This window comes from Lithobates pipiens, unplaced genomic scaffold, assembly GCF_037356315.1.
Source record: "Lithobates pipiens isolate NorthernLeopardFrog02 unplaced genomic scaffold, aLitPip1_a1.2 Scaffold_18, whole genome shotgun sequence".
Classification (NCBI taxonomy): Eukaryota; Metazoa; Chordata; class Amphibia; order Anura; family Ranidae; genus Lithobates; species Lithobates pipiens.
In genome coordinates, this window is record NW_027507758.1 from 184,985,575 (window position 1) to 185,057,663 (window position 72,089).

At 43.4% G+C, this 72,089-nt stretch overlaps 1 pseudogene; it reads left to right on the forward strand.

Moving 5' to 3' along the window:
* Window positions 1-31,657: 31,657 nt before the first annotated feature.
* On the forward strand, window positions 31,658-33,652 carry LOC143986693 (posterior protein-like; annotated as a pseudogene).
* The last annotated feature ends 38,437 nt before the right edge of the window (window positions 33,653-72,089 follow it).

Sequence of the window (72,089 nt, forward strand, 5' to 3'; positions counted from 1 at the left end):
GTATATGGGAGAGGTTGCAGTGTCGTGGCACCAGCACCAGTGCCTAATGCCCAATTTTTCAGCCCCTGTTTAACAGGGGCGTGTAATTACAATTTTTGATGCAAAGCTTTGCAGCAGGGCTCATTCCTGCACTAAAGCTAGAGTATATGGGAGAGGTCGCAGTGTCGTGGCACCAGCACCAGTGCCTAAGGCCCAATTTTTCAGCCCCTGTTTAACAGGGGGGTGTAATTACAATTTTTGATGCAATGCTTTGTAGCAGGGCTCATTCCTGCACTACAACTAGAGTATATGGGAGAGGTTGCAGTGTCGTGGCACCAGCACCAGTGCCTAAGGCCCAATTTTTCAGCTCCTGTTTAACAGGGGCATGTAGTTACAATTCTTGTGCCCACCAAGAGTAACTGTGAGGACTTATAGTGTTGTGGCACCAACAGCACCACCACAACCACCAAAGGCCCAATTTTTCTACCACTGTTCAACAATGGCATGTAATTACAATTCTTGATATAATCGTTCACAGGAGGGCGCTCCAACGCCCACCAAGAGTCACTTTGAGGGCTTACAATGTTGTGGCAACACCAACACCTTGTTCCTCCATTTCTGCAGAGCATATAGGGCAGGCCCCTACTTTCAAAAATCCAACTTACAAACGTCTCCTACTTGCAAACGGAAGGAGACAACAGGAAGTGAGATGAAAAAAGACGTACGGCAAAAAAATTTATACAGTGGTGATAACCCTTCGATATGTTTTCCAAAAAGCTTAAAAATTGCTTTTTTGCCTGGAGCTACACTTTAAAAATGTACCAGTTCAAAATTACAAAACAGGTTCTACTTAACACAAGAAACCTACACAGTCCCTGTCTTGTTTGCACCACCTGTATACTGCTGTTCTGAGTATATAGAGCCTGGGGGCCCCACGCCTTTCCTTTTTTTAATATGGATTGGGTACGGGGTTCCCCTTAATATCCATACAAGACCCAAAGGGGCTGGTAATGGGCAGGGGGGGGGGGCTACCCATGCAATTTTTCTCAATGATTTTCTTCCATATTGCCGGAACCAGATATTACATTAAAACCGCAAGCAGTTTTAAATGACTTTTTTTCCGTTAAATGTCATTTTGTGCAGGGACTGTTCTAAACACGGGAAACACGTGGCACTTCACAGGCATACTATAGACACCCCCCAGGCACGATATGTAAAGGAATATTTCACTTTTTTTTCACTTTAATCATCATTAAAATCAGTGCTCCCGGAAAAACTTCAGTTTTTAAAAACATTTTAGGTATTGACCCATGTCCTCTTTTAGGAGCCAGGTCCCCAAACCCTTTTTAGGACAATATCTTGCATATTAGAAATTAAAATTAGCACTTTTTATTTCGAATGTTTGAGTCCCATAGACTTCAATGGAGTTCTAAAGTTAGCACGACTTTTCGGTCCGTTTGAAAGTTCTGGTGCGAACCGAACCGGGGGGTGTTCGGCTCATTACTAGTCGGGGGTATGATGTTTTACAGGGACATTTTGCGTTGCTTTCTTGCTGGTTACAGAAGTGAGTGCTCTCTGGACAATGATGTCTGAAACAATTGGGAAGATTTATTGGAGAACGTCGAATCTGGTGAGGCTGTGCATGGTAGACAATCAGCTTCTAACTTCAGCTTGTTCAATTAAACTTTGCCAATAAAACCTGGAAGCTGATTGATTTATATGCAGAGCTGCACTAAATTTTGAAAACTCTCTCCTCCAGTGTAAGTATCTGAATTAGCTTTCTTCAGTCCTAGTACGGCAGAGCTCATAAAGGGGGAAGAAGAAGCTGCTCATATGTGCAGTGCAAAGAGCATGCTAATAGGAGGATGGAGCAGATTCACAGGGGGTCACCAGCATGCTGCTTCTCCTTTTACTGTGGGGGTGGAGAGAAGATTTGTAAGTGAAAGTGAAGCTTAAACAGAAAAACAGATCCTCTGCCCTGGCAGGGATCTGTGTATCTAGCAGTTTGCCTGGAATTAAGCTTTAGGATTGTACGATGCCACCTAAAAATTACCATAGTATGCAGCGGTGTTGGGGGCTAAGAATGACGGTAATACTTAAAACCATGGGACATACTTTGTTCAGGATTTTACAAGGTTCATGTTCAGTTCCTAGGGGGATAAAAATCCTGGCAAACAACAAATGTTTAGCCAGCCAGACACCCCAGGGCATTAGAATGAGAACTTCATCCAAAAAAAGAATCCCTGTCTTCTAAATTATTTTCAACACAGAATGTTCACACAAACCAAATAAATGTTCATCACCTTTATAGGTGAAACGGTTACCTTAACAACTTTGTGTAGTGGATCATCACTACAATGCACAGTTCCTCACTAGATTGCTGCTTACAATCTCTATACATTGTCAACTGCCAACCAAGAAAATTATTTCAGCTCTAGAAAGGAACTTGCTGCTCCAGACTAGGGATGAGCCGAACACCCCCCTGTTCGGTTCGCACCAGAACCTGCGAACAGACCTAAACTTCGTGTGAACTTTAGAACCCTATTAAAGTCTATGGGACTCGAACGTTCACAATCTAAAGTGCTAATTTTAAAGGGTAATATGCAGGTCTGATATGGATATTAAGGGGAACCCCGCATCAAATTAAAAAAAAAAATTGACGTGGGGGTCCCCCTAAAAATCCATACCAGACCCTTTATCCGAGCACGAAACCTGGCAGGCCGCAGGAAAAGAGAGGGGGACGAGAGAGCGGCCCCCCTCCCTCCTGAACCGTACCAGGCCACATACCGGGTCTGCGGGCGGGGGGCTTATCAGAATCTGGAAGCCCCCTTTAACAAGGGGACCCACAGATCCCAGCCCCCCCGTTTGAAATGGTAAGGGGGTACAAAAGTACCCCTACCATTTCACAAAGAAAGTGTCAAAATGGTTAAATAAGACAAACACACTTTTGAAAAATTCCTTTATTAAAAATAAAAAAAAGATTCCAGCGGTGCTAATCCACTCTTGCTATCCAGCGACGGATCTCCGGGGTCCAGCGATGGATGATCATATCCAGCGACGAGGGATCTCTCAGTCCAGCGCTGTCCATACATCCGTCTTCTGTCTCCACTCCGGAGACACTGCAGAGAGCACAGCGCTGACGTTTCTTATATTAGGGGGCGGGGCCATCCGTCACCTGACCCCGCCCCTCTGACGCTGGAGAGGGAAGCCAGGGGTTCCCCAGTGACGTGTGGGTGACCCCGCCCCCTCTGATGTAACACAGGTTTCCGTTACATCAGAGGGGGCGGGGTCACCCATACGTCACTGGGGAACCCCTGGCTCCCTTCACCAGCGTCAGAGGGGGCGGGGTCAGGTGACGGATGGCCCCGCCCCCTAATATAAGAAACGTCAGCGCTGTGCTCTCTGCAGTGTCTCCGGAGTGGAGACAGAAGACGGATGTATGGACAGCGCTGGACTGAGAGATCCCCCTGAAGGGTCTGGTATGGATATTTAGGGGGACCCCCACGTCAATTTTTTTTTTAATTTGACACGGGGTTCCCCTTAATATCCATGTCAGACCTGAAGGGCCTGGTAATTGAATTTAGGGGAACCCCCACACTTTTTTTTTTTTTTTTATCAATGAATGAATGAATTGTCGGCTAATACAGAGAACACTCATTGAGTGTTCTCTGTATTATGGGGAGCCGACAATTTAGCCGCAAGTGATTTTAAAAGACTTTTTTTCCTGCACAAATGACACTTTGTGCAGGGACAGTTCTAAGCACCAGAAACATGCGCCCCTTCACAGGCATACTATAGATACCCCCAGCTACGAAATTTAAAGGAATATTGCACTTTTATTGTTTCACTTTAATCATTATTAAAAATCACTGCTCCTGAAAAAACTGCAGTTTTTAAAACTTTTTTTTGCATTGATCCATGTCCCCTGGGGCAGGACCCAGGTCCCCAAACACTTTTTAGGACAGTAACTTGCATATTACCCTTTAAAATGAGCACTTTAGATTTCTCCCATAGACTTGTATAGGGTGTTCCGGCTTTTCGAATTTGCTGCGAACAGCCCAAATTGTTCACTGTTCGCTAAACAGGCGAACAGGCAATGTTCGAGTAGAACATGAGTTCGACTCGAACTCAAAGCTCATCCCTACTCCAGACCAACACAACTAAAGTGGAAAGCATGTGGTGCTGAGTAATATACCACCTGTCCCCATTACAGCTCACCACTATATACATATAAACTGAAGTTAAATGTGGCTGGTCTCCAGTATATCACTTGTATGTTAGTTTAATATACATTGCAGGAACATTTCTGCCAAGCATCATTTTCCTAGAAGGTTATACTGGATGGATATGCCCCTGCTAAGTATAATAAGCACAAAGGGAAACACAAATTATTTTCTAAAATGCAGCCTCATTAGTTTAAATGACCTGTTTTACCTTTGCATTACTTGTTTGAAAAACTCCCAGCTTCCTAAAGCAGTACATATTTGCTTAAAGTGTAACTCCACTGTTGTTGAGAAAAAAACATTCCCCTGATATGATGAATATGTACAAATATATAATGGTTCCATATAGTGAACTTGGTGTTAAAGTATTCACTTTAAGGTCATCACAGAGGACAAGGGGGCACTCTTTACATTTAAAGGAGAAATAGATTTAATCTCCAAATACAGAAAGGTTTCCTCACAGTAAGTGCTCTGAAAATGTGGAATAGACTCCCTGCAGAGGTGGTTCTGGTCAGCTCAGTAGATTGCTTAACCACTAGAGATCCGCGCTATAGCCAAATGACGGCTACAGCGCGGACCTCCTTTGCTGGCACTACGTCTATTGACGTCGTCCCGTGCACGAGGGGCGCCGGCGGCGCGCTCTGTGATCGACGAGTCTATGAGACTCGCCTGATCACGGATCCGAGCAAGGGGTCGATCCCGACCCCTTACCACGTGATCAGCTGTCAGCCAATGACAGCTGATCATGTGATACAATGGAGCCGGTAATCGGCTATTATTCCTCCTCGTGCTGACAGCTCGAGGAGAAAAAAAAAGAGCCGATCACCGGCGGCCGTGATCGGGACATCAGTCCCGATCATGGCCAGCCCTGCCAGTGCCCACCTGCCATATTGTAAAAAAGTGTAGCGCTTCTCATAACATCAACCAATGAATCTCATAGATCTTACTTATAAGTGTAAAATTACACTATAAAGTAGTGCTCATGATATATAAATTTTTACATAAATTATATATATAAGTGACTCTAAAAATATCCAAGTAATAAAGTGAAAGAAAGAAGTCCCAAAAAACAGAGTCTTTTGTATGTGATGTCTTTGTATGATCCACAAACGTGAAATAGATTACACCTCCTTTCAAAGATTCATACATTAATCATGTGAAGTTCCCATCACCAGGCGAATTGGAGGCTTACCGGAGATGTTGGATCCTCACAAATTTACATTTGGGGGATCGTACAGGCTTTTGCAACTATATGCAAATCCTCACAGCAGCAGTTAACCAGGGGGACTTCAAATGTAGGTGATCTCTTCATAGGTTGCAAGGTATTTTAACTCCAACCAGATATACCCATAGACGGTTTAAGAACATAAGGAAGAGAAGCAGGGACCAAACATAGCGTAATTCAGTTTTTATAGAAATGGATAAAAGATAAAAGTACAAAACTCACATGTATAAAGTGGTTTGTGCGCTTAACAAGATAAAACAAAGTTGCAGCAGAGTCCCGACGCGTTTCGTGCCCCCTGCCAGTGCCACCTCATGAATAAATAAGTGCCCCCCGTCAGTGCCACCCATTAGTGCCCATAGTGCCACCCAGCAGTGCCCATAGTGACACCCAGCATTGCCCACAGTGCCACCCCGCTGTGCCCACAGTGCCACCCATCAGTGCCCACAGTGCCACCCATCAGTGCCCACAATCTGCCTCAACAACGGTGCTGCACCCCAGTGCCACATAACCGTGCCCATCAGTGTCATCTACCAGTGCCCATCAGTGCCCATCAGTGCCGCCCATCAGTGCCCAGCAGTGCCACCTATCAGAGCCACCTATCAGTGCCCATCAGTCCCATCTATCAGTGGTACCTATCAGTACCCCTTAGTGCCACTCATCCGTGCCACCCATCCGTGCCACCCATCCGTGCCATGTTATCTGTGCCCATCTTTGCCCATCAGTGCCACCTTATCTGTGCCCATCAGTACTGCCTTATCTGTGCCTATTAGTGCCGCCTTAACTATGCCTATCAGTGCCCAACAGTGCAGCCTATCAGTGCCCACCAGTGCAGCCTATCAGTGCCGCCTCATCAGCGCACTTCAATGAAGGAGAAAAATTACCTGTTTGCAAAATTTTATAACAAACTATTAAACATGATTTTTTATTTATTTTTTTGCATCTTTTTTTGTTTGTTTAGCAAAAAATAAAACTCCCAGCTCTAATTAAATACCACCAAAAGAAAGCTCTATTTGTGGGAAAAAAATTATAAAAAATTCATTTGGGTACAGTGTTGTATGCCTGCGCAATCGTCATTCAAAGTGCATCAGCGCTGAAATCTGAAAATTGGTCTGGGCAGGAGGGGGGTTTGAGTGCCCAGTAAGCAAGTGGTTAAAAAAGGCCTAGATTCTTTCCTAGAATTAACATAATATAACTGGATACTAACATTTATAGGTAACGTTGACCCTCACTTATGTGGGACTCTGATGGTGACATTGGAGACTCTCTGGGATTTTTTGAATTTCCTCAGAGATGTTCCTGTACCCTATTGATAGCATTTTATATGTTACATTTTTTTGCATCTAATAGGGTTGTTCGTTTGGATTTTGTTTTTTCTCCCTCTCTCTCTTTCCTCTCTTTTTCTTCCTCTCAGGGCGGTGGTTGTGGCTCATGGTTCAGGTTGTGTATTCCCTGACATAACAATTGTCTTTGACGTGTTATGGCCCCCATAAATATATTGTTCTTGAATGTACAAGGATTCAATATTCCACATAAGCGCACTAAAACTCTGCGCTCCTTTGCTACCAAAAAGAGCTCATGTTATTTGTCTACAGGAAACTAATTTCATCAATAAAGCCTCTCCTAAATTTTTATCTGCCACACACCCACAATTCTATACAGCCTCAGCTACTGTTAAGCAGTGTGGTACACTTATCGGGTTTCATAGGACTATGCCATTTACTCTTGTATTCCAACTAAACGACCCTGAGGGTAGATATCTTCTACTTACAGGATATATTTTGGATACACCAGAAAAAATTGTATTGTACTATGCCCCCAATAAATGCCCGGAGGCTTTTCTATCACATCTTTTCCAAATTATCCATACTTTGGGACAACCATTTTATATGGGGATTTGAATACTACTGTTTTTCCATATTTGGATAAATCTCCGCAATCAGTTATTACAAATTCTAACAAATTATCCCTCCAACGCTTGCTAAATATCCATGGTTTGGCAGATTCTTGGCGAGAACTTAACCCCACTACTAGGCGCTTTACTCATTATTCATATGCACACAATTCTTGTTCGCATATAGACCACATCTTGATCCTAGCTAGTATGCTCCCAGAGATTATTTCCTCTAAAATGATTCCCTTTTCTTGGACTGATCATTGCGTGATTGTCACCCCCATAGCTTCTCCGATACCCAGGTCACAAGATACAACTTGGTGTATCAATGATTCGACACTAACCCACCCATCCCATTGCTTAGAGATAGAGGCAGCACTCACAGATTACTTTTCATTTAATGATAATGCAGATATATCAGCCCTTATTCTAAAGGAGTGTCAGAAACCATGAAACAGACTGAGACAGAAGTACAATGAAATCACACTTGTTTATTAATAAAAATAAAAGGTAAATAGAAAAAAAAGGCAGTCAAGCATAGCCAGAGTCCAGTAGCCAGATCGGGTAGTCAGCCATTCCAAAGTTCATTAACCAGATTGGGTAATCAGCCAAGCCAGAAGTCAGGGATCCAAGGAGAGCAACTGCAAGCAGGATAAGAAGCCAGGAGGTATGTCAGCAAGCCTGTCTTGAAACAAACAGCAGGAGATGGTTCCTTGTGATGTGACCAACATGAAGGCAAATGAAAAACTGAGCAGGAAGGCTTTAAATAGGCAGGTCAGACGAGCATCATCGGGAACACCTGGTAACTGTGAAAAGAGAAGAGAGCTGGCAGTTAGCCGACAGCTGAGCGCCCAGCCCAGAGGAGGAAGGGCTAAGCCCTGACAGGGCTAAGCCCTGACAGGGAAGCCCATAAAACTGTAACACGTGGCAAACTTATACAACAGGCCACATCTCTTAAAAGATTTTATTTACAAAGTTGGAAGCTAATTAAAATGCTAGTCATATGGCTTTTCAGTCTAATCCTAACGCTACCACAAATGCAAATTTAGATAAAGCACTTCTTGATTTAGACCTATTACTAACTGACTCAGCTGATAAAGTCTTACACAAAGAATATTACATTCAATATCTTAAGGCTAACAAACCTGACACCTTAATGGCACCTTTTTAAAAAAAAAAATACAACATACACAGACATCTATAAGACTGAAAACTTCTTGTGATGCTTACACAAGTAATACAGTTAAAATACAGGCATACCCCACTTTTAAGTACGCAATAGGGTTTATTTACTAAAGCTGTAAAGTGCAAAATCAGGCTCACTTCTACATAGAAACCAATGAGTTTCCTGGTTTTATTACCAAAGCTTAACTGAACAAGCTGGGGTTAGAAGCTCATTGATTTCAATACAGAAGCAAGCCTGATTTTGCACTTTTCAACTTTAGTAAATAAACCCCATTGTGTACTTAAAAGTGGGGTATGCCTGTATTGGAGATTTTTCGTTCTAACCTGGCTAAGTTGTATTCCTCTAACATTGACTTTGGCAAGACTAAAGCCACGTACACACGATCAAACAATCCGGTGAGTCCGCCGGACAATCCGCCCGTGTGTGGGCTCCGGCGGACTTTTTTTACCCAAGAGTCTGGCGGACCAAAAAAGTAGTTTTGCACATAAATATGTCCACTGGACTCGCATTTCGGCGTACAATATGACCGTGTGTGTGCTAGTCCAGGCGGACAATACGGCCGTGTATGTGCTAGTCTGCCGTACTTTTGAAATGAACAGACTTTTCCCGCCCTGAGAAAAGTCCGCTCATTTTGAGCGCGGCTCCAGGTAGCCGGGACCAGCGAAGGAGGCATCGCTGGCCCCGTCACCTGGTATGGACTTAAAGGGGAAGCCCTACACCAAAAAAATGGCTTGGGGGTCCCCCTCTAGGTCCATATCAGACCCTTATCCGAGCACGCTACCCGGCCAGCCAGGAAAGGGGGTGGGGACAAGCGAATGCTCCCCCTCCTGAGCCATACCAGGCCGCGTGCCCTCAACATGGGGGGGTGCTTTGGGGGAGGGGGGTGCGTGGCCCCCCCACCCCAAAGCACCTTGTCCCCATGTTGATGAGGACAAGGGCCTCTTCCCGACAACCCTGGCCGTTGGTTGTCGGGGTCTGTGGGCGGGGGGCTTATCGGAAACCGGGAGCCCCCTTTAATAAGATGGCCACGGATACCGCCCCCCCACCCTATGTGAATGAGTATGGGGTACAATGTACCCCTACCCATTCACCTGTGAAGAAAACGTAAAAAAAAACACAACACACAAGGTTTAAAAATAATTTATTGCACTGCTCTGGGGGTCTTCCGTCTTGGGGGTCTTCTCGCCGGACTCCTCCGCTATCTTCTGCTAGCTCTTTTACTAGCAGAGGAGCCCGGCTTTCTTCTTCGTCGCCGCCCGGAGGTCTTCTTCCGACTTCGGGGGTCTTGTCCCCCTCTTCGGGGGTCTTGTCCCCCTCTTCGGTTCTTCTTGCCAGGCCACTGCGCCTTCTTTTAGCTCTTTTACAAGCGGTGGTCCTGTCTTCTGTCGCCACTGTCGCCGTCTTCTCTTCTTCTGTTCTTCTCTTCTTCTCTTCTTGAGCTGTTGCCTCATTGCTGTCTCTGGCCACAATGACAGGCACGCGGTGTGTGGCTACTTATATAGGGGCATCGCCGGATGATGTCCCCGCCCATTATGATGTCACAGTCCCAGCATCCTCTGGCAAGAAGAACCGAAAAGAGGGACAAGACCCCCGAAGTCGGAAGAAGACCCCCGGGCGGCGACGAAGAAGAAAACCAGGCTCATCCGCTAGTAAAATAGCTAGCAGAAGATAGCGGAGGAGTCCGGCGAGAAGACCCCCAAGACAGAAGACCCCCGGAGCAGTGCAATAAATTAATTTTAAACCTTGTGTGTTGTGTTTTTTTTTATGTTTTCTTCACAGGTGAATGGGTAGGGGTACATTGTACCCCATACTCATTCACATAGGGTGGGCGGCCGGTATCCGTGGCCCCCTTATTAAAAGGGGCTTCTGGATTCGATAAGCCCCCCGCCCACAGACCCCCGACAACCAACGGCCAGGGTTGTCGGGAAGAGGCCCTTGTCCTCGTCAACATGGGGACAAGGTGCTTTGGGGTGGGGGGGCCTCACGGCCCCCCTTCCCCAAAGCAACTCCCCATGTTGAGTGCACGCGGCCTGGTATGGCTCAGGAGGGGGGTCGCTCGCTTGTCCCCACCCCCTTTCCTGACCAGCCAGGTAGCGTGCTCGCATAAGGGTCTGATATGGACCTAGAGGGGGACCCCACACCGTTTTTTCGGTGTAGGGATTCCCCTTTAAGTCCATACCAGGTGACGGGGCCAGCGACGCCTCCTTCACTGGTCCCAGCTACCTGGAGCCGAGCTCAAAATTAACGGACTTTCCTCCGTTTGTGTGTGCGAGTCCGTTCATTTCAAAAGTACGGTGGATCGTTCGCTGCAAAAGTGTGTGTGGGCAGGTAGCTCGTTTGGAAAGTCCGGCGGACAGTCCGGTGGTTTGTTCACCAGACTAAGTCTGCCGGATAGTCTGATACGTGTGTACGTGGCATAAGGCAGACAACCTGTTCTCTGGTATTAATCTCCCTACTTTAGAATGAACGCAATGTGATCTTCTTGAAAAACCTATTACAACTTTAGAAGTTCAAAACGCCATCAAATCCTTAAAACTCCATAAGAGGCCAGGTCCAGGCGGATTTTCATCAACTTATTTTAAACAATTCACGTCTATTCTAGCTCCAATTTTAACTAGCGTTTCAACTCTTTGTTGTCCGGAAATTCCTTTAGAACCGAAAACCTGACCTCTATAATAACCATGCTTCCCAAACCTCGTTGTGATCTCACCTCCTGGACTAATTATCTCCCCATTTTTCTCCTAAATTTAGATATCAAATTATTAGCCAAGATCATAGCGACATTATTATAGGTCAATTAATACATCGTGATCAAACAGGTTTCATGCCCATGCGACAGGCCGGTGCCAATATAAGACGAGCTCTCTTGCTTATCGATACTGCTGAAAAAAGAAAGATTCCGACATGCCTTATATCTTTAGATATTAGAAAAGCTTTCGATTTAGTTTCTTGGGCTGGCCATACATGCAATATATTCTGCAAAAATGGGGCTTTAAAAATCACCTTATAACATGGGTTTCCTCTCTTTATGCTAATTCAGAGGCCTACAATAAATACGGTGGTTATAAGTCAGCAAAATTTGACATTGGTAGAGGAACTAGGCAAGTTTGTCCTTTATCCCCTTTGCTCTTTGCCTTACTTATAGAGCCCTTGGCACAATAAATCAGTTTTAATCCGAATGTCAAAGTCATAGAGTTGGGTGGATACAAACACAAATTATGTCTCTTCGCCAATGACATCCTTATTTTCTTAATTCAGCCACATGTGTCAGCCCCTAACTTAATAGACTTATTATACAAATTTGCAGTAGTCTCTGGACTTTTTGTTAACCATAATAAATCAAATGCACTAAACGTTTAATTAACACACACGGAATTTCTCCAAGCTAAGTCCTCATTACCATTTAACTGGGTATCGCATTATCTTCCATACTTGGTAATACAAATCACAAACTCATTAACAGATCTTTTTTCAACTAACTACTGACCACTTCTAAAATCAATTACCGGTTTATTGAAGCAATGGTCTTCTCTTTCCTTGTCTTGGTTTGGGTGGATTAGTGCCATTAAATTGTCAATTTTACCAAAATTCCTTTACCTTTTTAGGGTACTCCCCATTCCAATACCTTCACACGTCTTACACAGTGCAGAATTATGTCATTTATTTGGTGCACCAATAAACCCTGTATCCCTAAATCTACATTGTTCCTAACTAAATTGAAGGGCGGATTAGGGTTACCAAATTTTTCTTCCTATTATTACGCAGCACAACTATCCCAATTGCCTAAATACCATTCCACTATGGAAACTCCTCTATGGGTTGCTGTCAAATCTGTTGATATTGACCCCATCTCTGTGGCTAACATGTTATGCCTCCAGCCTAAAGATAGAGTACATATATCTAATCCTAATACCAAGCATTGTTTAGCTATTTTGGACAGATTTAAATGTTCGCACAATCTTCAGTCCTCACATAATCCCTTCCTTTCCTTCATTAAAAACCCAGCTTTCTGCCCAGCTTGGAAACTCCTGATTCACAGCTTGGTCTTCTACTAACCTAATCAGATTGCATAATTTGGCTTCCAACAACACATTATACATATTTTCCGAATTATGTGAAACCTTTGGACTTCCCAGAAGTGAAATTTTTCGATACCTACAAATTAAAAACTTTCATACACCCTTTATTAGGACAGGTTCTCCACTCAACCAGATGTTGCAGTTTGAGCGCATTTGTAAGAGAGACCCACACATTAGAGGCCTCATTTCACTCCTATATCGACAATTTAATATGCCCGTCAATGAAACGCTACCCTCATATACTGTCAAATGGTCACAAGATATGGAGCGCACTTTTGACATAGAAGAGTGATCTAATATCTGGTTAGCTACTAAAACTTCTTCCCTGAATTGCTTTGCATTAGAAATCAACTTCAACGTTTTGGCACGATGGTATTAGTACCAGAATAGCAAAATTTGTTCCTTCCTATTCAGACTCCTGTTTTGGGGGATGTCCAATGTCTGGTACACACATATCTGGTGGCTATGCCCGATAGCCCAAGAATTTTGGAAGAAAACATTGAAGATAGCCTCCAAATCTCTGGGCACCTCTATTCTTCCTGACCCGGCAATGGTTTTTTTGAATCTCCAACCATCGGACCTAATGCAAACTCAATTAAAATGATTCATTCACCTTTTTACTGAAGCTAAACAAACTATAGCCAAAGCATGGAAATCTTAAACTTTGGTAGTGGCTGAGCCCTTACTTTTGCCAAAATGACGGCTATAGAAAATAATAATATAAATAAATTTCGCATGATTTGGCAACCTTGGATCAAACATTACTTACCGACTGACTTTGACCAATCGTTATTACCTTGCTAAGTTTACTCTTCTTCCTTCCACACCCTGTCATTAGACATATGCACTGCCCGGGTGGGGGCCACACCAACCACCACGAAAGACTTTCTTACTTTCTTCTCTCTCCACATATTGATTTACTAACATTAAGTTAGAGGTGAATGATACTTACTTTACATTTTTGTTCTCATATGTAGATTAGAGCTTGTGTTGTTCACTTCTGGTTCTATTAATAGTATCTTTCTCTTGTTTATACTTTCCTTTTTTCTTCTTTTTTCCTTTTTATTTCCATCCTATTATCCCCATAGATGAGATCATTTAAGGCCTCATGCACACGAGACGCAGTTAAACGCATGTTCAGATGCAGTTGGACACTTTTTTCAACTGCCCCTGAACTCATTCAATGTTATCCTATGTGTCCATGCACACAGTCTAGTTTTTTGCAGTTTTTATGCAGTTGTGTTTAACCTCGTTTTTCTAGAAGCAAAAAAATGGGTTCAGACGCAAAAATTTCCACGTTTCAGACGCAAAACGTGGCTAAACGCATCACCCGCGGCTAAACGCGGCAACCGCGTTTAGCCGCGTTTGCGTTTATATGCGTTTTTAAAGGAACACAATTTTTTGGACCTGAAAATTCAGAAATATGATCTGAGAATGACATTTTGTGACCCGACTTTGGGGGCCCATATCTTGGGGCCACTTATTGTCAGGAACCCCAAATTTGGTATGCATACTGTGGATCTAGCACTACAACATATCCAAATTTGGGGTTCCTATCACCATGTGACCCTGAGATAGGGGGCCCCAAAGTCAGGTCGCAAAATGTCATGCACTTTTCTGTATCAGAGAATGACATTTTGCGACCCGAGTTTGGGGGCCCATATCTTGGGGCCAATTATTGCCAGGAACCCCAAATTTGGTATGCAGACATTGTGGATCTAGCATTACAACATATCCAAATTTAAGGATCCTATCACCAAGTGACCCCGAGATAGGGGGCCCCAAAGTCAGGTCGCAAAATGTCATGCACTTTTCTGCATCAGAGATACATGGCCTCAAAGTCAACTGTGACCATCTGCGGCAATGTAATTTGGTCATTAGGGTTGGGTGTTATGGTAAGTAGGGATGCACCAAAATTTCGGCCGCCAAAAAATATCTGTCAAAAATGCCCTTTTCGGCAATTTGCCGAAAGGAAAAAACGGCCGATAATTGAGCCGAAAATGGGGCGGGGCCTGGGGCGGAACTCTGCCCCCGTCCCGTCCCTGGTGCCGCCCAGGATGGGGGGTATATAGCGCAGGAGAGCCGTCGCTGTCTGGTTGAATAGAGCGCCGGGAACATCACAGCTTTAATTTCAATAGCTGTGTGTTCCCCGTCGTGCGCCGTCACACACAGCCCCTCCCCCTTGCCCGGGGAACTTTGACAGACAGATCACCTGTCCAGATTGGACGGGTGATCTGTCTATCAAAGTGCCTGGACAAGGGGGAGAGGCTGTGTGTGACGACGCGCGACGAGGAACACACAGCTATTGAAATTAAAGCTGTGATGTTCCCGGCACTCTATTCAACCAGACAGCAACGGCTCTCCTGCGCTATATACCCCCCATCCTGGGCGGCTCTCTTCACTGCACAGAGGCATCGCTGGCTGCATCCCTGGCTGCATCACTGGGGGGCATAGCTGGCTGCATCACTGGGGGGACATAGCTGGCGGCATCACTGGGGGGGGGCATAGCTGGCTGTATCACTGGGAGGGGCATAGCTGGCTGTATCACTGGGGGGCATAGCTGGCTGTGTCACTGGGGGGGCATAGCTGGCTGTATCACTGGGGGGGGCATAGCTGGCTGTATCACTGGGGGGGGCATAGCTTGGGGGGCATCGCTGGCTGCATCGCTGGGGGGCATCGCTGGCTGCATCGCTGGGGGGGCATCGCTGGCTGCATCGCTGGGGGGCATCGCTGGCTGCATCACTGGGGGCAACACTGGCTGTACTTATCTCTTTTATCATGTCGCCAGTCTCTGACCATCTCCTGTACCATGTCGCCAGTCTCTGACCACCTCCTAGGATTCTGGATATTTTAATAAGGCATTAAAAAATATTATACTACCATATACAGCAGCAAAGAATTAAAATATATTAATCAGTACATATTTCACGATAAAATATATTAAAAAATTGGCCAAGTAAATTTAAAACAATTATAAAAAATCTAATTAACATAGATTTGCTTTTAAATAAAACAATTTGAAACTAGAAAAAATGAATAAAAGCATATATTAAGATTAAAAAATAAATAATTAACTATTTTAATATTGTTTTATATTAGAAATAATGAAAACATGTTAAAAATTGCCACAAGAAAAATTTAGATATTTAAAAAAATTGGATAATTTGCTATAAATAGACATTATTTTTTTTAAAAATAAAGGACAGATATGGGATGGGATCCATTTCAAAATATATACCACAGAAAGAGAGGCAAATGCAAGTGTACAACTGCTCTCTATGCTGCTGCTGCTCACTCTGATCAAAATAGCAAAAATAGTTAAAAAAACATGCTTTGAGAGCTTGGGGAGGGTCAACATGATGTTATCTTTATAAACGCTTATAAACGCAAACGCGGCTGAACGCGCCTAAACGCGTCTAAACGTGGCATGCAAATGCGGCAAAACTCGCGTTTCTAAACGCACATTTCATCTTTTTTTTAGCAGAGTTTTCACCTGCGTCTCGTGTGCATGAGGCCTAACAGTATTGAAACTTCAGCCATACATTGTTAATTTTTCTTATAATATCACTTTTTTTTTGTATAGACTATATTTACTCTATATGTAAAGAAAACACAAGTTATTGTCTATTTACCTTGATCAATCTAAGATTAGTCAAACATTCCCTCTATTCTGTAAATTAATAATTCATTATCTTAAGATCATGCCCCCATTCGTCCACAGCTTGATCCCATTTGGGGTGATTGGGTGGTCTGGAGGCATGACTCAATTGATGTACAGATAACTGAGGGAATTTTATTTTTGTCTACATTTTTATTTTTTCTTCTTAGGCCGCGTACACACGGGCGGACTGTCTGTCCAACTTAGTCCGCTGAAACACATTTCAGCGGACAGTCCGCTCGTGTGTGGGCTTCAGCGGACTTTTTCAGCGGACTGTCTGGCGGACTGTCTGGCGGACTAAGTCTTTCGGAATTTCCGTAATATTGTCCGTCCAACTTTGGTTTCAGCGGACAGTCCGCTCGTGAGTAGGCAAGTTGGACGGACTAAGTATGGCGCATGCTCAGAAAGGATTTACACGGCCGAAGGTTGCATGGCAGTGTATTGGACATCGTATTTCTAGTCCCGTCGTACGTGCTGTACACGTCATCGCGCAAGCTTTCAACGGACTGTCTGTTCATCGTGTGTGGTCAAGTCCGTTCATTCAAAAGTAGGACGGACTGTCTGTCGGATTGTCTGACGGACTTAGTTGGCCAGACAGTCCGCCCGTGTGTATGCGGCCAAAGGGTCTTTTACTCTCTAATAATAGAATCAAGTTTGTTCTTGATTCTTTTTCAACTTCTTTTGCATATATTTAAGCTCTTTCTTGTATTATCTAAGTGAGATGGTATTATAAAATGTATGGCAATGTTCCTTAATTTCCAAATCTTATGTACATGTCAATATAATGTTATATTCTTCTTTCTATTGTAAAACTCAATAAACATATTGAACAAGAAAAGGATGTAAATAACTTGTCTTCATTGTTTACAGGTATTTCCTTTCTGCAGGCCATTCATATTGATTTTTCCTATTCTAAAAATTACATAGAGGTCTATTTTTTAAGACTACATGTGCAGGGGTGCATAAACTCATGCAGCATAAAGACACTGCTTATTTCTGGTGTGTCAGATGTCCTAAAGCTGCATACAGCCTCCCATAGACATGAATGGGTGAAGGCACTTGTACACAGCTATGCGCTGGACATGTGCACACTGAAATATTATGTTTCGGAATTTTGTTTTCGTCTGGAAAATAAAGTTATTTAGTTACTCCCAAAATTCGTTTTTATTTATTTTGTTTTTCCTTAAAAAATTGCATTAGTCCGAAAATCCAAATTAATTAAGGTCGAATCTGTCATTGAAAGCTTATGGTGTCTGTCGAATGTTTAAAGAAGATTCGACGGAGCAGCTAAACTTACTCTATGATGCTGCAATTGTACATTCCCAGTCAAATATTTCGACTACAAGCTATAGTAGGATTCTAATGTTGTATGACTAGTAAAAATTATATTTATTAATTATTATTACTAGTCAACCAACATTCAAATTTTTCTATAGCCTATAGGTGGAGCATTTTACCGGAAATGCAGCGTCGTACAGTTCTGATGCTCCGTCGAATCTTCTAACTTTCGACAGACACCATAAGCCAAAGATTCGACGTTTGCATGGTTTTTGCTGTTTTGTCGAATCTCCGACGTTCATGTTGAATGAATGGTCTAAGTATTAACCCCAACAGTCAGCCATCTGACATTGTGTCAGTTTGTCAGATACTAACGAATATGGCGGCAACCCATTTGGACCACATGGAGGACGTTCCTGGGCTATCTATGGAGGCAGCAGCAGCAACATCCCCACCATCATCCAAAAAGCAGTGCAGGAGGGGAACACAAGCTGCAACCAGCAGGAAGCGTAACTTTATGTGGTCTCACATTGAGTCCCAGGTCCTTGTAAAGGAAACGCTTCCTTGCTGGATGCATCTGTGTGGCTCCTGCTCCAGGGATACCACTCAGGAGTGGAAGTGTAAGAAGTGGGAGGAGATCTTCAGAAAAGTAGAAGCAATGTATCACCATTGGCGTGATCCGACTGCCTGCCGCAAAAAAATTCTGCAACATAAAACGGTAAGTAACGTGTCTGATTTTTTAATTTTTTTTTTACATTTTAACCACTTCAGCCCCGGAGGATTTGCCAAATGACCGTCCACTTGTTGCGATTCGGCACTGCTTCGCTTTAACTGACAATTGTGTGGTAGTGTGACGTGGCTCCCAAACAAAATGGACCTAATTTTTTTTCCCAACAAATAGAGCTTTCTTTTGGTGGTATTTGATCACCTCTGCAGTTTTTATTTTTTGCGTTATAAACAAAAAAAGCAAAATTTTTTTTAAAAAAAGCTAATTTTTTTTACTTTTTGCTATATAAGTATCCTCAAAAAATATAAAAAAAACTATTTTTTTCCTCAGTTTAGGCCGGCACATATTCTTCTACATATTTTTGTTAACAAAAATTGCAATAAGCGTTTATTGATTGGTTTGCGTAAAAGTTATAGTGTCTACAAAATAGGGGATAGTTTTATGGCATTTTTATTAATAATTTTTTTTACTAGTAATGGCGCCAATCGGGGATTTTTTTTTTATCGTGACTGCAACATTATGGAGCATCGGACACTTTTGATGCCATTCTGGGACCATTATGTAATTAATACAACGATCATAGCTCTAAAAATGCACTGATTTTACTGTGTAAAAAATGACATTGGCAGGGAAGAGGTTAACCACTAGGCGGTACTGAAGGTGTTACATGTGTCCTAGGGAGTGATTCTAACTGGGGGGGATGGGCTACCAGTGACACAAAACCAATCGCTGCTCCCGATGATGGGGAGCAGAAGATCACTATCCTGTCACTAGGCAGAACAGGGAGATGCTGTGTTTACACTGGCATCTCCCTGTTCTTCAGCTCCGGAACATGATCGCTGGCACCCGGCGGCCACCGAGTCCGCGGGTCCCAATGTCACGTTACTTTGCGCAGCTGTGCCATTCTGCCAACGTATATCGGCGTGAGTCACTCAGCAAATGGTCAAAAATTAAATCACATATTATTACCAAATTTGGTGTTTCTAGCTATAAGTGACCCAGAGATATGTGGCCCCGAATTCGGGTCGCAAAATGTAATTCTCTGCTGCACAAAAGTGCTTGACATTTTGTGACCCGACTTTGGGGCCACATATCTCGGGGTCACTTGGCGTTAGAAACCCCAAATTTGTATATGTTATAGTGCTAGTTCTATTGTGTTTGCATACCAAATTTGGTGTTTTTAGCTATAAGTGACCCCGAGATATGTGGCCCCAAATTCGGGTCACAAAATGTCATTCTCTGCTGCAGAAAAGTACTTTCATATTGCCCATATCTGGGGTCGCTTGGTGGCAGGTGACGTGGCAAGTGGACAATCCACAACTTGGTCACATGGCACTCGTGTCCGGTCACATGGCACTCGTGTTAAGTCATATGGCACTCGTGGCCGGTCACGTGGCACTCGTGTCAGGTCACGTGGCACTCGTGTCAGGCCACGTGGCACTCGTGGCAGGTCACATGGGACTCCTGGCATGTGCTGTGGCAAGTGGACAATACACAACTTGTGGCAGGTGACGTGGCAAGTGGACAACACACAACTTGGGGCAGGTGACGTGACAAGTGGACAAATACAATACACAACTTTTGGCAAGTGGGCAATGACATACAGCATATGCACTTGCCTTGCGATCGACATCTGTGACTTCTTCAATCAGGCATGCTGACAACTTCATTGATACCATAAATATAAATTAAATAAGATGTGTGTTTTTTTTTTTGCACTGGTACACTGCAAGTATGAAAAGTTGATGTGACAGATATATATAAGTAAGTATAAGTAACTAACCATCTTCTAAAATTTCTAATTCAAATCGAAAAGATTAGAACAGAATAGAAAAAAATTATTTAATAGAATAAAATAGAAAGAATATACAACCATCTTCTGACATTCAAATTTGAATTTCGAATAGTATGAATTCAAATTTTTAAATGAATTAATTTTAAATTTGGATAGAAAAGATTATAATAAAATAGAAAATAGACTAGAAAAACGATAGAACAGAACAGAATAGAATATATTATATTTTATTCTGTTCTGTTCTATTGTTTTTCTAGTCTATTCTTTAATATTCTATTAAAATCTTTTCTATTAAAATCAAAATCATTATATACTAAATTTGAATTACGGAAGATGGTTATATATATATATATGAATATAAAAGATTAGAATAGAAATAGAAAATAGACTAGAACAATAGAACAGAATAGAATATAGATACTATCTATTTAATTTTTAAATCTTTTGCAGATTACCATTTGTTTTAATAAGATCTCCTGCAGACTATTAGCATCTATTTCATTTTTTGCAGATCTCCTGCAGACTATTAGCATCTATTTAATTTTTAATTTTTTTGCAGATCTCCTGCAGGCTATTGGCATCTATTTTTTTTTAGCAGATCTCATGTAGACTATTAACAGCCATTTCACTTCTTTTTTTGCAGATCTCCTGCAGACTGTTAGAATCAATTTCATTTTTCTTTTTTTGCAGATTAATATTTATTTCCATCAGATCTCCTGCAGTATATTAACATCTATTTAATTTTTTGCAGATCTCCTGCAGACTATTAGCATCTATTTCATTTTTATTTATTTTTTTGCATTAGAACAGCCATTTCCTTTAGATATAGATGCTAATAGTCTGCAGGAGATCTGCAAACAATGAAATATATGTTATTATACTGCAAGAAATCTGATGGAAATAAATAGTAATCTCCAAAAATGAAATAGATATAGATTCTAACAGTCTGCAGGAGATCTTCAAAAAAAAAAGTGAAATGGCTGTTAATAGTCTACAGGAGATCTGCTAAAAAATAGATGCTAATGGTCTGCAGGAGATCTGGTTAGAAAACAAAATAGATACTAATAGTCTGCAGGAGATCTGAAAAAAAATTAAAGAGATGCTAATAGTCTGCAGGAGATCTCATGGAAACAAATAGTAATCTGCAAACGAAATTAAAATGAAATAGATAGTATCTATATTCTATTCTGTTCTATTGTTTTTCTAGTCTATTCTCTATTTCCATTCTAATCTTTTCTATTCAAATTCGAATTCATTCTATACGAAATTCGAATGTTGGAAAGAAATATATTATAAAACCACCATCTTCCGAAAATTCAAATTTAGTATATAATGATTTCGATTTTAATAGAAAAGATTTTAATAGAATATAAAAGAATAGACTAGAAAAACAATAGAACAGAACAGAATAAAATATAATATATTCTATTCTGTTCTGTTCTATCATTTTTCTAGTCTATTTTCTATTTTATTATAATCTTTTCTATCCAAATTTAAAATTAATTAATTAAAAAATTTGAATTCATACTATTCGAAATTCAAATGTATTCTATTTGAAATTTGAATTTCAGAAGATGGTTGTATATTCTTTCTATTTTATTCTATTAAATTATATTTTTTTCTAATCTTTTCTATTTGAATTAGAAATTTTGGAAGATGGTTAGTTATTTATATACATCTGTCACATCAACTTCTCATACTTGCAGTGTACCAGTGCAAAAAAACACACACATCTTATTTCATTTATATTACTTTTCTGCAGAAGAGAATGACATTTTGCAACCTGACTTTGGGGCCACGTATCTCGGGGCCACTTATAGCTAGCAACCCAAGGATATGTTGTAATGCTAGTTCTACTGTGTTTGCATACCAAATTTGGGGTTGTTAGCTATAAGTGGCCCCGAGATACATGGCCCAAAAGTCGGGTCACAAAATGACATTTTTCGAATTTGATTCGAATTTCGTTTGAATTCGTTAGCATTGCAATTTGGTAATTCGGATGCATCCGAATGTACGAATAATGAAAATTCGTCCGAATTTCGATTTGGAATGAAACGAAATGCACATGTCCATTAAAAAACCTAATTTGCGCATAGGTGTGCCTAGCCTACACATGAAAGCATAGTTTGCACATAAATATTATCGCCATGATCATTGTAAGAGGAATATTTCCATGGCCGTTATTTGTTCTTTGTTATTACTAAACTGAGCAGTAAGTGCTTTTAAGTTTCACTTGATCACCTGTAGGTTACGCCCCCTTTATGACCAAGCCATAGCGTGCTGCAGCTTTAACTGACAATTGCACGCTCCTGCAATGTACTACCCAAATTAAATTTATGTCCTTTTCCCGCCACATATAGAGCTTTTATTGGTGGCATTAGATCACCTCTGGGTTTTACATTTTTTGCTATTGAAAAAAGAGTTAAATATTTAAAAAAAATAATAATAATTGTTGTTACGGTGGCTGGACTTATCCAGCTTGCAGAGGGGTCCATATTCACAGGTGGTTAATGCTTTGCAAAAGAAACAAGAAAGAAATTTACACCATACATAGTTCACACAAGCGCGTAATTAGAAAGGTGGACTGGACATCTATATTTACTCGGCACAATCCGAATCCTGTCTTTTATATTTTATTGTGCACCAAAAAAGCATACTTTTTTTCTTAATAAATTGGGTTAATAAAAAAAATTTGCAAATCTTGTGCTACATGAAAAAAATGTGCCTAATCCAAAAATTCCATTTGCATTGTTTCATTATACGGGTTTATTCTATAATTGTTTCATGTGTTGATGTCATTTTCAGATTACAATTGTAGTTTAATTATGGAACCCATTTCTCTTCTCTTAGTGCTTTGCAGTTCCATAGCGCGTAAACGCAGGCAGGCGGGGTGCAGAGGGAAGCAGGTGCCTCTCCTCCCCCATGAGGTGGAGCTTTTAGTGGGTGGAGGGTAGGATGAGATCACCCAGATCCTGTCTCATCAAGGTTGGTGTCAGCATTGCATTTTGCGGAACATTACTTTTGTTTCAGGCATCCGACATTTACCATGTTGTGTTTGATTTTATTTAACCACTACAATACAGGGCACTTTCGCCCCCTTCCTTCCCAGCCCAATTTTCAGATTTCATCACTCTCGCAATTTCAATGACAATTGCGCGGTCATTCTACACTGTACCCAAATGAAATTTGTATAATTTTGTTTGCACAAATAGAGCTTTATTTTGGTGGTATTTATTCACGACTCCGTTTTTTATTTTTTGCGATATAAGCGAAAAAATAGCGTAAACTTTCTATTTTAAAAGAAATCCAATAAAATCGAATTTTGGCATACATTTAAGCCAAAATGTATTCTGCTACATGTCTTTGGTAAAAAAAAATTCAGTTAAGTGTATAATAATTGGTTTGTGTGATCACGGACATATGTACGCAAATGATCATGTACATATGTGTGCAGGTGATCACGGACATATGTGTGCAGATAATCATTGGGACATGTGATTTTAGTGGGACATATGTGGGGGACATGTGCTTTTATTATTGGGGACATGTGTTTTTATTATTTGGGGACATGTGTGTTTTGGGGACATGTGTGGGGACATTGTGTTTACACTGTGTGGTGACATGTGTGTTTTCACTAGACTGGTGATCAGTGAGTAAAAAGCTGTAAAAAAAACAGCTCATACTCACTGATCACCAGCCGGCTGCAGCGATCCGCTCTCCTCTCCTCAGTGACGACTTCCGTGTGAGGAGAGGAGAGCCGAATGCCTAGCAACCGGCTGTTTGTTTACATCACATGATGGCCGTGATTGGACACGGCCATCATGTGATCAGGAGGGCCAATCGCAGAGCCCTCCTGCCGATCCGAGATGCGCCGTGTCCAGGTGACACGAGCGCATCGGGATGTGGACGCTGCTCGGGAACGCACGCGTGCGATCACCCTACTTCTGAAAGACGTTCAGGAATGTCCACTCAGAAGTAGAGAGCTCCCACCCAGCCGTATATGTACATTGGCTGGGTGGGAAGTAGTTAAAGATCGTATTCAGGCCCAGCGCCGCTGGAGGCAGAGGGCGGAGGAGCAGGAGTCCTCTACGTCATCAATGTGCAGTAGGTACTGTAGTAGTGACCAGTGTTGGTTATCTTAGTTTAAAAAAGTAATTAGTTAAGTTACAAATTACTTCTCCCAAAAAGTAATTATGTTAGTAACTCAGTTACTACATTGGAAAAGTAATTAGTACTCAGCAAAGTGTGACTTTTTTTTATATTCTAAGGGGTGGGTCCAGTATTACTGTAAGCAAGGGGTGCGTTCCCCCATGCATGTCTATTTCCCCTCTGTACTCCCCTGCACGTCTATTTCCCCTTTGTACCCCCCTCCATGTCTATTTCCCCTCTGTACCCCCTGCACATTGGTTCCCCCTTCCACACATATATCTGTTCCCCTTCTGTACCACACTACACGTCTGTCACCCTCCCCCACAAACATATATCTGTTTCCCCTCTGTACATCTGTCCCCCCCCCCAAATTAAGGATTTGGATCGTTCCTCAGATCAGAGTCATGGATCGGATCATTTTTCGTATCATCAAATAATAAATGAATTTGCAAAAACCTGTGAAAATTCCACCACCATATAGTCCCCACTGTAATATCCACGTCATCTCCCCACTGTAATATTCACGTCATCTCCCCCACTGTAATATTGGCTGAGTATGGCTGATTACGGCTGAGCATGGCGGGATACGGCCGGGTACGGCTTGGTATCGCTGAGTATGGCTGGGTATTACCGAGTATTGCAGAGTATGGCTGGGTATTACCGAGTATTGCAGAGTATGGCAGATTATGGCTGGGTATTACTGAGTATTGCAGAGTATGGCAGAGTATGGCTGGGTATTACTGAGTATGGTAGAGTATGGCAGAGTATAGCAGGGTATGGCTGGGTATGGCAGAGTATATCAGAGTATGGCTGGGTATGGCAGAGTATTGGCTGGGTATGGCAGAGTATTATCAGGTTATTGCAGAGTATTGTCAGGGTATTGCAGAGTATTGTCAGGGTATTTCAGAGTATTGGCAGGGTATTGGCAGGGTATTGCAGAGTATTGGCAGGGTAATGCAGAGTATTGGCAGGGTATTGCAGACCATTGGCAGGGTACTGCAGACTATTGCATGGTATTGCAGAGTATTGGTAGGGTATTACAGAGTATTGGCAGGGTATTGCAGAGTATTGTCAGGGTATTGGCAGGGTATTGGCAAGGTAATGCAGAGTATTGCAGGGTATTGCAGAGTATTGGCAGGGAATTGCAGAGTATTGGCAGGGTATTGCTGAGTATTGGCAGAGTATGGAGGGATGGCTATGGGCACTACAGATCCAGCCCACAGCACTGCTGCCATCCGATTTCTCCCCTCCACTGTACAGATCTGTACACAGAGGGGAGAGAGGAACCAGCGTCATCATGATGCCGGTTGGTTTACAAGTGATCGCTCCGTCATTTCACTGAGTAATCACATTGTAAACAGCCGACGGGTGCACCAACATGGCTGCCACTCCGGAGCTAGGCTGAAGCCGCGGCTTTTCCTAAGGCCGAAGCCGCAGAGAGCTCCGGATTGCAGCACGTGACGATCCGTTGCGCCCCTAGTGGCGGTCGATGTAATTGCGGTAATGCCGCCCAAGTAATGGGAACGGCGTTACCATGAGGGGTAGAGCAATCAGTTAGATTACTCGTTACCCTCTAAAGTAACAGCATTAACCGTTTCCCGCCCGCCCTATAGCCGAATGACGGCTATAGAGCAGGCGCTCTCATCCGGGAGGCCGTCCCTGGATGTCCTAGTGTTTACTTGCGCAATGCAAGCCGCCACGGGCGTGCATCGGGGAAGTTTTGTGTTTGCCGTGTCCCCCGGAGACAGGCAAACACATATCGCTGTAAACGGCCAATCACAGGGGCCGTTTACAGCGCGATTGGCCTATCCAATGACAAATGATCTCATATGTAAACATATGAGATCATCTCTCAGCGCCGCTCTCCCTCCTCACAAAGACAGTGTGTGAGAGGGGAGAGATGAACGGCTGCAGCAGCCGTAAGTGGAAAAAAAAAAGTTAAAAAAGTGCCATCCGCCCCAGTGCCATCCTCCCCAGTGCCATCCGTCCCAGTACCATCCTCCCCCAATGCCATCCTCCCCCAGTGCCATCCGCCCCAGTGCCATCCTCCCCAGTGCTACCTGCCCCCAGTGCCACCTGTTAGTGCTATCTGTCTCCAGTGCCACCTGTTAGTGCTATCTGTCCCCAGTGCCACCTGTTAGTGCTATCTGTCCCCAGTGCCACCTGTTGTCAGTGTCATTTGTCCCCAGTGCCATCTGTCATCAGTGCCACGCATTAGTGCCATCTGTCATCAGTGCCACGTATTAGTGGCACGTATTAGTGCCATGTGTCATCAGTGCCACGTATTAGTGCCATGTGTCATCAGTGCCACGTATTAGTGCCATGTGTCATCAGTGCCACGTATAAGTGCCATCTGTCATCAGTGCCACATATTAGTGCCATCTGTCATCAGTGCCACGTGTCATCAGTGCCACGTATAAGTGTCATCATTGCCACGTATCAGTGCCATCTGTCATCAGTGTCACGTGTCATTGTCCTGGTGCTCCAGGGCCTTCAAAAGTGTAAAAGGTAGTCAACAAGTTAGATGTGTAATTTATGCTCCTAGAACACCTGATGGTGCTCCCTGCATGTTGGGCCTCTCTATGTGGCCAGGCTGTGGAAAAGTCCCACACATGTGGTATTGTAATACTCAGGAGGAGTAGTAGAATTTTTTTGGGGTGTCATTTGTGGTATACACATGCCATGTGAGAAAAATAACCTATTACAATGACAATTTTGTGGAAAAAAATTAAAAATTAAAATCTTAATTTTGCAAAGAATTGTGGGAAAAAATGACACTATCAAAAAGCTCAATATTCCTCTTACTAAATACCTTGGGATGTCTACTTTCCAAAAAGGAGTCATTTGGGGGGTATTTTTACTTTCCTGGCTTGTTCAGGTCACAAGAAGTGAGATAGGCCACCAGTACATCAGATGTGATCAATTTTGTATGATTCGCACCACAGCTTGTAGACTCTCTAACTTTCACAAAGACCAAATAATATCCACTAATTTGCGTTATTTTTACCAAAGATATGTAGCAGTATAAATTGTGGCCAAAATTTATGAAGAAAAATTAATAATTTGCATAATTTTGTCACAGAAACAAAGAAATATGCGGGTTTTTTTTCTAAATTTTCGGTCTTTTTTCATTTATAGCGCAAAAAATAAAAACCCCAGAGGTGATCAAATACCACCAAAAGAAAGCTCTATTTGTGGGAAAAAAAGGACAAAAAATTATTATCTGCAGAGTAATTGTCATTCAAAGTGTGAGAGTACCGAAAGCTGAAAATTGGTCTGGGCAGGAAGGGTGTTTAAGTGCCCAGTAAGCAAGTGGTTAAGTAACACCGTTTACTTTAACTCAGTTACTTACATAACTGGTAGTTACACTAATACAGTGGGTCCTTTTCCATTTGTCCAGCCTTCCATTGTCAATTTCAGTGTCATTGCTTCCCGTTCAAGTAGTGACAGGTAGAACCTCTGCGACGTTCTGTCAGGTAACGCAATCACTTGCGTAACTTACGTAATCTGACATAATCTGACAGAATTACGCTCTGAACTGAGGCGCCAGATCAGTGGCGGTGCACCTAGCACACGCCGATGGAACCAGCACAGGTAAGTGCCTCATTTAAAAAAAAAAAATGTTTACAGATGTTTTCTAAATGAAGGGGGAGACTCAGGAGGAGGAGGCTGAGGCGGCAACCCCCACGTGTAAGTTAGTATAATTTTGCTGGTATCTGCTGCTGAGTGATCATACATGTTTCAATGTTTTTGTACTAATGTGTGAAATTGTTGTACACTGCAGATTGTAATGTTCTTTTCTATATTAATCATAGTCAACAGCTGCTGAGGCTGTGCAGGAGGTGGAGGAGACCTGCCCTGTAGAGGCTGCTGGGGATGCGGAAGATGGTGAACAGCCAGACGTGACAGATCCAGAGAGTAAGTACAACTTTTTTAGTATTTTCCAGGCAAATATAGTATTTTAAATATGAAATGCTGATGGCATACCTTGTCTAGAAATGGTCGTGATTTATTCTGCAAGGCTTCGGTTTAGCTGGAATTATTAATTATTAGTCCCCCTCTGCAGCTGATTCCAGTCTTTCTGTTAGCGTGACCTGTGCTTGTTATTTCCTCAATGTCACTTCCCTGATCACCCCACCTTCTCGCTGCAGTTCAGATTCCTAATCTGAGCCAATCACTGTTAATCATAATCAATCATTGTGAATAACACAGCAGGCTGGAGTGGGAATATACAGCTATTGGCTGGCAGTGCCTGGACATGTTCAATCTCTGTCATGCCCCTATGCATGCATTAACACTTTCCTCATGATGTCTGGTGCCTCCTCTTTGGCATCATCTAAAGCAAAAAATTGTAAATGAGCTTGTGACCTCGTAGATCTTTGTGCAAGCAAATATCTATAAAAATTGAGTCTTTAGGCTATAGTTCAGACTCCAGAGTGTATTGTGTTGCACATTGGCAAGGCTGTTTGTTTTGTTTACTGATATATTTTTCGCGTATCCTGGAGTTTTTCTTTAACTGCTCCTTTTTGTCTAGTGGTTTTTGTTTTACAAGTTTTAGACATACTGATCCTTGGATCAACAGTCGTCGGACATATTTCCATGCATCCTCAGTTATTGAAGGCTCAGGGAGAGACCAGACCACTGCAGTAGCAGAGGGGAGCAGATGAAGTACCGGCTGCCGGGATATCGAAGGTTCAGTAATTGTAAATTCTCTGTTATACCTCCATGCCTAGACCAGGAGTGAATAATCTACCTAGCCTAGAACAGAAGTGGGGCTTATTCAATCAGTGGCCATACAAAATTATCAACTTTAAAAAGTAGCCTGCTATATTTTATTAAACAACTTTTTATTAGGTCATCCCTAATGCAATGGCTTGAATGGCTTCTCTTTGGTGAGTGTAATGTTAATATCTGGTATAGCTGATATGTTTTTCTGCAAGTGCAACTGATCTTCCATATTTGCGACAGTCAGTCAGTCTGGATGAGGTAGATTAGTTAGTGGTGGTCACTGGTCAGCACTTAGGCCTCCATTACACTTAAAGATTTTCTCCAGCCGGCCATGTCACCAAGCGGATAAAATCTTTGGGAGATTCCCCTTTACAGTTACACTGCTCAGTGTGTAGAGGGGAATGCCTTTGTACTCTGGCCAGGGAGGACACAGCTCTGCCCTGGTCAGAGTACAGTAAAGTACTACACCTTCCTGCGCAGCTCTGCAAACTTGGGAGGACACAGCGAATTGACACAGACACCACTATCTTCTACACACAAATTGATTAGGTGCATCTCACTGAATATCAAAAATAGAAAACGGGTATGTAGAAGTGAAAACAGCTCAAGATGTTACATGATTGTCTACAAGGGCTGGTAGATAATTGACTTTATATAAGGTTAGGATGTAGAAGCCATGTGTATTGTATTATCTATCTAATGTATTTTCTTTTCTTCACAGGTGAAGTCTTCGTCCTTCACCTCCACCCAGTGGACGAAAGGCCTAGACCTGCCCGCGTCTGGTTGGGCTCACTGTCCTTCCTCCCCAGCGGATTCTCCAGGGCATGTTCTCTTCCACCCTCCACTATCCCCCCACCTGGACACACCCATTGATGCCTCCTCCCCAGTGTATCCTGGTGAGGATTCTCCACCCTCTCCAGTACACATCCCCCCTCCAGAGCCACATGTGAATGTGTATCTGCAGAGCATTGTGTAGGTCCAAGAGAGACAATATGTCGTAACCAGGAGGCTATGTCACTCTTTGGCCCTCCCCAATCGCCGGCAGCTCCGTAACCATGTGGCTCTGGAGAGGTAGCAACGTAGCCCTCGGAGGCAACTGGAGGCTACTCGGTACCTTGGTGAGCAGATGGCTGGGATCAATATGTCCCTACAGCAACTGGTCACCAGGTTGGGGGAGAATATTATTTAATAATTTTTTTTTTTTTCAGTTATGTTGAAAATAAAAAATAAATTGTTTAGAACTAATTGTTTTCTTGAGTTTTGCTTACCTTGGTAGATTCATTATGTGATGTTTATCTAAATGAACTAGTCCATGTATTGTTACAAACTTACTAGAGGCCTTATAATTGTAGTGTTTCTACATTTAACCATCAGGCTGAACTTAGAAAATTTAAGAGATTTCTCTCTACACTATTTCAATGTGCAAAGGGTAATCCCATGTATATTGTGTCCAGTCACGCCTTTCAGCTTTCCCCCCACCAGAATACACAGCATATAGTTACAGCAGGGGTTAACCATACAGCCTTCAACAGTTCACAGGGCATAGGTTGCAGGCTTGCAATCATGAGGGCAACAGTTAACCGGACAGAGGTTCACAGGCTAGCTCAATCACAAGGGGCAACAGTTCAAAGGGCAGTCATCATTTCCAGGGCTTGAGTAACATGGCAGCAGGATAGATTACTTACACTGGTGACTTCAGACAATTGCAGATGGTCATTGTTGGATTTAGTATAAACTCATTGGTGTCAGCCTCATGATGTAATATCATGGAGAACAGGACACCATCCCCCGGTTGGAATGCAACCAGTTAAAACCTCTATTGTGACTTCAGATTAGAGGCTCCCATCTCTCTATGTGGGCAACTCTACATGACAATGATGGCTCCGATCTGTCTGTGAGGACAAAAGATGGGCCTAATGAGAGGGAAGGGCGTCCGAGATCGAATAACAAGATGTGACCCCAGCCGGAGCAGTTGCAATTCATGGACAAACACTGCCCACCAGAGGCCAATTATGGCAGGACGGTCAGAGATATTTAGCCTGGGGGAGGAGACGCCCCAGAGACACTGATTCGTCCACAGGCAAAGGGGGGTGGGCAATGGGATGTGGTGTGGGTGAGGTGTGTTTATCAAAAAGGGAATGATTGAAGAGAGCTTCCTCTCTCCATCACGAGGCTCAGCCACGAGGATCTGCTAAGTATACTGCTTGTATTATATGTTCTGATTGTAAGCTTTGTGATATTGTAATATCTTTTTAATACTTTATGTTAGCTTTCCTAATTTCTTGGGAAATAAATAAGATAGTGTTTTACTAGCAGCAGTGTGTGTGTTTTCATAATTACTTTATATCAGTGTGCCTAGCAGGGCTTTATAAACTAGATAACTATGGGAAGAGACAAGTTAATAGTAGTTTGTAGAGTACTTAATGTCCTTCAAATGGCACCCCAGATAGCATGTGGCAATCCTAAAAGCTGCATAGAACCTACAGGGCATAAGTGCTCAGATACAAGGCAGCTGATAATGCCACAATAAGTGTGGTGAGTCTTTTCTATGGATAGGCAAAACTTTAATAGTTTTGAATGATATCAGGTAAAAGTGGTAAAGAATTAAGAATATTGAATGCTAGAAGAGCAATTTGTTTTTTTGTGAGTTGTAAGATTTCGTTTAGTTTAGTACTCAGTGCAGTGTTGGAACGTTAGTACAAACAAAATTGTGTATTGTGTGGATTGTATGGTTGTGAAATGGAACTTGTGTATACATATGTTAAAAAGTATGCCTCTGCCAGTTATCATTCATGTGCAGATGAAACTCTTGAAAGCCAGTGTAAGGTGTTATTGTCTCAGTGTCAACAACATAATAGCAGATTATCGGGCAAACAGCTAAAAAAAAGTTAAGAAAGAAAAGTTGGCTAATGAAATTGCAGTTTTGCTCAGAATTAAATTTATATCTGAGCAAATGGGGGAGAAGTAGGAAGCAGAGAGGAGACGTCTCGGGAAAGACATAGCGAAAGTCAGTGAAAACCTTCTAAAGATTGCAACAGCCTCCAGTAATGAGATGGGTGAATTGCGTGCTAAAGCAGGAGATTTGTCAGAGAGAAACAGTGAGCTACAAGAACAGCTCCATAGGTACAGCATGGACTGTGATATGAAGAGCAAACTTTTAGAGTCATTGCCAATAAAGTTGTCAGAGATGGAAGAGTTGGTTATGAATTTAGAAAGAGAATTAAATAAATGTACGCTCCCAGCTTCTTACTACAGAGAAAGTTATGGTATCTCTCAATGAGCACAAAGGAACATGCCAATTGGCCGATATCTGCACAATCAATGAGGAGAAGGGGCGTGATGAAACACAGTCTGCTATTGCACCTATAGCTTCAAAGCGGAATGAGAGTTTGATTACAATCCAAGAGAGAATTACTTTGTGCGAGATTTTGGGTGAATTTAATGCCCTGGAATCACCAATGAGTCTGTCCAGCAAATTTGAAGCTCTAGTAGTTAAATTCCATTTGAGTAATGAGGATGCATGCTCTCTTCTGAAAGCATGGCTACCAGGACCTTTGGTAGGCCAGTTATCGGCACAAGTTAATGATAACTTAGCAGATGCAGAGGTGCGGAGGAAAGAGTTGCAGCGTTTTGTGGACAGTGGTGATAATGATATGAGTGATTTACAACGAATGAAATTTACGAGAGGAGATGATCTAATATTGTTCTGTAGTGAGTATCTTGCATTGTATACGAAAGTGTTCAACTGTCCTGACTTATTGGAGGACGATGCAAGTGTCATATAATCAATGGCCAATAAGTTTTATGTAAGCTATCCCACTAGAATGGCTCTGAGGAATGCTAGATCCTACCAAAATGTTGTCAATATCCTCCGAGACTTCGGTCAAGAGTCCAGGGAAAGGGAGTATGAGTCAAAGGCAGATGTATCCGTAATAAGCAGAGGTACAGGAAGGCAGAGAAAGTTCAGACATTGTAAATGGAATAGGCATAGACATAGATTTCATAAAGACCTTAAAATTGCTAGCATGGAACAGGAAACCCCAGAAGTACAGGTATCTACAATGAAAACCCCCACCCAAGACAGGGACAGCATAGCTCAAAGGCCTGATATGAAAGATAGCAGCCAGGACAGATTACACAGTTCTGAAGGAGAGATAAGAAATGACAGTCCACACCCTAAGCACAGCCAGCAACAAGACAGGATGAACATTCCAATATTTGCCCCCTGGGCTAATCTACCATTCTGGCTTGTATGTAGTTGGACGCAAATTGCATTGTCATTTTTCCTGAGTAATATGGCAACGTTTACCAATACTGCTGCGTAATATAGAAAAGTATGGCAACTGTATTGCAATTAATGGGAAAGGCTTTGGGGACTTACAAAGTCAATTGTCATGATAATTGTGTGTAATCACTGTCTTTGTGTTCCTTTTCCAGAGACCATGGAAGAAGTAAAACGACTTTGGATACTAACATTTGTGTTTTGTTTGCAGGTCTGTCAAAGTGAGAGCAACAGTGGGAAAATATAGCAGAACAGGGGTTAGATTATTGTAAATGCATAATCGATTATCACATGGTACCATGAGCTCATTAATTAATTGTTTGCAAACAATGAAAAATAAACAATAGTACTAAAGAGTTACAAATGAAGCTACAATGTTGTGATGAGATACATATGCTTTGTTTTTGTTTGTTTTTTGTTTTTCTAACTAATTGTCTTTCAGATCGGAATGAGCACTCTTCTCAGGAGAAAAGTCCATGGATGTTGTTAACTAAAAGTTGAGTGTTATTCTACATTTTTTTTTTGATATTTGTTTAGTCATCTGTTTTATTTTTATTTTTGTTCAGGTGGAAAGATTAGTATGTTTAGTCCACCTGAAAGGGTGGTAGTTGACGATGCCCTCAGTTAGCAGCTGGAAACCATTTTAGCCGCTGGAGTTTGGTGTTTTTTCTTTGTTTTATTTTCATTCAGGTGGAAAAGAGTTCCAAAAGGTTTAGGCTTTGTCCACTTTAAAGGGGGTAGTGCATACATCGTAAAGATACAGATAAATGCATTGTCTTTTTAACTTTTAAAATTAGAATTTTTGAGCAGCAACATTGACGTTCGTTAAAAATTTTTGATCATACCATGGGGATCCATTTTAGAGTGGGTTCAGCCTAAAGAGGTCATGGTTGTTTGGATAGTTTGGTCAGAGTTGCAGAAGCCAGGAATGCTAAGGTCCTGGGCTCCAAGGAGGGAACTTCAAGTAAACATGGTAAGAGAGCAGATATTGTGGATAAGAATTTGATACTGCTCTTGTTTTTCACTTCCAGAATCCTGGTGGAGCGAGATTGGAGAGGTTTATGGAACATGGATGACAGATGATCATCTGGTTGGCAGTTTGTCTGTGCCACACCACACCACAAATTTGTTCTGATAAACATCAGGAGAGAAAAAAAAAACTGAAAGATTCAGATTAATACTTTTTTTTTTTTTTATTATGGACAATTTGGTGCTAATGCTGAATCTGAAAGACTGTGCCTAGCAAGAGAACTTGTGAAATATTTTTGCCGGAGTCTCTCCTGATGAATGCAAACATGTTATTAATACACGTGCAATGGGTTGGAGGTTGGGGAAGGAATAACACATCCAATCCGTCAGAAACTGAAAATGTAAAATATGTGTTTTTTGTTGAAGGGAGGAGTTGAAAGAAGAAAGGTTTTTTTAATGTATGACATGTGGTGACATAACGGAGTTAATATGGTGCAGGTACCCAGGAGGCTGGCACTCATGCATAATAAAGGTATCTGTTGGCCAGACTAAAGGGTGCCAGGTGACACATCAATGGGGTGAAAACTTCCTCGTAGGGGTGGTGTCTCAATCCTAGTGGTCCTATAGAGAAGCTTTCGGTTACTGGACATGTGGGACACCAGAACTGGACATGGGGAAAATACGCCTGGTTGGTGTCTCACCTGAGAGGTTGAAACCCTGCACAGATAATGCCAGTGAATACACACAGGAGCATGCTCCGTTAAAATAAAGGGAACAAACGCTGGCTACCAGGGTACCATATACCTTCACCACATGGCGCTGCAACATCTCACAGTGGTTGATAAAAACCTATCACCCTATATGTGCTGAGTATAAACTGAATCAAGTGCGGTCATTGTACCAGTGATTTACTCCCAGAGATGTGCGAACACAGAATGAGGTCCATGCAGGATGCTTATTTCTGAGGAGTAACCTGAAAGAGGAGGGGTGTATTCAGCACTATATTGGGGGGGAATAATAGCTGGGATGGGTGTTGTTAATGGAGTGGACATCAGCCTCCTGAGGAACAAACTCACAGCCATAGTTTCAGAGAAGGAGCGTGATTTTGTTACCCAGAGAGATTGGTGGCATCCCTGATAACATTCAACAAAGTCACAGAAACACCCAGGTTAGAGTGGCTCCGGATTTTGTCAACCATGTTGAGAGGTTGGTAAAGAGTATGATTGTACCAGACAGAAATCTGTCATTGGCTCTGGCGTGCACGCCGTGGCAGGTGGAAATATCAGCCAACATCAAGCTGATTGTACCGTCTCTGTATAAGGGGCAGTGGCCTGATGAGTTTGCATCACCGCTCAGTAAGATTTTGCCAAAACACGTCGCTTACACTAATCCAAAGTAGTGGTCGAATGCCTGGATGGGCTGTACTAATTTGGATTGTGAAAGGTGTTATGCTGTATGTTCCCATATACAGAAGTGCGGACACGGTCTGTATATTTGGTGGCATCAATTGGCTTACTGACTGGGGATTCTATCTTGTTGCATTTGAGGCTAAAGCACCCACATGTGATCAGAGAAGATGAAAGCTGGAGGCAGGTTGATATTTCCCTCGGTCGGAAGCATGGCCAGGATGTCCTTTGTATGCCAGGTCAATACATGGGGATGAACGAATAATGTTGGGAGGTTATTTCTCTCTGTGTTCTGGATGGAGAGATCATTGCTGGGAAGGAGGCACCCAGGTATTATTTAGGACATAGGCGAGTTTGTTTCTTTGTCCTAAAGAATATCGGTGTAGTGTTAGTCATGGAACTAGAGGGTTCCTTGAACCTAACCATAGGTAGAGGTGCATGGTATAACATGGGCATGCTCTCTGAAATCCAGGCACAGGGGTGGAATTGTGTGGGTTTGGTCATTGTTGTAAATGTATGTGTAGTTAAACTCGCTATTTATCTAGAAGGGTCTCCCATTTCTCTATGCAAGTTGAGGGACGATTTGACAGTAAGGTCTCTGTGTATAAGTTAGAGACTTTGCGGCCAAGTCAGAGCCCTGCAATACTGTTGTGAGCAAGCCTGTCGAATCCCGACCCATATTTACAGTAAAGGGTTATAGGAGGTTGGGAGCGGGGTGCGTAATACATATATATGTATATATTGTGGTAATAAGTTGGTGTATTTTTGTGGTATAGTGTGACCTATGGGTATTGTAGGCTAGTAATAAGGGCAAGAAAGGCCCTCCTCAAGACTCGGTATTTGAAAGCTGGTTGATATGTTACTCTGAATGTGTGCTGGTGAATGGTGAATGAATGGACACCCCTTGCCTGTACTGCCGTCCTGAAGATACAGAATGGTGACATGGAAGCTGTCGCTGAAGAATGATGGTGGTGTGTCACTCAGTGGCAAAGCGGCACTTGTTGGGAAGCACCACACGGTAAAACAATTATGGACTGCTCCATAGGACCCGTTTCTGCACATGTTGAAAAACACAACACGGTAAGACCATTATGGACTGTTCCATGGGAGCTGTTTCTGAAGCACATGTTGAAAACCACAACACGTTACACAGCTAAGGACTGTTCCATAGGTACTGGTTCGGAAACACATGTTGGGGAGCCACACACGTTAAGACAGTTATGGATTGTTCAATAGGAGCCGTGTCTGAAGAAGGGTGGTATGCGCCTTTTAGGCGCAAAGCGAATTTTGGAATTGAACATGAATTAATGTTATACTTCTAAAGTTTCTACACATCTGTTTGTACAACCAAGCTCAGCCATATTGACACTTGCAATCCCACACATTTAAAAGGTATAGAGGAATGTGGCACCAAACAGAATCTGCATAGCAAAAGGAGTTATCTTAACCCCACCTGGTGTGCACGAAGCTTCAAATAGATTGATGATGAAGACGGCCCAGGGCACATAGACTGCAATACAGCCCCCAGAAGCCAAGTATGGCAAGACAGTCAGTAATATAAGGAGGACTGTCATGTGAACACTGATCCAAAGTAAATGGGACTGGCAGTAGGGTGCGGTTTGGATGGTGTGTGATTGTAAAAAAGGGATTGTTACAGGGAGCTCTCTCTCTCTCTCTCTGTTCGCTGCACAGAGCCTCTCATGAGGCTGTGGTTCTGCTAACCTGATGATTCGGCCATCTTGAGGCCTACTCTGGGTAATCGCTCCGGCCTAAACCTCATGGTGAAGGCCCTCTCCTGGTCTGAGCCTAGCCGATGCAGCACAGCCTCACGGAGGACCGTGTGATGAGTATCTTTCATATTCTTGTATTATATGTTCTGATTGTAAGCTTTGTGATATTGTAATATCTTTTTAATACTTTATGTTAGCTTTCCTAATTTCTTGGGAAATAAATAAGATAGTGTTTTACTAGCAGCAGTGTGTCTGTTTTCATAATTAACTTTATATCAGTGTGCCTAGCAGGGCTTTATAAACTAGATAACTATGGGAAGAGACAAGTTAATAGTAGTTTGTAGAGTACTTAATGTCCTTCAAATGGCACCAAGCGGCATATGTTGGATTCAGTATAAACTCATTGGTGTCAGTCTCATGATGCAATGTCATGGAGAACAGGACACCATCCCCCGGTTGGAATACAACCAGTTAAAACCTCTATTGTGATTTCAGATTAGAGGCTCCCATCTCTCTATATGGGCTACTCTACATGACAATGATGGCTCTGATCTGTCCTAATGAGCGGGAAGGGCGTCGGAGATTGAATCACAAGATGTGACCCCAGTCAGAGCAGTTGCAATTCATGGACAAACACTGCCCCCCAGAGGCCAATTATGGCATGGCGGTCAGAGATATTTAGCCTGGGGGAGGAGACGCCCCAGAGACACTGATTCGTCCACAGGCAAATCGGGGTGGGCAATGAGATGTGGTGTGGGTGAGGTGTGTTTATCAAAAAGGGAATGATTGAAGAGAGCTTCCTCTCTCACTCCATCACGAGGCTCAGCCACGAGGATCTGCTAAGTATACTGCTTGTATTGTGTTCTGATTGTATGCTACGTACTCTTGTAATTTGTATTGATACCTTATGTAAGCTTTCTTATTTCCTTGGGAAATAAATGAGACTTAATTGATTTTAGACCGTGTGTTTGGTTTTGTAGCTAATTGTTGTAGTATTGTGATATTAACGATAGCATGTGCTCAGAGTATAGATAGACTAACTAATCTATAGGGACTAGACAAATTAATACATAACTGATAATAATAATAGTTTGTATTTATCAGTTACTTCAGTCATGAAACAGGCGGAGGATCAGAGAGGGCCCTGGTGTCCCCAGGGTCAGAGATGGCAAATGGGAGGGGTCATGGGCATCTGGGAGCAGCTCAGCAGTGACCAACTAATCTATCTTGCATAGAATCACCTTTTCAGCTGTATGCTTCTTTGTGCTATGTTGTGTTGGTAACATATTCTGATCCTTGATTTGACAGTCTCTCCATCAAGAGAAACTGTCATGCTGTTGAGGTCATCTTTAATCATTGTCTCTTATTTCCAGACCAGCATACAAAAATGGTTAAATTAGCACACGTTGCTATTTGTATTTACAAAGACAGCAACGCATTAGCAGTAGCGCCACATCAAGGCTTCAACCCTTGCTACTGTCCATTCACACAACATTCATTCATGCAATCACGCACACTCTAGTCACTCTACACAACAATCATTACAAAAAAGGGTGATGGAAGGAATAAAGGGAAAATTTGGATTGCTTAAAAGAATATAATTCTATTTAAATCTTGGGGTCACACCAAAGACAACTGCTATTGTCAAGTGTTAAGAAAATAAAAAATAATTATTTTCCTCAACATTTGGATGGCTCCTCTGAGTCCCATCTATCTTTGCATGGTGACAATGATTCAGGTCTCACAAGTTAAGGGTAGGGTAACCCAGCTTGAGGAGGTTACATTTGAGGAAAGTTATGTGTTCCATCAAATGGGGTGTTAGTTGTGCATGGTGTGGATTAAGGATGTTCCCAGTAATAGAGAACTCTCTCACTTTGCACACTGGTTGGAGGACAGGATAGTAGTTTCTGGGCAACCATGCAAAGACCAGGCCACACACTTTTCTTACCATCCCAATAGGTCAAATGGTCCTCTGTAAGAAGCAAAGGTGCTTCATATAGGTAGGCCCTGACCATTTCAGAGGCACTGCTCTCCTCTTGATTACCTACTGCTTTACCTGCATCCACCAGATTGTCAAGTCTCTATCTAACATGCACATGCTCCAATCAGTTGTTTCATTCGTTTTTATTAAATTTTGTCATATACACCAAAAAGGAGTACAATTAAAGACAACTATCATACATTAGAACACAATTGCTGAAGTTTTTTGTGGGAAACTGCTCGACATAGTATACAATCATACCTAGGTGTCTGATACGTTTATTGCCCTAAGTCAAAAGAAAGGTGGGGTGTGAAGTCCCACCATCCCCAGGCACCCCATAGGGAACAAACTGTGCCATGGGGTAGAGCAACCCAATCCACCATGTAGTACACTTATGCAGGTGTGAAGACAGAACAGTTACCTGTCGTCGCTTGATTCCTTGTCAGTGTTACGCTATGGTATACATGCATGTAGTTGTACTTCAATGCAAGATTAAACCATAGATTTTGGACCGATATGACAGAGAAAAACTATAATTAAATTAACTTAAAATAGATAATAAACATAAACTACCACCATTTAAGAATTATGACAATATCAGCATGTCAAGAAGGAATTCCTGGAAATCTAGTGGACCATGTTAGCCAATTATTGTTGAATTGAGACATTGAGTTGAGTGAGTATGCAAAGAATCTTTCATATAGGTATTGGGTATTTACCCTGTGTATTACATCAGTAATGCTAGGTATTGAGTCATTTTTCCATTTCAGGTTACAGTTAGTCGTGCTACTATAATGATGTGGGAAGTTCCACATCTGTGTTTCGTAAGTATATTATCTATCCCCAAGTTAAGGAGGGCCAAAGCAGGTGTAGGGGTGAGAATGGTTCCTATTACTTTTGCTATTAGAGAAAATACTGAGTTCCAGAAACTTCTCACTGACTTATATTCCCATAGTATATGAAATATTGTTCCTCTGGAACCACAATTTCTCCAGCAGGAGTCTCTTGCACCCTTTAGGATATGTGATAGCCTCACTGGCATCAGGTAACTCCTGTATAATACTTTGAGAGCTAAGTCCCAGTGGTTAGTACAATGGGAATAATTGTAACTAGTTTGAGTTGCCTTGGTCCATTCTGACATAGCAAATGTGGTTTGCAAGTCCCTTTCCCAATTTAGCATGCTTGAGGATTTAGAGTGGGCTTGAGTATTTTGTAGTTTCTTGTAGAACCACGAAAGGCCTTTAGGTTTATTACAGGAGGTGGTTAGGTATTCCCAAATGTCTGGTCGTATGGTAAAAGATGAACTTTGGTTTTTGATGTTGTAGTGATGTAGTTGAATATCAATGTATGATAGTTTAGATGGGCGATTGGAAATATATTGTATATATGTGGTATCTTTTGTGAAGGTTCCCGCAGTTATTTTTAAAGAGGGGATGAGATATTCGTACATACCTAGGGTAACATCCTTCTTTTGTAGGGATTTGCTACTGTCAGTTTGTCCATTTAAAGTCCTCCATGCAGTCACCGTTGCATCGATGGAAGGGAATTTGGGATAGTACAGTGGCCTATGCGTTGAGGAAGCTAGTAAAAGTGATGGTATGTCTCTCCTTGCTACTATTGCTTGCTCTATTTGCACCCATAACTTATCTGTCATTTGGTTGAACCATGATTTAGCTTGGTCTAACAGTGCAGTGAGGTGTTAGTTGCCTAGGTTAGGACCCCCCCCACCCCCCCCTCTGTCTTTGCTTTAGTAGTATAGGGTATGAAATTCTTGCTATTTTACCAGCCTATATACATTTTCTTAACATTTTGTCTACTACAGTAAAAAAGGACTCAGGTAACCTGATGGGGATTGTTCTGAAATAATAGATTATTTTCATCAGTACAGTCATTTTGAAAGCTGCTATACTTCCTAGCCAGGAGAGTTCATGTGAAGAGATATGTGTTAAGTCATCTTTTATTGTATTCACTAGGGCAGTATAGTTATGTTCATACACAGCACTGGAGGGGGAAAGAAAGATTGATCCCTAAGTATTTCAAAGTTTTAGTAGCCCATTGGAATGGGAATTTTAATTTTAATGTGGTGAGATTGTGAGCATGCAGAGGATTTGTCGATGTTGAGTTTATAGTAGGATATACTTACAAATTTGTTGAGTACGTTTTGTGTCTTTTCAAGGGAAGTTGCTGGTGAGGTTAATGTCAATACCACATCGTCCGCAAATAAACCCATTTTGTGGTCTATGTCCGATACTTTAATGCCTTTGATATGGGAATCTTGCCTAATTGCTTTTGCCAGGGGCTCCATCACCAATGAAAAAATCAGAGGGGACAGAGGGCATCCCTGGCAGGTCCCTTTTGTATTGTAAAATGTAAAATGTATCTGACATGGCATTGGAGGTATACACTTGCACTGTTGGTGTAGTATACAGTGCAGAGATGGCTGACCCTATAGGACCCAAGAAGCCAAATGTGTTAAGTGTCACTCTTAGGTACCCCCAGTGAACCCAATCAAATGCTTTTTCAGCATTGAGTGTCAGGAACACTGTGGGCACCCTCTGAGTCTCCGCTATTCTAAGCCCTTGTACACACGGTCGGAGAATCCGTCGGAATGTGTCCTATCGGACCGTGTTATCGGATAATCCGACTGTGTGTGGTATGCAGCGGACTGATTCCGTCGGAATATCCGTCGGACAAAGTTTTCCAACATGTTGGAAATATTTTCCGACCAACTGGTCCGATTGGACAATCATGTGTAGCCTACTCCGACGGACAAGGTGCCACGCATGTCACATTCAAAATCCGACACGGAAGCGCTCGTTCAGGTAAAACTACTGCTTGTAAGCGATATAGCACATTTGTCATGCTGCAATGTTAAAAATTCTTTCATCAAGCGCATTCTCTTGTTCTTTACAATGCTGCAAGAACGAACTTCTTTTGATGCTTATAGTCACACACACTTCTCCCGAATGTATTTCATTACTCTTTTTTAACCATTTCAGCAATACAATTTTAGTTTGCGTCACATCTACACATTTTTAGATTTGGTTTATTCTTTTTTGGATGCTTTTTTTTTGGATTCCCTAAAAATCTAATTTAACCACTTCAGCCCCGGACCAATTATCAGCCTAAGGACCAGAGGTCTTTTTACAATTTCGCACTGCACTGCTTTAACTGGTAATTGCACGGTCATGCAATGTTGTACCCAATACGAAATTTGCGTCCTTTTCTTCCCACAAATAGAGCTTTTTTTTATGGTATTTGATTGCCTCTGCGATTTTTATTTTTTGCGATATAAATGTAAAAAGAAAAAAATATATTTTCTAATTTTTGTTATAAGAAAAATCGAATAAACTCAATTTTAGTCATACATTTAGGGTAAAATGTATTCAGCCACATGTCTTTAGTAAAAAAAATGTCAATAAGCGTATATTTATTGGTTTGCGCAAAAGTTATAGCGTCTACAAACTGGAGTACATTTTCTGGAATTTACACAGCTTTTAATTTATGACTGCCTATCTCATTTCTTGAGGTGCTAAAATGACAGGGCAGTACAAACCCCCCCACCCCCCAAATGACCCCATTTTGGAAAGTAGACACCCCAAGGAAATTGCTGAGGGGCATGTTGTGCCCATTGAATATTTTTTTTTCCCCAAGTGATTGAATAATGACACACAAAAAAAAAAGTTTACAAAAAGTTGTCACTAAATGATATATTGCTCACACATACCATAGTTATATGTGGAATTGCACCCCAAAATATATTCTGCTCCTTCTCCTGAGTACGGGGATACCACATATGTGGGACTTTTTGGGAGTCTAGCCGCATACGGCACCCAGAAAACCAATCACTGCCTTCAGGATTTCTAAGGGTGCAAATTTTTGATTTCACTCCTCACTACCTATCACAGTTTCGAAGGCCATAAAATGCCAAAATAGCACAACCCCCCCCCCCCCCCAATGACCCCATTTTGGAAAGTAGACACCCCAAGCTATTTACTGAGAGGCATGTTGAGTCCATGAAATATTTTATATTTTGCCACAAGTTGCAGGAATATTACAATTATTTTTTTTTTTTTTGCACAAAGTTGTCACTAAATGATATATTGCTCACACATGCTATGGGCATAAGTGAAATTACACCCCAAAATAAATTCTGCTGCTTCTCCCGAGTATGGGGATACCACATATGGGGGACTTTTTGGAAGCCTAGCCACGTACGGGACCCCGAAAACCAAGCACTGCCTTCCGGATTTAAATATAAAACGCTACCAAAAAAAACTGTTAGCGATCGCAGGGATCAGGCCTGACTCTGCAAACACTGCAGTTATGTGTTTAGTGTTTTGTAAATGACAGTGAATGATCGATACTGCACTTGGGTGGGCTGGGCGGGGGGGAAAAACGCAGGTGCTAGCAGGTATCTGGGCTTATCCCGCTGACGATGCATTTTTTGGAACCCTAAACTGCTGGGGACGCTAGTATAGATCTGATCAGATCAGATATTGATCTGTTCAGATTCTATACCACTACGGGAGGTGTATGCTTTGCGCGTGGGTGTTAGCGGTACTGGCACCAACCTAGCGCTGCCTGGGGCGACGCAGACCCTGACCCTAAAACCTAATTGATATCACCCACCGGGTGATCAGGGGGTTAAACCTTTATTGGGTAATAAATGGCGGGTGCCCTGATGCTATAAAAAGCAAACTAACTAACCAGAGTCACCCGTAACACTTATACGGTGATCACTGGTGAAAGGGTCAACTAGGGGCAATCAGGGGGTTCAAATTTTTATTAGGTAGTATATGGGGGTCCCTGACGCTATATAAAAACCTGACGGGGAACCTAATTAACTAACTGGCTAACCAGCGTCACCAGTGACACTTATACGGTGATCGCTGGTAAAAGGGTTAACTAGGGGCAATCAGGGGGTTAAAACCATTATTGGGTAGTATATGGGGTTACCTAGTGCTATAAAAACATGGCGGTGAACCTAAAAAAATAACTAGCTACCTAGCGACACTAGCGACACTAATGCAGCAATCAGAAAAATGATTGCTTAGTGACACTGGCAAAAGGGGGTGAAAGGGTTAACTAGGGGCAATCAGGGGGTTAAAACCATTATTGGGTAGTATATCGGGGTACCTAGCGCTATAAAAACCTGGCGGTGAACCTAAAAAAATAACTAGCTACCTAACGGCACCAGTGACACTAATGCAACGATCATAAAAACGATCGCTTAGTGATACTGGCAAAAGGGTGTGAAAGGGTTAACTAGGGGCAATCGGGGGGTTAAAACCATTATTGGGTAGTATATCGGGGTACCTAGCGCTATAAAAACCTGGCGGTGAACCTAAAAAAATAACTAGCTACTTAGCGGCACCAGTGACACTAATGCAGCGATCAGAAAAACGATTGCTTAGTGACGCTGGCAAAAGGGGGTGAAAGTGTTAACTCTAGGGGCAATCAGGGGGTTAAACCTTTATTGGGGGGTAGGGGGGCTACCCTGGACCTAACACTAACTGCCCTGACAGTTTTTACTGTCACAACTGACACTAAATGCAGTGATCAGAAAATAAATGATCACTGCAATCAGTGACACTGTGACTGGGAGGGGGGGCGGGGGGCGATCGGGGGGGGGGGGGGGGTTTGTGTGCCTATGTGTGCCCACATGTCAGTGTAGTGTTGGTGCACACTTATTTTCACTGTTTTCCTCGTAGTCCGGTCAAAAAGACCACCCGAGGAGAATGACATCACTTCCTCCCTGCCTGTGTTTACTATACACAGCGGGGAAAGCTTCTCATTGGCCAGGAGCGATCGAGAGGGGATGGCCAGAAACCAACGACGTACATTGCCATGCGGCGGTCCTTAAGCGGTTAAAGACAGTTTGCTAATTTCTCCTTTTTTTGTTTTTTGTTTTGGTGTGTAAACTTACCACAACAACATTATTTTATTTTTGATATTTTGTTTTTCTTTTTTAATCTACAGGAGGTTGTTTAGTGTTGTTAACCCTTGTTATTTATTGCACTTTGTTTTTTTTTAAATGTACCTGCCTGCTCACAAATAAACTGGCCTTTTGGAAGGAAAACACATGCACAAGTATTTCTTCAAACAAAAAAATACCTTTATTTCGGTGTCAGTAACAGATAAAGAGGGAAGCAGCAATGTTGAAACTGGGGAGATTAGCGAAGCCTTTGGCCCCCAGGGCACACATCAACTATTTAAACGCAAAAATTGGTGGTCTGAGGAGTACATGTCTGAGGGAGAGAAGTCTGGTCCTGAAGTCCATAAAACCCGGAAAACAGCAGCAGATGACATCTATGTTCCCAGGCTGTGGTACTACAACAGGCTGCATCTTCTGTCAGACCAGACTAAACCCAGGTCATCACTCTCTGGTCTTCCTTCCACGCTTCCTTCCAGGCTGTGGCTGTGGTGCTGGAGGTGTGGCAGAAGGAGGAGGAGGAGCAGGGGCATGGGCCAAACCACACAAGTGTGTTTCTTGTGTCATTTGACCCAACAGACCCTTGTTGAGGATGTGGAGAATAACCTCCTCACACAAGATCTGTTGCCCCTGCTCCATTTTATCAAGCTTGCACTCAACCATGGCAGCAAAGGCCTCTTGGTAGGTGGGTTTTGCTTGGAGGGTCGCAGAAGCCTCACCAATCAGCCTCAGGGCCGACTCCTCAACATTCCCCCCCCCTTTCTCGCCCTTCTGCGTAGAAGGCGGAAGGGAGGGACCTGGCATTCAGTGAGGCTCCTTTGGCTGCCCACCGCCTGGCTGCCGCTTACCCCCGTCTCCTCCTGGCTTCCACTTTCCACAGCCACCTCCTGGCTGCTGCATTCCACACCCTCCTGGTCCTGGCTGAGTTCTTCCTGTGTATGAAAAAGGGACATTGTTTTAGTTTTTGGTTCATCAAGCACACACAATTTTCACATCAACACTGTTCCAAATTGTTAACCAATAGAAAAGACTATCATTCTGAGCCCAGCATTTTTCTTTCTTGTCCCAAAGGTTTTGGCCACTACTGTCTATTGATATGTGAAACACTTTCTAAACTCAGCAATTAGTGAGCAAAAATCAAGTTAACATCATTCATTTTGACTCAAGAAACTTAACTCACAAATATGTACAACAATACTATACCTGGCTCAAGCTGGGCCCCCACAGTTCTTCTTGAGTGGAAGGCCCAGGTTGGGCGTCAGAAGACTCATCGGGTGTGGAATGGAGCATAGAAGGATGCGTGGAAGGAAGAGTAGAGAGTGATTCTCTGACATCAGCCTGGTCTGACAGAAAATGCATCCTGTCATCAGGGCTGGACTTACCATTGGGCTTGACTGGGCTCAAGCCCATGGGCCCCGCCCAATAGGGGCCCCGCCGAGATACATAGTCGAGTGTACTCGGCTCGACTTGGCTCACAGTCATGCCCAGTCCCACCCTATGATGGACATAACACAGGGACTGGGCGTGACTGTGAGCCGAGCACACTCGGCTACTCTCGGCTCTGTTCGGGACTGTGAGAAGACCCAAAAGCCGCAGAGAGCCACCAAGAGGACCCGAGAGCCGCCGACTCTGTAACTCACCGGCGCCATTTTTAAACTTCAAGGCTGCAATGACAAGGCTGCAGATGGACACTGATAAGGCTGCATTGATGGGCATATAAATAAATACGTTTTTTCCTTAAACTTCTCTCCTAAAAGTTTTTTTCCTTAAAATTCCCTCCTAAACTTGGAGTACGTGTTATACTCTGGCGCGTGTTATACGCCGATAAATACAGTAACGTATAGAAGGTAGGGCCCAAAAATGACTCAAGCCCAGGGGCCCCCACCACCCTAAGTCCTGCCCTGCCTGTCATAATACCACAGGCTGGGGACATAAACGTCATCTGCTGAAGCTCCAGATTGCACGGACTTCAGCACCTTGGTCTTCTCCCTCATATATGTACTCCTGAGGCTACCAATTTTCTTTTTTAAATATTTGACGTCTGCCCTGGGGACCACCGGCTTCACAAACTCAACCAGTTGCAACATTGCTGCCTGCCTCTTTTGTCTGTTACTATATAGTGGGTGTGTTGCTTGCCACAGGATGGCCATGTCTCTGTATTTATCGATGAACAGAGGGAGGAAGCTAAGGTCATTGAAGCCATCCATAATGTCTGCAAGACACAACACAAGGCAAACCCTAATGTCAGTCTAAACTCCACTAATGCAGGCCTCAATCTAGAAGCAGTGTAGCCTAGTGATGTACCAAGTTCAAAATTTTACCTTCGTTTGCACGTCCGTCGCGCCAGCTTCTCCCTCTGTTCACCGATCGTACGGACAACACACGCATTTCGTTTTATATACAGTGCGCATGCGTGAAACTCCGCCAGCCCCTGACGTTCTTTCCAGACTATTCCCCGCCCCTTCGCTTCCGGCACAGTGGGGAGAGCACATGGCGCACTAATAATAGTTCCACTAACGAGGAGGAAGGTGAGGAAAGCCCGGAGCCTGAAACGTCCTGATCCAGGAAGACAAGATTTAAGGCCTCAAATATGTCTTTTGGAGAGATGTTGGAGCTGGTCGACATATTGAACAGGACCGACTATGATGGGAAGTATGGACCTTACCCAAACTCAAATATCAGAAAGGCCAAGATCATGAAGAAAGTTGTGAAGAGTCTTCATAAGAATTTTGGGGTACACCGATCCATGGATCAACTGAGAAAACGCTGGTCAGACCTGAACCTGAGGGAGCACAAGCAGTACCTAAGGATCAAGCATGTTCTTGACAAAAGTAAGTAGTTGTTATGTGTTCATATGATTATTGCTTGCATCCTGCTCCATGTGCTTTGATTTCATGTTGTGCAGTTTAAAATGGCCACTTTTAAGTTCATGGTTTCATTCCTTCTTAGGAAACATCGTTCTTCCGGTAAGTATTCCAGCTGAACACAGTGTCCCCAATAATGTTATGACCTTGAAGCTTGGCCAAAATAAACAATTGGACAACACTTCCAAACAATGTTTCATATTGTTAATTCTGCCCTCTGTGTGCTAATTCTTAATTTTTTTCCATTCTCATTCCCAAATTAGTTTTTTTCAGGGGTGACACCACATGTGATGAAGGCAATATCAGCCCAGTTTGTACATACTCATGTCTGTTATTGTCTTCACTTTTTCAAAGTTGAACTTTGTAAGTTCCTGTGTTCTGTATTTTACGGTTTGATACATGCCTGTTTACACAAAAACACCAAGTAAACCAAATTTTGATTAAACTCTGTTTTTGAACACACACAATTTCTTGGTTTGTTGTAAAAACCTTTTCGAAACGCACATGTGAATGTGCTTGGATTAAAAAGTTTAATTATCAGCAATGTGTGGCTTCCTTTTTCATTGCACAAAAAATGTATTTGTAGTCAAATTTTTTTTTTTTTTTTTTTACTATTAATCTTTATTAAATTTTCACATTATACAGACCACATTTTAAAATTACATTGCCAGGATTCAAATACATCTTCCTTCCATTCCGGAGTCTGAGTTTTAAAGTTCTAGGAAGGGACGGGGGACATGACAATACATCCATACATCACATATAATTAACAGAGAAAAAAAAAAAAAAAAACAATATCTAGACAATACCATAACCCCCCTTATCCTTCCTCAACTATTTTTGCACTTCCTACTTTTTTCCTACTAATATAACCCCTCCCCTCCCTCCCACCCTTTCTATCAACCCCACCCCCCCCTCCCCTCCCCTCCTATATATATATTTGTGCTTTTATTCTACGGTGTATCATTAATGTGTTATGATGATTCCCATACCTTTAATGTACACTACCCTACTCTTTCCTATTACCCATCCCCCCTCCCCCTCCCCTCTTCCCTTTCCTGTCATGGTTTAAACTGGGGTATGCATCTCTTCTATCCACTCTCGCCAGTTCCTATTAAACTCTTTTAGGTTATTTCGTTTTGCATATACTGCTCTCTCCTTACATAGATATTCATTTACCGCACTTATCCAATCCTCAACTGTGGGGGCTAGCTTTGATTGCCATCTCCTAGCTATCATCCTTCTGGCTTGAAATAAACATCTTAGAATTACTGTTGTTACTCCTTTTCTCTCTACTTCCTCCTTTCTATAACCTAAGATACACACTATGGGTTCTAATTCTATTGCCGTCCCAAAGACCCTACTTATTATCTTTACCACTCCTTCCCAGTATCTAAATAATTTGGGACATTTCCAGAGCATGTGCATTAAATTCCCTGACCCCCCACACCTGGGACAACAGTCATCTGTTCTCTTACCAAATTTGAATAATTTCTGGGGAGTATAGTATGCTCTATTAATTACCATCAAGTGGGAAATCCTCTGGGGAGGAGAGACCGAGACCTTTGGGCATGCCGCTAGGATATTTTTCCACTGTACTCGAGTTATATTACCTAAGTCTTGCTCCCATTTCTCCTTCTCGACCCTCCCTTTCCTCTCACTATTAATCTGTTCACCCAACTGGGCATAGAATTTAGATATTAATCCTTTTGTTGGTCCTGCTTGTGCTACTGGGTATAGCAAGGGCAGTTCTTCCCATGTTAATAACAAGTTTCCAAACTGGGTCTTTAAGGCATGCCTCACTTGTATATAGGCATAAAATGAGTTTTGTGATATCTTAAATTCTTTTTGCAGTTGATCGAAAGATTTAATACCCCTGCCACCATATAAATGGCTAATCCTTACAATGCCACATTTTTCCCATTCTACAATTTTTCCAACCCGCCATATTTCCTGTAGCTTCTTATTGTTCCAGAGAGGCGTATACTTTGTTATTTCACTATATCCCATTTTTTTTTTAACTATATCCCATAGCTTTAACATCATTTTTACTGTAGGGCATCTACACTGGAATGAGTCCGCTTCCAGGGTCTCAATCAGCGTGCTATGTGGGGAGCCTGTTAACACCAATCTCCCACCTGGGGTTCCTCCGTTCATCTCATCAATCCCCCCTAGCTGTTGTAATTGGGACGCCCAAAAATAGCACTCCGGATAAGGGACCGCGAATCCCCCTTCCTCTCCCGGTAGCTGGAGCATCCGCAATCTCAATCTGGCCTGTCCTCCCCTCCATATTAGCTCCCTAAACAACATCTCGATTTTATTAAACCAACTTCTATTAATCCATATTGGAGCATTATGTAATATATATAAAAGTTGGGGCATCCATATCATTTTTATCAGATTGCATCTGCCAGCCACCGAGAGAGGCATTCGTTTCCATATAGCTATTTTTTGTTTAAACTTAGTTAATAATGGGACTAAGTTATGACTTATATATTGCTTAGGATCCCTTGATAAGGTAACTCCCAGATATTTCAACTTATCCACTATTGGCATTTGGGGGGTTCCCAGGGCCGTTTGCTGACCAATTGGGTCCAAAGGAAGACATTCCGATTTTTCCCAATTTATCTCCAGCCCTGTGAAGCCTCCAAACCCTTGCACCAATCCCATTGCCCTTGGTAATGAGTACCTCATATCCCCCAAAAACAATAGGATATCGTCTGCATAAAGTGAAATTTTTTCCTCTCCAGTTTTTCTTACGAAACCGACTATCTCCCGGTTTGCTCTAATTGCACATGCCAAGGGCTCTATGGCCAATGCAAAGAGCAGAGGTGATAATGGGCACCCCTGCCTCGTCCCTCTCCCCAGCTCTATTTTCCCGGATAACTCATTATTAATTTTTAATCGTGCACTAGGTTTGTCATATAGCATCCTAATCCATCCTATGAAGGAAGGACCTAGGCCAAATTTCTCCAAAACTTTCCATATATATCCCCATTCTACGCTATCAAATGCTTTCCTTACATCCAATGCCACTACTGCACCCGGAGTATCGTTATCCACTGGGACCTGCAAATTCAAAAAGGCTCTTCTAATATTTATACTCGTTGATCTGTTGGCTATAAACCCTGTTTGGTCCGTATGGACTAATCTTGCTATAACTCGGTTAAGCCTAATCGCTAATACCTTGGCCAGTATCTTTGTATCAGTACACAGGAGAGAAATTGGCCTATACGCTGCAACATCTAAGGCGTCCTTCCCTTCTTTGTACAACAGGGTTATAACCGCCTCCATCATTGATGGAGGCAATTTACCCTCCCCATATGCTCCTCTTAACATCTCCAGGAGTTCAGGAAGCAGTATCTCGCCAAAATTTTTATAGACTTCAATCGGTAGTCCATCCGGACCAGGCGATTTCTGATTTGGCATACTCGCAACTGCTTCCTGAAGTTCTTTCAAAGTTATTGGGGCTTCCAGTTCCTCTCTTTCTTCTTGTTTCAAACATGGTACCTCTAATTGACCTAAAAATGTTTCCATTTGCTCATCCATCCCCACTTTCTGTGCAGTATATAGGTTTTTATAATATCCTTCAAATGCTTGGCATATACTCCCAGTTTCTGTTGTAACCTTTCCCTCATCTATCCTAATCGCCGAAATTGAGGAAGGACCCGAGTTATTCTTCACCAATTGTGCCAACATTTTTCCCACGCTTTCCCCTTCAACAAAGGAGGCTTGGCGTTGGAACATATGTTGAATCTCTGCTTTCTTCAGAGTTAATAGCCTAAGTTCTTCTTGTTTATCTAGCCAGATTTTTTCTTTGCCCTGAGTGGGATCGCTAATAAAATCTCTTTCAGCCTCTATCACCTCTCTCCCTATTTGTACCTCCTGTTCCCTAGACTTTCTATTTATTTTTGCTATTGATTGGATCATAAGACCCCTCAAGAAAGCTTTCAGAGTATCCCACAGGATCCCTGATGTTACTGTGCCCCGATTATTTTTTAGAAATTCTTTTAATTCCCACTGAATTCTCTCAGGGCGTTCTTCTGTCTCTTTTTTTATCAGTTCTAACCATAGCGGGTTCACTTTCCACAACCTCTGTGCCTTACGTTCTCTCATTTTTAATACTGCTGTCACTGGGGAATGATCTGAAATCCCCCTGGGCTGATATTCAATCTTTTCCACCATTTGTAAGACCAGGTCATTCCCCAGTATCATATCAATCCTGGATAACGTAGTATGCGTAGCCGAGTAACAACTATACTGCCGGGCTCCCGGGTTCCCAGTTCTCCATAAATCCCGTAGCCCTACTTCTTCCAGATACTGTCCCAACCTCCCCTGCCAAGCTGGTTCCGCCAGTGTTTTTTCTGGGAATCTATCAACTTTAATGTCCAATACCATGTTGAAATCCCCTACTATTATTGTAGGAACACCATCTATCCCTACTAAAAATTCCTGAAATTTAAAAAGCACTTCCATTTTAAATGGTGGAGGGATGTAGATATTTGCCAGCATACATTCTCTATTTTCAATTAGGCAATGTAAGAAGATATATCTGCCCTTTTCATCCAGGCTGACCCGTTTACATACAAAATTCACCCCCGTTTTTACCAAGACACTCACCCCTCTACTATATGTCGAATAAACAGAATGATATTGAAATTGATATTTTCTACTCTGCAACCGGTATATTGTATCTCTATTTAAATGGGTCTCCTGCAGGCAGAGCAGCTCTACTCCACATCCCTCCAACAAGGATAACACAGCTTTTTGTTTCAGCTGCGTCCCCAGACCCCTCACATTCCAGGAGCCTATCTTAATTTTACCGTCCTGCATAGCCATAAACAAATAAAGAGGAGAGAGGAGAAAAAAAAAAAAAAAAAAAAAAGGGAAAAACCTAAGGCAGGAAAGAGAGAGAGCGAAATAACCAGTCTACTGAGGACACTATTGAGAACCATTTTTCTCCCAGTACCCACCAACTCCCCCCTAACTTCTTTTATTACCTTATACCACGCTCCCCAAATATTACTCCCTTGTGTAGTAGCAAATCTATTCGGCATCACCATTAACTCATATATTATGTGTCTTTGGATATAAATTATACTATATAATTGTTTATTACCATTTTCCCCCTTGTAACCCATATATTTTCCTTGTTTTTTACCACCCCAAATTTTACCACCCCCCAGTTTGTGTGCTTTTGTGTTTTGAGTTATTTCCTGTACTCCATTTATTAGTGCATACTTATTTTTTTTCCCCTTCAGCCTCCCCCCTATTTTCCCTACTACACCCATCCCCTCTCCCCCCTTTCTACCTCCCTCCCACCCCTCCCCCACCTTCCTAGGTGTTACCCTAGGGGCTATTAGTGACCTTATACCGCTCTCTTCACAACCTATTTACCACACACACCTAGTACACTCGCCGTGTGTTACCTCCCTCCCGGCCCCCCTCCCATACAGACACAGACAACACAAACAAAAACAAAAACAAAAACAAAAAAAACACACATACTTCATCCCCCCTTCTCTTTCTATCTTCCTATCCCACTCAGTACTAGAAACCCCAACAACTACAACTTTTCTTTATTTTCTTCTATCCATTTTTCCACTTCCATTGGGGAACAGAAAACCTGAGTATGCCCTAGTGCATTAATCCGTAGCTTTGCAGGATAAAGAAGAGCATACTGCACCCTGAGCTTCTGTAACCTGCGTTTCACCTGGAGGAACTCTATCCTTTTTCTCTGAAGTTCTGGGGAAAAATCAGAATATAATGAAATTCTAACACCCTTATACAGTACATTCCCCATTTCCCTAGCCTTCCGTAATAACACCACTTTATCTTTATAATTAAGTAATTTCATTAATAATGGCCTGGGACGGCCCCCCTCCAAAGGTGCTCTAAAGGGTACCCTATGCGCCCTCTCTATTGAGAACGCTGTTGAAAAAGCATCCCTCCCAAACAGTTCAACCAAAAGATGCTCCATGAATTCAGCAGGGTTTACACCCTCACTTTTTTCCGGAAGCCCCACTACTCGCACATTGTCCCTCCGGAGCCTATTTTCCATTTCGTCCATTCTTGTTCTATATCCACCGAACTGCTCCTTCAGGCTTTCTATTTCTTTAATTAGGAATGTTGTATCGTCTTCTAATCTGCTAGTTCTTATCTCAAGTTCTATCGTCCTTTCCACCACTTTCTGTAGGTCTTGCCTTACCACCATTAGATCTTCCTTCACTCCCTTCATTTGATTACAGAGTTCTTTAAGCGAGATGTTGCATGCGTTTACCGCCAATTGCACATCCTTTATAGTTGGCTCCTTTTCTATCGGGGGGGAGTCGCCTATTGTTATTTCTATATTTTGTTCCCCCACTTCCGTGTTTCTATTTGCTGAGGGTTTTACCACTGCTCCAGCTTGTGTGTTGATATTAATATTTGACTGCCCCATACTTTTCCTTTCAGTCATTGCACCTTGCTGCCCCTTTGACTGTCCTTTTTTTGGAGGTGTCTGGGATGACTGAACCGGGTTGTGAGCATATTGTTCTAACTTCGCTGCTGTAACGGACTGTTGCGAGCTTTTTTCCCCCCTTTCTTTTGCAGAACGTAAATGTTGCATCTTACTTTCCCTTTTCTCGTCCCTGACTTCGGGACAATGCTGGATATGTCGTGTTGTAACTTATTTTAAAGGGTTTCTAATCAGGCCGCCCACAACTCAATATTCATTTATTGCGGTAATGCCCGTGTTCCAATGCTCCTTTCATATAACACAAAGACCTCCTATTTCCAGGTTTTGCAACGCCACATACATTTATTTACTCAGATTGGCTTCTTCGCTGTTTAACTTGTCCCCCTTTTTTTTTTTTTAACACAGAGACTGTCCCACAGTTAATAGATTAGTAGAGTGCTGAGCTAGATTTATAACCAGTTTTATAGTCAGTCCGCACATTCTCTGCTACTTACAGAATATTCAGTTTCCTTTTTAACAAAAAGTATTCCTTTGCCCGGATTATCTATTTTAGCAGTCTCTTGCCTTTAAGCACCCACAGGAGGCAGTGGAGTCCGATCATCCAAACATCACAAAGGGAAGAAAAATAATAAAACAAAATAGGGACATGACTGGGAGAGCCGGTACTTATTTGCACATACTATTTCAGGTACTGTTCATTCCCCTTACTGTGCAGTACAATACGGTGAAGTCCAGATAAAAATGTTATAAATCCTCCTCACCCTCAGCCAGCACACTCCTGTTTGTTAAATGCCAGTCACCGGGCACCGCTATATTAAAGGCTTACACTGCTAAAACCTCCGCCTGCTATGCTCAGGCGTCCAGAGAGCCCAAAAAAAAAAAAAAAAAAAAGAACTGACAGGGGAATACCAATCTTTCATATCCCCTCCGGTGCCTGATTCAGTGTTACCAGCCTCCAGGCTTCACTATGTCCAAGCTTTCTCCACCAGACCTCCGCCACTATGCCCCTCAGGCTGCTGGCTTCTTCCTCTCTATACTCCCTCCGCTTACCTCCTTCTTCCTGTAGCGCTTTACCGGGAAGCGGGGGAACCTTTGGTGATTACTGTGGGCGGCATCTCTCAGTACGAGGGATTCGGCTTAGATCGGCGTTGCTCGGAGGTATCTCATGCCTCCCTTCGGCCGTCGGGATGCGGAACCCGGATGTCAGCGGAACCCGGAAGTCAGCGGGGGTCAGCGGGGGTCAGCGGGGGTCTCCAAGAGCTCTGACAGCACGCTTAGGTAATATAGCGCCGTTCCTTCCAGCATCTACTGTGCTTGTGCAGCTTGTGCTCGTACAGCTTCAGCCCGCCTCACCCTGCACCCGGCCGTATTGTTTAGGCATTCCAGTCTTTCGGCATTGGGGCCAGGGAGGGAGACACACACAGCGTCTCTCACACGCTCACTTACTCCACTCCACACATCCGGTCACGCCCCCTCCCCCCTTTTGTAGTCAAATTTTAGTTTGTGCTGAGAAGGAGTGTGATTTACTAAAAGCAACTCCACTTTGCACTCCAAGTGAAGTTTCAGGTGTACTTTTGCAGTGCACTTGTAGTGCATAGTGGATGTGCCTTTAGTAAAAAAACACCCACAGTGAGGTGTAAATTTGGACAATCATGCCATTTTCCTGCCATGGTGCAGAAAATGAGCACGATTTTGGTCAGCAATGCACTACATACATTAGTTACAAAAACAAGGTGTGTGTGTAGCAGACCCACAACATAATAACATTATCTGAAGAAGAGACTGTCCCCTCATCTCGCTCTGAACTTGGGTTTGCACTGTTGGTGAAAAAGGCACAACTTGGAAAAACCTAAATTATACCTAGGAGACACCTAAAACCAAGCCAAACAGTAAATGAAGGAGTTTCAGATCAAAATTAATTCTTAAAATGCCGCTCAGACATTGTCTGGCATATCAATGGCCCCCCTACCCACAAAGTAGTCCATGTATTTTGTTCTAACCTCACGGCACTTTGGGGGGGCAAGCCAGGATGAGCATGTTCAAGGCCTGCGAGGTTATCTTCATTTTCCATAAAGTCTGCTTCTTGTTGGCCAACTGAGACCACATAGTTCACAGAAACTTTTTTCATAAAATTGTGCAGAACACAGCACGCCAGCACTATGTGATTCAGTTTGTATTCCGCCATGTGAATAGGCGTAAGAAAAAGGCGGAACCGGCTGGCCAGTATGCCAAAAGTGTTCTCCACCACTCGTCGGGCTCTGGACAGGCGGAAATTAAAAATCCTCTGGTCTGGGGTGAGGGTCCTCATGGGGAAAGGCCGCATCAGATGGTTCGCTAGGGCAAACGCTTCATCCGCGACAAAGACGAACGGGAGTCCTTCCTGATTCTCCTCTGGGGGTGGCAAGCCCAGACTGCCATTCTGGAGACGCCAGTAGAACTCCTTCCGTGAGAACACTCCACCATCTGACATCCGTCCATTTTGCCCCACGTCCACATACAAAAAGTCATATGTTGCAGACACCACCGCCAACATCACGATACTATGAAACCCCTTATAATTATAATAGTACGACCCCGAGTTGGGTGGTGGGACGATGCGGACGTGCTTCCCATCTATTGCTCCTCCACAATTGGGAATCCTTCACTCTCTCCACATCTTGCAAATCTCCTAATGGTTCTAATTTTTCACTCTCTCTATAGAAGTGCCTCATGGTGACTCCATGCCTGCTTGTGTTGCGGCCTTTGTGGCTATCTCCATTGAGTCACCCACCACGGCTCCCGGTTGGGGGTGTATATTGGACGGCTTGCGGCACCCACCTACTAGACCACTAGTACACTCACCTAAGTGAGTAAGCATGTATTAGGTACGGGTGACTTGTTTACCCCACCCTCTTTCATGCGTTTTTTTATTATCTTTATATTTTTTTATTTACCTTACTTTTGAATATCATATTACTCTTTATTATAGATTAAACACGTGCTCTGCTCCTGATGAGTGGTACAAAGGCCACGAAACGTGCGTAGAGCTATCATATGCCGTGCTTCTTTTGAATACATTCAGATTCTGACGTTACTATACATGACCCTAATTGGTGCGCAAAGACCTTGGTCCTGCAGGCTTTATGCTACATATGCTTTTATTCAATTCTGCTGCGGTGAAATTTTGGAGTTTTATTAAGATACTTTGTGATATCCATGTTATTATCATGTTGTATTATTATTATTATTACCATGTATTGTTTATTACTCTGTTTATCATTGTATTTATCTCTTGTAAATCCAACTGTAACGATTAATAAAATTCCTAGTAGTTCACCTTGTACTCTTTTGCTACCACATACTTCATGTAAAGTCCCAATGTCCCCATTGTTCCCCCTTTTTTTGAACAGCATATAAGTCCAATGTGTACAAGAAGGGTTGAAGTTCGCTACAAGATGATCATTGCGGGGTAGAGCAGTCTAATCGTTTGTTAGGCACGCAATTAAAATCTCCGCAGTAGAGCACCAAACTCTTCTTGACGCTATCAACTTTTTCTTAAGCGCATGCAGGGAGCAATTTGTCTGCTATTTGTAGCATACAGATTAATTATGGTATACATAATATTATTTAACTTACAAACCAATATGATAAATCTCCCTGCTTTATCTTTGGTTATGTCATGGAGACAAAATGCTACGGTGTGGCTAACCGCGATCAGAACTGTAAAGACCTTGGGGAACATTTTGTCTGTACACAAAGGTTGTTTCTGTAGAGCAAAATTAGTCTCTTGAATACATAAAACGTCACTTTTTAGAGTTTTTGCCTGTTGCCACATGGCCCTCCTTTTAAAGGGGCTATTGAGGCCATGAGCATTCAAAGAGACAACGAGTTGAGGACCATTACTCAGATATAGAATAATGCCTGGTGGGGTAGTTGTAGAAATAAAGGTGAGCGCTCATACCTCAGTGTACCTGTAGTGGAGGATTTGATGTCCTTGGTATGGTGTAGTCAATTGCGTATGGTGGTGACCACTTGTGGATGAGTTCCAGGATGTCGTCAATAGGTTGCCCGTACTTGAGCGTAGGTGGTGAAACAAAAATGAGAGAAATAAAAACTATAACTTCAACAATCAAACAGAAAAAGTAACATAAAAAAAGTGTGGAAATAGTCCTCAATGTGCGATTGGTATTGCATAAGAGCATCAGGGTGAACAAGCTCTCAGTGTCCAGCTTCAGCCCTTGTTCTCGTTAGTAGGGATGAGCTTCGTGTTCGAGTCGAACATACGTTCGACTCGAACATCAGCTGTTCGCCCGTTCGGCGAATTCCGAACATTATGGGCCGTTCCCGCCAAATTCGTGTGGCGCTCACGGCCCACAATGCACTGCGTCATCGCAGTGCATTGCTGGCTCATGATTGGTCAAGCATGCACTGTGACCCCGCATGCTTGGCCAATCACAGCGCCAGCAGCGAGGAGAGCCATGATTGGCCACAGGCAGGATGCCTGTGGCCAATCATACCTCAGGCTGTGTAGTACACGCCCCACACTATATAAGGCCGCCAGCGCGGCAGTCTTGTGTAGTGTATTGGCGTCTGAAGCAGTTAGTGGTTGTTCTGTGTACCTTCAACACAGTATACACTGATCGTTATCGGCCGATTTTCGATCTTGCTCTTCTGTAGTGGTTGTTGTCTGCGTGCGTGTATACACTGCTATATTCACCTCACCTATATAGCTAGTGATCTATCTTTTATAATAGAGCTTGCAGTCAGTAGTGTTAGGAGCCTGTGCGTGCTGTCTGCGTGCTCTGTACCCAGTACACACCGCTATATCCACCTACATAGCTCTTCTCTATTTGAGCCATCTGCCATCTGCAGGAGTTATTGGAAGTTGTGTGCGTCTCCAGCACAGCACGGTATACATCTGTATATACCCCTTTATCTCTGGTGTTCTATAAAAAAGGCATCTGCAGGAGTTAGTGGGTGTTGTGTGCCTCCAGCACAATATACACCTGTATCTACCCTTTATTGCTGTTCTCTAATAGAGCCATCTGCAGGGCTTAGTGGGTGTTGTGTGCCTCCAGTACAGTATACCCCTTTATCTCTGGTGTTCTATAATAAAGGCATCTGCAGGAGTTAGTGGGTGTTGTGTGCCTCCAGCACAATATACACCTGTATCTACCCTTTATTGCTGTTCTCTAATAGAGCCATCTGCAGGGCTTAGTGGGTGTTGTGTGCCTCCAGTACAGTATACCCCTTTATCTCTGGTGTTCTATAATAAAGGCATCTGCAAGAGTTAGTGGGTGTTGTGTGCCTCCAGCACAATATACACTACCCAACTGCTGTTTTACCCAACTCCCTTCAGGCCATTACCATGTCTGGAAGGCCAGCAAGGAGAGGCAGACAGGCGAGAGACGATAAAAGAGGGCAAGCAGGCTCTGTGTCTAGAGACAACAGTGCTGGTCGTGGACGCGGCGCATTGTCATCAGCACGTGGCCATGGGACACGCTTGTCCTTCTTTTCGGCAGCTGGACATGTTAAACCGCAACATGCTAATGACTTGGTAGAGTGGATGACCAAGCCCTCTTCATCCTCCTCATCCTCTCTCACCCAGTCTCAGGGTACTAGCAAAGCAGCTGCCAACGCATCGTCTTCCCTCGTCTCAATGTCATCATCAGTGACTCCTTCCCTAGACCCACCACGTCCTCCTGAGGAGTCTCCTGAACTCTTTGAGCACAGTGTTGGGTACATGCTCCAGGAGGATACTCAGTGTTTTGTAGGCTCTGATGATGACACTCAGCTAGAGGAAGGCAGTAGAGTGAATGCAGAGAGAGGGGATGCTCAAGAAGGACAGCAATCTGGCAGTCATGTTCCACAAGCTGCAGCATATTGCCAGGTTTGCTACAGCGATGAAGAGGGAGGGGATGATGAGGGCACTGACTCCACATTGGTGCCTGGTAGGAGAGAGGAGGAGGAGGAGGCACATGTCCAACAAGGCAGGATGCCCTCCGGGGGCCAGCTTAGGGGCAGCACACCGACTGAATCACACCGCAGAGCTCCGCCTGTGCAGGGCGCTGCCTCTGCGCGTTATTCTAAAAGTTTTTTGGTGTGGGCCTTTTTTGAGACGAGTGCATCAGATCGCACCGCTGCTATTTGCAACATATGTCTCAAGCGTATCTCGCGTGGCCAAAACATCACTTGCTTGGGCACCACATGTTTGACCAGACATATGTTGACCTGCCATGCAGCTCGTTGGAAAGCGTACCTCAAAGACCCACACCAAAGAACAAAGCGGACCTCTCCTTGCTCCTCATCAGCTGGCATCTCCAACCCTACTAGACCTTCAGTCCTCTCTGAAACCTGCTGTGAGAGGAATGAAGGTGTAAAATTAGGTGTGTCACAGCCAAGTGCTTCCGGGCACTCTGCTGGCAGTACACCCACGTCCGATTATAGCAGGAAAATGTCCCTGCCCCAGCTGCTGGACCGGCGAAAGAAGTTCACTCCCAGCCATCCACATGCCCAGCGGTTGAATGCTAGCTTGGCTAAATTGCTAGCACTTCAACTGCTGCCTTTTCAGTTGGTAGATTCGGCCCCCTTCCGTGAGTTTGTACAATGTGCGGTTCCTCAGTGGCAGGTCCCCAAACGCCACTTTTTCTCACGGAAGGCGATTCCGGCTCTCTACCGGCATGTGGAAGGCAATGTCCTTGCCTCGCTGGACAGGGCGGTCAGTGGTAAGGTGCATATTACCGCTGACTCATGGTCCAGCAGGCATGGACAGGGACGTTACCTGTCTTTCACGGCCCATTGGGTCACTCTTCTGGCAGCTGGGAAGGATGCAGGACAAGGTGCAGTAGTGTTCGAGGTTGTTCCGCCACCACGCTTCCAAAATGCTACTATTGGTTGTGACACACCTCTCTCCTCCACCCCCTCCTCTTCTTCTTCCTCCATGGCCTCTTCCAGTGCTCTGTCCTCAGAACCAGCGGTGCTCCGTAGGCTTTCTATGGGCTACGCAAGTACGCAGGCAAAACGATGCCATGCCTTGCTTGCGCTGGTTTGTTTGGGGGACAGGAGCCACACTGGGGCGGATGTTTTGGCAGCTCTGCAGGGGCAGGCCGAGAGGTGGTTGACGCCACGCCAACTTAAGCCAGGAATGATGGTTTGCGACAATGGCACCAACCTCCCCTCCGCCCTCCGACAGGGACAACTGACCCATGTGCCCTGTGTAGCTCACGTCCTTAACCTGGTGGTGCAGTGGTTCTTGGGCAGGTACCCGGGCTTACAGGATGTCCTGAAGCAGGCCAGGAAAGTCTGTGTGCATTTCTGCCGATCATTTAATGCCTGTGCTCGGCTGGCTGAGCTCCAAAAGGAGTTGAACCTGCCCAAGAACCGCCTTATATGTGACATGCCCACCAGGTGGAACTCAACGTTGACCATGCTGCAGCGGCTGCACACGCAGCAGAGGGCCATCAATGAGTACCTGTGTGACTACGGCACCAGGACAGGGTCAGGGGAGCTTGGTTTTTTCTCACCACGCCAGTGGGGCATGATCAGGGATGCATGCACTGTCCTGTTACCGTTTGAGGAGGCCACAAGGATGGTGAGCAGTGACAGTGCATGCATCAGTGACACTGTACCTCTTGTCCACCTCTTGGAGCATACGCTGTGTGGAATAATGGACAGGGAACTTGAGGCAGAACAGAGGCAGGAAGAGGAGGACTTCCTTGCCTCTCAAGGCCCCCTTTATCCAGACAGTGTTCCTGCTGTGCCACCCATCACACAGGAAGAGGATGAGGAAGAGGAAGAGGAGGAGGAGGATGATTGTGTCAGCATGGAGGTGGAGGCTGGCACTCAACATCAGCAGCAGCAGTCTTGTAGGGATGATTTACAGTCCCAAGAAACACGTGGACTTGTACGTGGCTGGGAGGAGGTAGCTGCGGATCATGTTGTCCTTAGTGACCCAGAGGACTCCGGACCGAATGCCTCAGCTAACCTATGCTGCATGGCCTCCCTGATCCTGCAAAGCCTGCGGAAGGATCCTCGTATTCTTCAGATCAAGGAGAGGGACCATTACTGGCTGGCCACTCTCCTTGATCCACGGTACAAGGGTAAGGTTGCCGACCTTATCTTGCCATCGCAGAGGGAGCAGAGGAGGAGACATCTCCGGGAGGCCTTGCAGAAAGGTCTGTGCAACGCGTTCCCAGAGACTGGGAGGTTACAAACTCCTGGTCCTGGACAACGTGTTGCTGAGGCATCGGTCAGAAGGAGCGGTGGAGAAGGTGGCCGTCTGACTGATGCTTTCAGACAATTTTTTAGTCCGCAGCCCCAAGGTATGATCGGTTCCAGCAACCATCGCCAGCGTCTGATTAACATGGTGCAGGAATACCTAGGGGCAAGGTCAGACTTGGACACCTTTCCCACCGAAAATCCTCTGGCTTACTGGGTCTTGAGGATGGATCACTGGCCAGAGCTTGCACAGTATGCAATTGAGCTACTGGCCTGTCCTGCATCCAGCGTTCTTTCGGAACGCACCTTCAGTGCTGCTGGTGGCTTTGTTACCGATCACAGGGTGCGCCTGTCCACCAAATCAGTTGATCGACTGACCTTCATCAAGATGAATCAGTCTTGGATCACCCACAGCTACCAAGCACCTGAAGCTGATGTAACCGAATTATTTTTTTTGAAATATCACATCCCTTCAAGACTGCCTATGCTGATGCTGAGTGACTGTCCTGTTATGTTGATTGTCTATCCTCTTCCTCCTCCGCTGATATGTTGGAAGAACATTTATGGTTCTGGGTGATGCCATCAGCCCAATTTTTCTTCCCCTGTTTAACAGGGGCGTTTGATTACAATTTTTGATGCAATGCTTTGCAGCGGGGCTAATTCCTGCAATAAAACTAGAGTATATGGGAGAGGTTGCAGTGTGGTGGCACCAGCACCAGTGCCTAAGGCCCAATTTTTCTGCCCCTGTTTAACAGGGACATGTAATTACAATTCTTGATATAATATTTCACAGGAGGGCCCGTTCCTGTGCCCACTTAGAGTAACTGTGAGGACTTATAGTGTTGTGGCACCAGCACCACAACCACCAAAGGTCAATTTTTCTACCACTGTTCAACAATGGCATGTAAATACAATTCTTGATATAATCATTCACAGCAGGGCGCTCCAGCGCCCACCAATATTCACTTTGAGGGCTTACAATGTTGTGGCAAAACCAACACCTTGTTCTGCCATTTCTGCAGAGCATATAGGGCAGGCCCCTACTTTCAAACATCCAACTTACAAACATCTCCTACTTGCAAACGGAAGGAGACAACAGCAAGTGAGATGAAAAAAGATGGACGACAAAACAAATTATACAGGGCTGATAACCCTTCCCTATGTTTTCCAAAAAGCTTAAAAATCATTTTTTTGACTGGAGCTACACTTTAAAAATGTACCAGTTTAAAATTACAAACAGATTCAACTTAACACAACAGTCCCTGTCTTGTTTGCACCGCCTGTATACTGCTGTTCTGAGTATATAGGGCCTGGGGGCCACACGCATTTCCTTTTTTTTAATATGGGTACTGGGTTCCCCTTAATATGCGTACAAGACCCAAAGGGGCTGGTAATGGGCAGGGAGGGCTACCCATGCCATTTTTCTCAATGATTTTCAACCATATTGCAGGAACCAGATATAACATTAAAACCGCAAGCAGTTTTAAATGATGTTATTTCCGTTTAATGTCATTTTGTGCAGGGACTGTTCTAAACACGGGAAACACGTGGCACTTCACAGGCATACTACAGACACCCCCAGGCACCATATTTAAAGGAACATTTCACTTTTTTTTCACTTTAATCGTCATTAAAATCAGTGCTCCCGCCAAAACGGCCATTTTTAAAAACATTTTAGGCATTGACCCATGTCCCCTGGGGCAGGAGCCAGGTCCCCAAACCCTTTTTAGGACAGTATCTTGCATATTAGCCGTTAAAATTAGCACTTTTAATTTCGAACGTTCGAGTCCCATAGACTTCAATGGGGTTCTAAAGTTCGTACAAATTTGGGGTCAGTTCGAAAGTTCTGGTGCGAACCGAACACGGGGTGTTCGGCTCATCCCTACTCGTTAGATTGCGAATGTTTGTAAGATCCTGACTTGTAAGATGGTAGGACCAGATCATGTTGCATCCCTGTGTTTCCATTCAGGCATAATGTGCCCCGGGGCGTTGGTGGTAGGTACATCTTCTCCTTCAATTGGGAGAAGGCCCCATTTTTTTGTGAGTTGAAGACCTTCCTCTAAACATTTAATAGCGAAGGTGTGGCCATCTTTGGTAACGAGGAGTTTTGTGAGGAAACCCCATGAGTATGTGAGGTGGTTGTTGCATAATAGTTTAGTAAGTGGCACTAGGCTTTTCCATGCCAACATAGTGTGCTGGGAAAGGTCGGCATGGCAATGCCTAAGTAGGGATCAGAGGGAGTACAGATTCCCCCACCCCGCGCAACTTAACGTTGTTTCTGCGAGATTTGTCCACTAAGTCTGCCATTTTGTTCTTTTTTTTTTTTTTTTCAAATATAAATTTTTATTAAACACCACATAAAGGGAGGTATCCCGACAGTACAATCAATACAGAGGTACAAACATATGAAGCGCTTGCATAACTTAAAAACATTACTAGCAAGATCACAGGGCCAGGCGTCTCACAGTGAACTGCCAGTAAACCGGGATAATGCGCTAAGCCACTCATCATCCCACCGTAATCACTCATGTCCAAGACGGGAACCTCCCTTCCATTTTCCATATACTCTTCAGGGAAGGGGGGGGGAGAAAAGAGGGAGTGAAAAGAAGGGGGGGTATCAGCCAGGGAGATGGTCATCCCTATCCGCGGGCCCGCACCGTCGCAAGTCCACTACGAACCCAGGAGGGCAGTCCCCTCCTCCGAATATATAAAGGTAATCCATATTGCCCACGTCGCCGTAAATTGCTCACTCTTATGCTGTGCCGTAAGGGCCAAGTCCTCTAATTTCCTGATTTCCTCCACTTTGCGCAGCCAATCTGTAACAGTGGGCGGGGACTGTTGTTTCCATCTAAGCGGAATACATGACTTCGCTGCATTCAAAAGATGGCGTACTAATGACTTTTTATATATTTTTAGGGGGATAGCTGACAGGTGTAGGAGGAAGAAGGCAGCGTCATCTGGAATTGTGTATTCCGCAAATTTCTGAACAATGCGCCTTACAGCTCCCCAATAATCTCCGAGCTTGGAGCAAGTCCAAAAAATGTGGAGCATGGTTCCCTCTTCCTCGCCACAGCGCCAGCATTGGTCCGAGACATCAGGGAAACATTTTTGAAGTCTTGAAGGAGTGAGATACCACCTATAGAGCACTTTATAGTTTGTCTCCTGTATTCTGGTACATATGGACGTTGTAACCACGCAGCTAATCATCCTCTGTTTTTGTGTGTCTGAGAACGTTCGGTTTAGGTCTTTCTCCCACTTTTCCAGGCCAAGCAGGCGTGGTTGAGCGGCGGGTGAGTTAAGTAGTACATACATACTGGATAGCGTACCAGTCAAAGGTTCAGTGCCTACGCAAAGTTCCTCAAATACTGTCCGTGGACGACAGAAGTCCTGGGGCTCAGGGATCGAGTGCAGGAAGTGGTGTATCTGCACCGCCTTCCAGAAATTTAGGCGGAACTCACCCGTTCCGTCGGATAGTTCCGCGAGAGTAGGCCAACGGTTCTGTATCACAAATTTAGCCGCATGATCAAAAGCTTTGTTACGCAGGGCAACAAATTCCCTGGGGTGAAGGCCCGGCGCAAAGTCTGGGTGACCCAATATTGGGTAAAGAGGGGACTTAAGTGAGGTTAGTGAGTGTTGTACAGCTACCTGTCTACCGTGTCGCAGCGTGGTCCCCATGAGGGGGTGTTGTTTCGTGTCCAAGGGGAGGGAGTCATAGCACCATAGCGCGCCTTTCAGTGGGACAATTGTCTGAGCCTGTTCCCACTGTACCCACAGTTTAACTCCACCGTTCCGTCTCCAGTCCAGGAAACGACCCAAGTGCGTCGCCTGGAAGTACCGCTTAATATCAGGGACTGCCAGACCGCCCTGGTGTTTGGGGAGGGACATCTGGTGTCTATTAATCCTAGGTTTTTTGCCGGCCCAGATAAAGCTTATGAAAAGGTTGTGTGTTTGCTTGAAGAATGCTAATGGGAGATGTATTGGAAGGGCCTGGAGCAGAAAGAGGATCTTAGGCAGTATACACATTTTAAGGAGGTTACACCTGCCAAACCACGAATGGAGACCCCTGGACCAGCCATCCAGAAGTGAGAGGATTGTGACCAAGAGTGGTGGGAAATTCAACTCGAACGTTCGTGTGATGTCCATGGGAATTTGAGTCCCTAAATATTTCAGAGCCACATTTGCCCATCTAAAGGTGAAGTGGGTTTGCATAGATTGCATGATTGATGGGGGAACAGCTACACCCATGGCTGCCGATTTAGAATAATTGATTTTCAAATCCATTTTGTTCTTTAGTGCCTCTATCTCATCGTCTTTGTTGTTATGTGCATCCACTAGTTCATTATGAGCAGTCGTGAATTCCGCCATTTTATCCTCTACATGGCTGACATGCTCTCCCACTTCAGCTACAACTGACTTCATTTGTGTAATACTCCATAAGATCAATTTGCATTGATCCCCGCAGAGACACCAACATCTCCTTCATTGTGGTATCACTTAGGGGTTTCCCAGTGGTCTGGAAGTCATGGAGCTCATAGAATTTGGTGGTGCTATTCTGGGATATGTAGTCCTCCTTTCTGTCTCCTGCGTATGTGTGGGCAGAGGAATGCTTAGGAGCTGCCTTTTGTGGCCTCTGGGACGTGTATTGCAAGAGGGTGAGCGGCTGCTGTGGCTTGGGGAGATAGATGGGGCATACTTATGTCTCTCTTATCTCCTCATGTGCCATCATGCCTGGCACGCCTCTGGCTGTGAGCGGCGGCACCATCTTGTGAGATCGGTGTGCTAGCAGAGCAGAAAAACTAAGTCATTTTGCAGGGACCTCCCTGGGTTTTCCTCTTACCCATTACCGCAGTGAGGTCGGCGGTGTTCATGGGCACCCTTGGATCCTATTTACCGTCGCTCTTTGTCGTTTAGTGTGGGCTGGTGGAGCTGGGGATCCCAGAGCTCTCTCCTTACACGGCCATCTCCTTCACCTCCCGGCCACGCCCCCCCCCCCCCCCCGCCACTCAGTTGTTTTTGAGTGATGGTGTCAGGCCTTGGAATAGCAGACATGGCAGGTGAATCTTCCAAATCGCCCTCATTCGGCATACATCTCTGTTGCTGCAAATTATGGACCCTTTCAATCAGTTTTTATTTCCAGTAGGAGAGGCTGTTGTCTCTGAGTGCCAGTTTACCTTTGATCCTGGGATCACACAGGGTAGCCAGCATGAGTTCAGGGCTTTTTCCGGACACTGTCCTTTAGCCAATCTTTTAAGTTGTCTTGTAGCTTTCTGATGAAAGACGCTACATCAGTATGAATTGGGCTGCCACAAACAGGCTCACTGTTTTCTAGGAACGATCCCATCTTATCTATGAGATAGGTAAACAAGCATATGACCTGTCCTAGGCTGGCATTGCTCTGCCTCAAGTTTTCCGTCACATTACGAAAGGGTTTTAAGACAGAAACAAGCTGCCCAATTATACACCAGTCATCACATCCCAATGTGGAATCAATCCCAATGCTGTGGCGAGATGATAGATTGTGGATGGCTGTCTTTTGCTCCAAAATGCGTTCCAGCATTTCTAGGGTATAGTTCCACCGTGTGCTGACATCTTGTTTCAGGCGATGTATGGGGAGCCTTGATTGTTCTTGCTCCTCCCTCAACAGTTCACTAGTCCCTACACTGCGGTGGAAATGTCCTGCAATCTTCCTGCAAAGGTCCAAGATTTTAGCAATCTTGTTGTTTTTCTCCACTGGGATTGCACCCTTGACCACTAAATGCAGTATGTGTGCAGAACAGCGCATTCCGACAAAAGAACCATCTTGAAGCGATTTAACCATGTTTGAACCTCCATCTGTCACTATGAACCCAACAGAAACAAACCAAGCCAATTGGCCAACATTGATCTAATGCCCCGCAATATGTTGGCAGAGCTGTGTTTATCAGCACGGATCTTCTATGTGGAGCAGGAAAGCTTGATAACCCTGCTGGTCTTGAGCTGCAGACCTGCTTCCTTCTGAAATTTGAACTCTTACACTAGTGCCACCACCAACAGGCACAGTGGCCTGCCACCAGTGTGCAGTCAAAGACAGGAAAGCGTGTTAACTGCTGGGAGCTGTCTACAAATCAGTGGTCAAATAAATTGTCTGAACCTTGGCTTTAGCCATTTTTTCCTTCAATACTGTAATACACGAATGGTATAGTGCTGGAATAATCTTTCTGCTGAAAGTTGTTCATGCAGGAACAACGTATCGTGGAGCAAGGGCATGCATGAGCTTTTTAAATGGCTCCCCTTCAATCATACGAAAAGAGGCTCCTCCAACAGCAATGAATTGGCCAATGAGACGGGTGATCTTGTTGGCCTGCTGTTTTGACATGCCCTTGGAACTAAAGCCAACAAAACATGAGGAGGTACCACCAGTACAGTCAGAGTCCGTTATGCTGCTTCCTGCGCTACCATCTTCTTTTTCTGCCTCTGCCTGCAGTAAACTAGAGTGGTGGTCATTTTTAAGGTGAAGGTTCATACCAGCGTTGGTTAAATGTCCCAACTTTTTACCCCTACTGACTTGTTTCCCACACAACTTACACTTTGCAAAGAACCCGCCTTCCAATGTTTGGAAGTATTTTCAAATGTTGCTGCGGCAGGATGCAGCCCCTTGACCCTGTTGATCTCTAGTACTATTTAGGGCTGATATAGCTGCAGCAGGTAGCACACCAGTGGTTGAAGCTGTTGCCACTACAGTTACACTTGGTGAACTAGTGCTAATGGCAGGGGTGCTGGGGAGGTCGGTGTTATCATCACAGGATTCTTCCTCCATAATAACAGAGGGAGAAGGGGAGTTAGCAGCAAATGAAAAATGTGAACTGCTACCTGTCCTACTCCTCACAGAATATCCCTCTTGCACTTTCTCTAGGTAATACTGTAAGTCTTGTGGGGTAAGAGTGTATAAAACATCTGTAGTGGTTGGGGAAAGAGGAGCATCACATTCAAAATCATTCTCTTGGGCCAATGAAAAAAAGTCTCACACTCGGTCTCTTCTGCTGTCTCCCTCAATTGCTTCTTTGGGGAGCTGGGCAGTAGCACTGGCAGTGTGATTGGTGGTTGTGAGTGTAAAGGCAACTCTACTTGTTTTATACTAGGTTTCGTGCTTATCCCATAAAAATAAGAAGCGATGACACCTGTAGAAGTAGAAGGAGGCACTGCACTGGCAGTGGAAGTGGCAGCAGATGTTGGTGGTCTGGCAGGAAAATTCATAGTAGAACTAGCTTTGCTGGTGACAGTGGTGGTGACACCCACTATTGTGGCCGCATGTTTGTGGAGGTAGAAGTGTCAGAGACACTAGTAGCAGAGACCTTGCCACATTTTTTAGCAAGGCATCCACCACGACCATAACCACTACCTCTACCTGCCTTCACTTTTCCATTAGAACGGTACATTGCTGTTGCTGTATATATTAGTTCAAACAGAAAATGGACTGGTGATAGCAATCACTCATCAGACAGGTAACAAGATAGGGTATACAGAATCTATGTAGAAACTCAATCTATAATATAGAATCTATAATAATAAATCCCCCCCACAACACGGACAGCCTCTGAGGCTATCACAACGGTAGCAACACTAGTATCGCTATCAGGTTCACAACACTAACACAATAGCAGCAGATTATTATGAAAAAGTTTGAACTGTAGTTTGCTTCACTATTGTTCTACTACTGTGCTTATGCTTATTAATTCAGGTTCACTGACAAATGGACCAGCTAAGATTGACTGTCTTCTGAAATGATTCAGTGTGTGTGTCTCTCTCTGCTAGCAATCGTAAGTGAAAGTAAGTTGGCTGCACATGTGTACTTAGTTCTAGCTATTTTACTGCTCCTCCTCTTTGGTTAAAATCAGCCAATAACATTCATCATCATCATTATTTTTCTTTTACTTCCCCCACCCAATTCCAGAATCTTTTCTCTCAATGTTGAATCTTTTCTCTCTATGTCGAATCTTTTCTCTACGTAGAATAATCTTGGACTAATAGAGTAAGGTTAGGCACATTTGACCACAGGTTCAATAGAATAGATTGTTATTGTCAGCGTCATGTCGAATCTCTTATCTATATCGAACTGTTGTCACAATGAAAATGAAAATAAAGCATTTGTTTATATCGGATCTTTTGTTTTTCGGATTCTGTGCTTTCGCTATCGTTTGTCAAAACGATAACGAAAATACCTGAAATTCGGACGAAAATACATTCCGACAAAAATTAATGCACATGTCTACTATGCTCCACTATTTGCATAAAGAAGCGCACATGCACAAGCGTAATGTCCTAAACACACCTTATGTGCATGTATGTAATATTGGTCAACTTCAAGCATGTGATATTAGAGATAAAAGTTATTATAAAATGTTACATAGATGAAGTTACCTACTGAGTCCTGCAGAAACCTATGGCAGACAGCTCTTCCTCTGGTATCGGGCATGATTTCGTATTTTAAATAGCACAAGAGCAGGAAGGAATGGCTACAAAGATGCTTGACATGCTTCTGCAGTGGGTATTGATGAGTACTTTGTCCTTTGTGTATGTTACACATGTGAGATTTTCAACGAATTGCATCTAAATATTTTCAGTGCAATTGTTGCGTTCTTTTTGCAAAATAGACAGGAAAATGTTTGCCCATAAATGTGTATGTTAACACAAAAAAAATTTGAACGTGAGAAGCATTACAATTTCTCAGCAAGGATACCATAGGTGCTGGTACCAAAAAAAAAGAGCTGTTCTAAAAAAAAAAAAAAAAAAAAAAACTTCAGTCAGCACAAACAAGGCAGAGTAGGTGTGAATGTTTATCATCAAAACATATTTTCACAAACACCAATGTATTATATCATGTAAGCATGCTTGCCATGACCACAGAATGCATGACATATGAAGGACATAGCCCACAGTCTCTTACCAACCTGTTACACATACTCTAAACTTCTCACATCCCCCACAAATGCAGTGACAAGGTTTTTGGTAAATGGCCTGATGACCTTTTATTAACAATTACCATAAATATAATAAATAACTTTTTAAATAACTTTTTAATAACCATTAACCGACTTTTTTTATATATCCTTTTTTGGGTTCTTCGAGGGAAAAGAGACGCAACCTGGTCACTGCGACCAACTCTTTTAAACTTTTTGCCTCCAGTCTCAAGTACCCGACTCCAAGACGGTTCTCTACCTACGCAGTGACCTACCTTTTACCCCTTCCTGGTTATCCCCTCGTAACCGGAAGGTACCTGGGAACCCCATACCACAGATAGGTCCCAACTATGTTATATGTATATAAAAGTCATTTCTCCTCCTCCAAAGACCCAACACTGCCACAGCACAAAAG